Genomic DNA, 72,089 nt, shown 5'->3' with positions numbered 1-72,089 from the left:
TGAATTTAACTATATAAGATCTAGTTATATAACTATATAACTATACTAGTATATATGATAAATATATAGGTAAATACATATTTTTATAACAGTTCTGCTACAGGTACCCGTATTTCGGGTACCCGTAGCGGAATCACTGATGTGGCGTTAGCCACGTCAGTTTCAGTTTTCAATAATATGAAATGAAATATTAAAAAAAAAAAGAAGATGCAAATTGACGGAAAGGGGATTGAGCGCCAAAATTATTTCTGAAACCCTGAAACCAGAAAGCGCTTTGCGGTGAAACCATTCTGCGCGATTCTTCATCGTGGTCCGATTGAGCTGAAGACAAAAGCACCAGAAAGAAGTTTGCGCTGAAAAGAAAAGCCCCATAAACCATTTTGCGCTGAAGAAGAAAAACAACAGAAATCTTTTTGCAGAGAAACCATTTTTGCGGGTTCCGAGTTCTGAAACCATTTTGCTGCGAAAAGAAAAGCGGGTTCGTCATTTCAAGTGAGTGTCGTCGTACCCATTCCGTTTTTGTTTAATTTTTTTTTCTATTTTTCTTGATTTTTCTTCATCGTGTTCTCTTCTATGGCCAGATGAGCATTTATTTAATTTTTAGTTTTTATGTTTTATGCATCTAAGTTTTTGGTTGTGGGTATGAGCAGTCTTTGCTCTGTTTTAGTGATTTTTTGTCTATTTCTGTATATTTATCGCCACTGAGCATTTATCACATCCTAGAAAGGCTATTGCATTTCTTCTACTTGTATATTCATCAAGAAACGACACCCTCAACTTGTTATTGGACCTGTTGGTTGTACTCATAAACAGAACTGGTTTATCCTAGATTCAAAAAAGTCTAGCACTTTCTGTAGAATTGCACATGAGTTTTCATGTTCTATATAAACTCTAGCATGATTCACATGAACACAGAGAGTTGTCAGTTTGAGTTTTCATGTTCTATATAAACTCTAGCATGATTCACATGAACACAGAGAGTTGTCAGTTTGGGATCCACATTAACGCGTTTCCTTTATCTGATCATCATGCTTGCGTACGTTTTAAGAGTGAGAATCAATGAAAGCTAAGGACCATATAAAAAATCCCTTCCAAGCTGGACATATTATATGCACACACCACAGATCCAGCAGCAGCAAGCAGCCAAATATATCTTTTCTTTTTGAAAAGGGATCAGACAGTTGAGATCAGTACTCATTTCACTACATTCTAGTTAGTGGTCATTAGAATTCAGCTCTTCATCAATTTATTTTCTTTCTTTATTTTATTAATATTTCCAACCACAGCACTGCCTTCTGTGTAAATTATATATATATAAGCCGTTTGGATACATGCATGATAAGAAGCAAAATTGTGCAATGCTTTGTTGGGAGGTGCAGTAATTAGCTTGCCATGCCTTTGCTGGCCAAAGCTATGAGGATTTAATGCAGGAGGGACAGCATGGTCTGTGACATCATGTTGAAAGAGATCCATGAAATGATCAGACTGTGAATCAACTCTACAAATACTGAAACGTAGCTATCTAATTGACATCATGTTTATTTCATTCAAATCTAGAATTTTTTATTCCTTCTTTCTATGGCAAAGAACTAAGCAGGAAATTTCCAACATGGTGGTGATAGAGTTCAAACTCTAAAATCACATGTTCCGATAACACAACAAACTGGTACTGCATCATTAGAGCAAGTTCATTACTCATTACAAAAAAAAAATTTATAGCACCAATTCTTATAAGCAAATGCTTATAATGATAATATCACGGTAGATAGTGAGTGGTTTTTGAATTTTTTGTGGCAACTGTGTAGCCATGTTAGGACAGCAACTTCATAACAACAAACACCTTGAAATGTCGAATCCATACTGCTGTATCTAAATCATAATAGGCATTATAAAGACACTTCAATTATATATAGAAAATATTTTCTAACATATTTTCTATATATTTTTATATTGCTCGATATATAATAGAAAGACACCTCTAATCCAGAGTTTATGAAGGGAATTGACCCAAATATGGTATAAAATAAAAGCCTAAAATAAAAGCCTAAAATAAAAACCTGTTTACTTGGTGAGGAAGTGCAGTAGGTTCCCACAGTTGGGCTTGTGCTCTTGGTAAAGTTTTTGCAATGTTTGAGCCAATGATGTCGGGCTTCCTCCCATTGTTGGCTGATTCCATAGTGCTTTTCCCTCTCATATAAGTTCCAAAACCAACACCTTTTTTTCTTTATTGCTTTATTAATCTGTTTTTTTCTTTTTTACTTTTTTGAAGAAAAAATAATTTGTGGAATTATGCAGTTTATCTCCTCTCGGCATGGAAAAAGGGGAAGAACACTCATCTTTGCAAACACCATCTAGTTCAAATTCTCCAACCGCGGTATATTATATTTTTAAAAAATTTCCTTTATTTCTGAGTTAAGTTGATATTTATTTGCAAAATACATAAGTAACTTGTGTAATAACATGTTAGGATATACCATCAAGTAACCGGTACTTTGTAGATTACACCAATGCTGGTTACTACGGACCACTTCCTGGCTGGCCAATGCATTTTCCGCCATATCCAGATGACGGCCAATATCCAACAAACATTCAAGTGGTGATACAATTGTGTTCTTCTATTTTTGTTTGTAGAAGTTGGCATATTTTTTAGTTTAATTTCATTGATTTTTTTTTCTTTTTCTAGAATGCTGATTACCCGACTCCTCCTCTCATGACTATGAGTGGAGGAGTTGATATAGAGGAAGCACCTCTGTGTAGAGAGACTGATATTCCATGTACCTCTGGAATAGTTGAAGAAAGCAAAGAAGATAGTGGAAATTTACAAGAAACTGAGGAAGGAATTGTTGGGACACCGCAGTTAGAGGATGAAGTTGGTGGTGATATGATTGAAGAGCCGAAGTCGGGAATGGAGTTTAATCTTTTGAAGAATTAATGGATTATTATAAGCAATATGCTAAGAAATCAGGGTTTGGGGTAATGATAAGAAGGACTGATAAGGGGGATGATGAGACTGTCCGATATGTCACGCTTGGTTGTGCCCGTGGGGGGAAGGCTAGGAATAGGACGTTGAATGTCGCTAGACCACGTCCAACGGGAAAAACAGAATGTAAGGCAAAGATTAATGCCTTAAAAGTTGATGGAAAGTTCCGGATGACAACAGTTCATAATATTCATAACCATGGCCTTAGTCCAAATAAATCTCGCTTCTTTCGATGTAATAGAGAAGTGAGTGACTCTGTAAAAAGAGTCCTAGATATAAACGATATGGCTGGCATCCGAATGAATAAAAGTTTCGGATCTCTCGTCGTTGGCGCTGGTGGATTCGAGAACCTTCCATTTTTAGAGAAGGATTGTCGTAATTATATCGACAATGCAAGACATCTAAGGCTTGGGAAAGGTGGTGCTGAAGCGCTTCGAGAGTATTTTTGTAGGATGCAGTACAAAAATCCTGGTTTCTTTGCACTGATTGATTTGGATGATGACGGGAGGTTAAGGAATGTCTTTTGGGCAGACCCCCGTAGTAGGGCAGCCTACCAATATTTCGGGGATGTGGTGACATTCGACACTACATACCTGATAAATAGGTATGGGATGCCCTTTGCACCATTTGTTGGGGTAAACCACCATGGGCAGTCAATTCTGTTGGGAGCAGGATTGATTTCCAGTGAGGATACAGAGACATTTGTGTGGTTATTCCAGACGTGGTTGCAGTGTATGGATGGTATCGCTCCGAAAGCTATTATCACCGATCAGGACAGAGCGATGAAAAATGCAATTGCTATTGTCTTTCCTGAAAGCCGACATCGACTTTGTTTGTGGCATATTCTGAAAAAAGTTCCCGAGAAGCTGTCCTCTTATGCTTCCTACAAAAGTGTGATGAAGAATGCATTGATGAAATGTGTGTATGATACACAAACTGTTGATGAGTTTGAGAAATGTTGGGATCATTTTATCACCTCTTACAAGTTGCATGAGAACGCTTTCAAGTTTATACACTGAGCGTGAGTATTGGGTGCCAGCATTCTTGAAGGACTGTTTTTGGGCTGGGATGAGTACAACGCAACGCAGCGAGAGCATGAATGCTTTTTTCGATGGCTATGTTCATGCAAAAACAAACTTGAAAGAATTTGTCGATCAGTTTGATAGTGCGTTGAAAAAAAAAGTTGAGAGTGAAAATAACGCGGACTTCCATTCATTTAGCGTTACCATTCCTTGCATATCTAGATCTCCTATCGAGAAGAGATTTCAAGAAATGTACACAAATGCTAAATTTAGGGAAGTTCAGATGCAACTTACTGGCATTATCGATTTGGATCCAGAGTTACTTAAGAGGGATGGTGCAGTAAAGACCTATCTGGTAGAGGACGAAGTTCGGGTTGAAGAGTTCACTAAGTCTGTTACGTTTTCTGTGGACTTTAGTGAGGAAAATGCAGATGCTAAGTGTTCGTGTGGTTTATTCCAGATGAGGGGTATATTGTGCAGGCACATTCTCGCTGTATTTAAATGTAACGGGATAAAATCCCTGACAGAGAAGTACATTTTAGACCGATGGAGGAAGGATATCAAAAGGAGATACACGTTAATCGATACCAGCTATGACGCAGGGGATCAACGGCCAGATTCTTCCAGATATGCAAGTCTATTAAAAATCTGTTATCAAATGATTACTCATGCAGCGGGTTCAAAAAAACATATTGAGGATGCCACACATAAGTTACACGCAATGATTGAATTATATACTGAGAATCAAGAACCCCCATCGATTTCCCTCTCTGGTTCGAATGTTGGTTGTACTCAAAATGACACAGGCACAGTGGGTAGCTCAAAACAAGTACTCAGTCCATTAGTTGTCAGAGGGAAAGGCAGACCCCCATCCCTGAGGAGAGCATCCAGAATGGAAAAAGATATGCGGAGAGTTAAAGGAAAGACAAAGAAAGCAGAATTGAAACGGAAACAGGTACTCATTATTGAAGCTTTAAATATACATGTTTATATCAATAAATTTATTAATGCAAAAACTTACTTATTGCAAATGGTACTTGTTTATTAGAGAGAAGGCGGAGATATACCAGTGCAAGACACGTGCAGAAATTTATTTGGCCCATCAGAGGTAGATATTTCTAATGTTGGATACGTGCATACATATTGGGAATATATATTTGAATTGTTATATATATGTATTGATTTTTTATTTATTTATTGAAGCTTGTCCAAGAGAAATCCGTTAATGTGGTTGGTGGAACCCAGCTCGGAGAAAGGATGATTGGGAGTCAAGAAAGTGTAATATTTCTACACTTTTTAATTGTTAAGAGTAATATTGACAATGCAAAATTTTTGTACATGAGCAATGTCATAGTGTCGATGCATAAGTCTGTTATATACATATATATTATATATGATTTGCACCTCTTATGTTGGTTGTATACATCTGAGTTACAACTAGTGTCGATGCGTAAGTCTGAAAATTTTTGTACATGAGCAATGTCATAGTGTTTTTCGGGCTGGGAAGGGGTTGGGTGATCAGTTGGGTTATATGCATTCTGCAGCTGCCGAAAGTGGGTTATATCACCTCTTACTGTAATACTCAGCAGAGATATATGCATCATGTGGGAGTTTTAATCAGGCAAAGAACTAAGTTTTAATATTGACTCTCTCCTTGTTCTAACAAGTTTGATCTGCTTTGCCATGTAACAGGGGTTGCGCTGACCTCTTGGTTAGCTTGCATTCTGTAGCTGTCGAAAGTAAGCATGAGAACTGTGTATAGGAAGTTCTCATGTTCAGAAAGGGGTGCTGTTGCGAAAGACCTTTCAAGCAACTCGTGAAACTTGTAATGCATTTTTAGAACAATTGTGGTGGTTTTCCAATAGGGGAGAGCTGCAGCTGCTGTTATGATCTTTATTATATTTTTTTTTTCTTCTTCCTTTGGTAGTTGTAGAAACAACTTGTGTGAAGTTCAGGTCTTTTACAGTTATTACTCAAAATTGTGACTTTGTGATCCCAAACTATAATGTTAAAAGAAGATCAATGTTTGTTGTGTCTCATTTGTATTTTCATGAGAGTTGCTGCCCATTTACTAGGATTGAAGAAAAGCAACGGATATAGCTTGTCCTGTGTTTGGTTTTGTTCATCCTGATGAACAAAATTATATAGCTTCTTTTTTAATTATATAGCATGCAACGGAGGAATTTTGGCATGATTTATTAGAGGCATCAGAGCCCCAGTAGGGAGGATTGAACCCTCCAGTTTATAGTCCCATGGTCCAATAAATGCTTATCCATGTAAAATTCTATCTTCTGTCTCTTGCTGCTTCTGAGAAGGTATGAAACTTATTGGAACACAAAAAGTGTTGGTTTCTTCTTCTCCTTTTTAAAATAACAAACCAGTTTAAAACACTGTAGCTTTCGGTCGTTAAAACACTGCAGCTTTCGGTCTCCCTGTTGCATTTTCGGTTCTTGAAAGGACTGAGCCAAACAAATTATCACTGGATGGAACTTACAGTTATGCCTCTAGGTTCTCATTTATACTTTCTTTTCTGTTTTTTTTAGGTCTGAAATGATAATGTTCATAGGAGATCTAAGCATGCCAAATTTCAAATAAGAAACAATTTCTGGAAGCATCTAGTTACCTGTAACATTATTTAAAAGATAAGCCACAACATTGTCCCGACCATGTATAACTTAAGACTTAAAAAGTATTATAAAAATAGCGAAATTGTTTACAAAATGATTGTCAAGAAAAAAAAAAAAGGCCAACAACATGGTGCAATATTACGCAAACAGGGATCAGATTGTTAATTCAACTTGCTCCAATAATAATGACAAAAACTACACGAATTGCATAAGTCAAAATTAAATTCCCTTCCAAAATGCAAGTACTTCCTGAATGAAATTCCCTTACACAGATACAAGTAGCTACTTCCACAAGTCATTAACATAAAATAGAATTAGACTATTGCATCAGACTAAGTTCTAACATCACCAACCAACATATAAACAAAGGATATATACATAGCAACTAACTTCCATCACTAATCCTAAGTAACTTATTTGCAAGCCAAGTAACATGCTACAACAAATGCGGCAGCCCAATACACCCGAAGTAATTTGCATGAACGTCTTATTTTAGCTTCGCGAACAACAAGTGCCAACTCTTTGTTCACAACCTCATCATTTCTATTCGATAGCACCATCTCTCTCATCTCAATCTCATCCGCTCTCTTACGGAGGTCAAGCTTGCTCTTTTCGATCTCGTCGAGTATCTTCTCCAGCTCTTTCTTGGTTCTTAACAGTTGATGATGAGTTTCTCCAAGATCGTAGTTTCTTACTTCATCCGCCTCTACCCATTTGAAATACTTACAATATAGTAATCCCTAATCATTTTAAACATATTTTCAAAACTTCTTAGATGCACATAATATTAACAAATTTTATTGAACATGAATGTAGTTACCTTCGTGTTGTACTTAGGACACCCTAAGAAGGGTCGTCCTGGATTTTTTGCAGTAGATGAGTATCTCAATTGGACTTCAACTTCACAGAAGCATAATGGTCGACATAGAGTTTGTTCACCAAAATATGAAGAAGAGTCCGTGGTGAATGATGAGATATTCTTAAATTTAATCTAATAGAGACAAACATGATAGTTAAATTGAAATGGTGTAAAATATACGTATGTTTATACCTACTGCATTATAGTTAAATTCAAGGCCAAGCATTATTAATATGATAGTACTCAATTAGGTTAGTATTAATGTTATTAATCTACGTCTGTTTTACCTACTGCATTATAGTACTATATATATTATGAAAATGATGAAATTATCAACATGAAACAGAGCTATATTTGTACGTGCATATATGCAAATTTCTCTTTAAGACTATATTAATGCCGGAAATTGGAGCAATATTAATGCCTACAGATGGTGCAATATTAATGACTATATTAAAATAGAGAGAGATGTTATGGGCTAAAGAAACACTACCAAATCAAATAAACCGGGTGCAATTTCCTTATAAATGTATTTGATATTGTCTAAATCAAATAAATTAGTTGCAATTTTGAATCTAAAACAAATGTTATTTCGAATAAGTGAGAGTTTCCAAATATATCATTTACGGTTAGGGTTAGGGTTTCCAGATTCGAAAAATAGAAATAATCATGTGCACATTCAATATTTCTAAATCAAATGCTATTTCGAATAAATGAGACTAATCGAAATCTCCCAATTACGGTTAGGGTTTCCACAAATTCAAAACTAAACCCATACCGATTGGGTGATTTTGAGAACACCCATGAGATCGAGGATTCAAGAGAATGAGAACAACCATCTAGTTCAAGAGAAACCCGATACCTGTGACTCCCTTCGTGTTTCGTCTGGCAGCACATTGGTGGGCAAAATTGTTTGAGGAGAAGTTTGTGCCCACCCATCGTAACTTTGTGGGGAAATGGAGCACGCCGCAAGCTTGGAGCTGTTTATAGTGCGAGCTGAAGATTGGGGTTCTTCGTGCGATTTCATGGGTGTAGTGCGAGCTGAAGACCGTATTTCTTCGTGCGATTCCATGGGTGTTTTAGGGTTTGTCTTCAGACCTAAGGTGCTAGTTGCGGGTTCTTACTTGATTTAGAAAGCATTAAGCCTGAAACAGACATAAGGTGCAAACACACCGTTTGACTTAAGGTGCAAACGCACCGTTTCAATAATGCTGAGTTGGACCCGGGTACGCGGCGTGTCCCCCGTCCTGGGTGCAACTAGCATTTTTGTTTTTATAATATATGTACAATATTGGAATTAGATTTAGAGTCGAAGTCGGAGTCAGAGGGCAAAGTCGGAGTTGGAGTCGAAGGATAAAGTCGGAGTTGAAGCATAATAAATTGGAGTCGGATTGGATCGGAGTTGGAGTTGGTCCAAAGACACCTTTCGACTCTGACTTCAATTGAAAAGTTAAAAAGAAATCTGACTCTAACTCCATTTTGTCGGAGTCGAAGTGGAACCAGATTCAAAATCGAATTTTAGGATTTTTTCTCCGCCCTAGCTTCAACAGATGAATGAGGAATAATTTTGTGCTTTTGAGAATGAGTATATGAGGTCGAGACAACAAAAGTTAGAGTTTCTCTTAAAACGACAGTTTCATTTAGAGACGCGTTTGCAGGACCAACAGAGATACCAGGAGGAAAGAATACGCAGTGAAGTCCAAGAGCAAGTGCAACGGGAGAAGATGGTGCAAATGGAGCGTTTTATGTCGTTGCAACAAAATTGTTGTGGGCGAGAAAAAAAGAAGAAATAAATTTTATCAGTAGTAGTGACAAGTTTTCATGTCTAATTTTAAAATTTTATAAGATATTGTTATTTGTTAATTGATGTTATGTAATATGATACAATTTGTATGCTTTTAAATTTTATGAAATCAGTATTTCTGATCTGTACGTTCGAATGTAAAGTAAAAACGTTCGAACATTGGTTCCCATTAACCTGAATACATAAAATTGTATCGTAAGATTCGAACGTAGGCATATACGTTCGAACGTACTGTCCCGCAAACGAACAAAACTTTTGAATGATTAAACGATTAATGTTCGAACGTAAATATGATACGTTCGAACTATAATTAACGAACGTCAACTTCTCTCATTCGAATGCCAATCGGTCGGGTTGCTGTTCGAACGTTCAATTGAACGTTCAAATGTTACTTTCTATGGCGGTTCTCAATCGTCACAAAAAAAGTGAACGTTCGAACGTTCAACCAAACGGAACACCTCCAACCGTGACTAAAAATATTTTTAGTCACGGTTCAACATTAAGCTGTCACCAATTATTTTCTGTAATGGTCGTGGTAACGGTTTTAAACCGTCATCAAATATCTTTAGTGACGTTTTGGTAATTTTTGGTGATGGTTTTCTCTGTCGTAAAAGACAAATTGTGTTGTAGTGAAGAGACGATGGAGTTGCTAAGAGAAACACATAAACAAGTCATAGACTTCCTTGTATTGTCTAACCCAATCAAAGTAAAAGAAATAAATGAATAAAAGATGTTAAAGAAAAGAAAAAGACCTTGACTAGGATTAATTTGGTATTTTTTGTTTTTTTTGTGTTTCAGAAGCAACTCTCATCAAGAAAAAAAATGGCTACATGAACGGCAGTACCAACTATGAGAAATCCACTAAATAGTTTCAACATATCTGATCAGAACGCAAAGTGTTGTAGCCAAGTGGGTTGGTCAAGAAATTGGCACAGAACATTAATCATGGACTGAAAATATGATATATGGTTTGGTGAGAGTCTTCTATAACTGCTACTTATTTAGCTTTCACCCTTTCTAAGCTTAAGTCCTTAATCCATATCAAACTTATAGATTTGAAATTCCCTTTAAACTTGGAAGTAATTTCCAACCCAGAAAAGTAGAGGAGATCAGGTCCAACATCTTTAATTGAGCTTAAACTAGAACTTACTTGCTGGAGTGCAAGATTGAATAAGGAATTGAGAAGTTTCTTTCAATTTTCTGATGATAATGCATTCCTCAAATGACAACTGTTGCATGTTGATTGGCCGAAGTGGAAATTAGTATTGACTGGATGGAAACAAAACATGCGTGGGCACCAATTAATAAAGGTTGATCAAGTGCATGCATGTGGCACTCTCAATCAAGCTTTGAAATTAGACATCAAGTAGTCATATAATCGAGGCCCACAATCTTTATCCACTATGTAAAGTCTTTCCCTTGTGCTGGTGTTTTATGTCTTCCTTTCTGACCATATGAAACTTGATGGTGATGAATTTAAAGGGCAACTGGCCGCCCCCAAAAGAATTGTGGTTTCTTTTTTAAAAAGATTTATTTTTTCAATATTTTACTCATTTTTTTTAAATATTAAAAAAATAAGAAAGAAAAAGAGACAAAATACACTAACAAATATGATGCGCATAGCAAGGTCCATTATTCTAGAATCAAGAAATATTTAAATATAGAATAATGTAACATACAGTTATAAAATGTATAAATACCGTACAATCATTTTAAAAAAAATAAAAATTATTATTAAAAAATAATTTATTTCATACAAATTTCATATTTATTAATTTTTTTAAAAATAATTACGTAATATTTGTATATTCATAATTATAATTATTATTTTTCTTATAATGTGTAGATGATATACAATTTTTTATTTCATAATTTGGTGAAAGCTGAATCCACCAAAATTTTGGTGCTTTTTCTCGAGTGGCACGCGTGATTTGACCATTTGTATTAGTACTGTACGTTGAGGGTGATTTGGCCAAGGATTATTTCCATTCTTCGTGGAAATAGAACCAATGATTGTTGAGTAATTAAAATTTATAAAAATTCCTCAATTATTTTGATACGTGGTATTTATCATATTGGAACAATTTATTTCCTAGTTCTAGATTTACATCTAGATGTCTACAATTTAATTTGATTGTAGTTTTTAAGTAAAAAATCCACTCGAGTTCTTGTTTGAACTTGAGGGTCTCAAACGGGGAGAAAGGCACATAAGGTAGGTACTATAGTATTTATTTTTATTTATATAAATATTTTGGATAATATTAATTGATCAATAAATATTATAAGACTTACTATTTGTGTCTATCTCTTTTTCATTTGTGACCCTCAAATTTAAAAAAAAAAAAAAAACACAATAGGAGATATTTATCCATTTATGTAATATCAAGTATTTTAATTATATAAACTTTTTAAATGTAATATTGATAAAAAGAAAAAAAGCAATTTTGAATGTTACTATATGAAAATGATATATATATTGTTGAATGATATTTTTTCCTTTGAACGATTTTGTTACAACTTTTTACAACGATCCCTAATGGCCCTTGCTTTTTTTTTTTTTAAATATATATATATATATATATATATATATATATATATATATCTGCATACAAGTTATGAGTAGTTGAAATATTGCATTTTTCTTGGAGTGTATTAAGGTTTGGTTTGGATATAAAAGTCTTTAAGCTCATCTTATTTAATTATTATAATTTTTTCAAATTCTCACATAAAATATAATAAACAATTCAATTTTTTCAAATTTTAAAATAATAAATATATTAAAAAAATAATATTCTAACAATATTTTATTTAACTTTCAACTTTGATCTCAACTCATTTTATCTTAACTCACTATCCTAACCTCTTCGTATAAAGATATAAAGCTTTCATAGTAAATGGGGTCCATTAATTTCATGTGGTTGCAAAAATTATTAAATGTTGAAAAAAGAAATTAAGGAGATATCTATGTTTGTTGGATTTATTGTGTGGAGAAAATTAGTAGTAGCACGTCCATCTTCTTGGATGTCAAAGATGTAAAATTGGACCATCTGAGGTGCAAATTTAAAGGTTATATATGTAACTTAGACTTCTATTAAAAGTAAAATGTGATTGTTATGATTATAAAAGAGAATTACTAAATAACTTAGAACAATTATTATGATTCTAAAGGGTGGTCCAATATTGAATAGACTAAGATAATCTATTTAAAACCTTTATTTTTAACGCACCCAATACACCATTGATGTAGAACTTTTCCAAATCAACTATGCTAAGACACCGACTTCTATGTAACAAAACTCATAAACTAATAACTCCTCTAGATATATAGAAGAAGACTCTCTTTGAAAAGTAGTTTTGTTCCATCTGTTAGAGCTTAAAGAACTTTTAAAAAATAGGCGTATTTAGGTCTAATGCATTGTTTTAGCTTGCGAATATTTCTTTTTCTAACCATATAATTAATTATTAATATGTCTATTGTAATTCTTTGTGCTAAGAGTCAAAATAGGGACAAACACCCATATAATTCCAAGGACTCTTATTGTATTATATGGTCGCATTAATTATCATTTCAACTACTACCTAATATTGTAATAATATTAGGCAATTATTCTTTTCCTTGAATTTTATGACCACATTGCCACAAACCGCGTATGTATGTAGTCACGTAAATCCAAAATTATTTAATATGAACAAAAACTATATGTATATAGAGTTTTGCTATACAGCCTCTGCCACACTTTACACTCTACATTTTTAAAAAAATTTCATAATCTTTTTAAAATTTTTTTTGAGTTTATTTATTTTTTAAATTATTTCAAATTTTCTATTCATTATTTATATAATAAATATTTGATAAAAGAAAAAAATAATATAGAGTGTGGAGTGTTAGGAGATTGTGAAGGTTTATTCATATATATATATATATATATTTATATTTATATATATACACACACACATTCACACACGTGAATTAATGCATATTGTTCATGTCTCAATCATAGATGTTAACGTGCATTTTTATTCCTTCAATAATTTGGAGTGTATATATATTTATATATATATAAATATATTGAGAGAGAGGGAGAGATATGGCATGCAAGGGAGGGGAGGCTACTGCGTGATTCAACAAACATTCAATTTGGAGAGGTCTTTAGAAAGTTAGTTCGGAGGAGGAGAAGCTCCAAATTTATTAGTGATGGGTTGTAAAGAGACAATTCATTTATAGTTTCTGGCGACCATGGGGGGCGGCTAATGGCTATGAGTGTTCAAATTGTTTTTGTTAATATATTACTTTTTTCATTAAACAATTAATTCACTTTTTTATTAAATTTTTTTTATCGATATAATTATTAAAAATAAAGTTATTATTTTACAAACCTCCCATGGTTTAGATTATGCATGGATGCTGCTTATTATAAAATGATGCATAAACACACTCTTTAATAAGCCTATGCAAATAAAAGGAAATAGTATACTGGTAAAATTTTAAATATATTATTTTGATTTATAATGTCATATTTGATATGGAGAGATTTCAAAATATATCTGATCATGGATGTAAGTTTTTTTTATTAATGAATACTGTACTTTAAAAAAAAAAACATAAGCTTGTGCAAAAAGAATTCAATATGACTCGTCAAAAAGTTAATCATGTCTTGGCGTGGAAATTCTAAACAAAAATAAGTACAGTATTCATTAATCAGAAAAACTTACATCCATGATCAGATACATTCTGAAATCTCCCCATATCATACGTGACATTGTAAACCAAAATAATACATGACATTATCAATCATGTCTTAGCAATATGGTACATGTCTTTCTAAATATATATATATATGTACATAAATAAAATACTACATAATTTTGTTTTATTTTATTTTTTTAATTTTTTTGATTAACCGTGAATCGAGCGGCAGTATGCACGGATGGATGCATCCTTCTAGTTGGCATATATGGCAAAAATGTCTGATCCCAGAAAAAGACCAGCGCACAAGATTTGACTCTTGAGAGCTCATGCCAGTTGTAAATCGTGTATATCTCAAGCCACATTTCTTGACACATTTTTTTGTTTTTTTTCTCGACAAAATCTTCTAGAAAACTCTTGTTTAGAGTAATGATTACTTATAATCTATTTTCTCATCATCTCATTACGTGGGATTAGATGATTGAAGATTATTTATTATGTTTTATTTGTGAGCTTATCATTTAATGCTACATCATGAGATGATGAGAAGATGATAAAAAAATGACGATGAATAGATATTTTCACTGGACATTTCTTGTTCTTTCTGGTATTTTTTTTTTTTGTCTCACTACCCACACACACGTACATATTGGTTATAGCTAAAGTTGATGCCAGTGAGAAAGCTAGGACCACTCAGCAATAAGACATATGGGCCAATTAATGAAATTAATAAGAGCTTGGAAATTATTATTTTGGACAAAAATAAAGCTATAAGTATTGCTGTAAAGCAGAGGAAACATTCAATATTCAGGCATACGTGCATCTCTGCCCAGATGGGGAGAAGCCCTTGTTGTGCTAAAGAGGGCTTGAACAGAGGTGCTTGGACTGCTCAAGAAGACAGAATTCTGACTGAATACATCAAAGTACATGGAGAAGGAAAATGGAGAAACATGCCCAGAAGAGCAGGTAATTAGATAGATAGTAGAGTTAAGATCAAAAGATTTTCTTTTCTTTTCTTTTGATCTTTTCTTTCTGCTTCATTCAGTAAGAGCTAGGAACAACAATACACATGGCTTTTCAGATAACTGGTTCTTCTGCAGGTTTGAGAAGATGTGGTAAGAGCTGCAGGCTTCGCTGGTTGAATTACCTGAGACCAGACATCAAGAGAGGTAACATATCACCAGATGAAGAAGAACTCATCATTAGGCTTCACAAGCTCTTGGGGAACAGGTCTCTCTCTCTCTCTCTCTCTCTCTCTCTCTCTCTCCCTCTCTCTCTAAAGAGAAGAAAGCTTCTTGATAGCTCTCGTATGATGCAAGCGAAAGATAGTTTTGAGAGTCAGGCATAGATGCTGAGGCATCTGATAATCCAGTTTCGGTGTTTTTAGATGGTCTCTAATAGCTGGGAGGCTTCCAGGGCGAACAGACAATGAAATAAAGAACTACTGGAACACAAATCTAGGCAGGAAAGTTCAAGACCAGTACAAAAGCACTGATCCAACTCGAAAGATTTCAACAAAAAAGACTAATGAGAGCAATCACAAGCCCCCCAACATCAACCTGTGCCAGAAGAACGCATCAGCGCCATCGCCATCAAAGACGAATTCAAATGTGGTCTGGACCAAGGCATTCAAGTGCTCGAAGGTTTATATGTCCCCCCAGCCTGAGCCTGGCAAAGATGAACACTCTGACACCAAAGTTGCAGGGCCAGCCATCGACAGTGACCGTCCCTTTGACAAGCCTCATGTGGAGGTTGATAATTGCAAGGCATCTTCTGCATTTGGTTGCAGAGAAAATATTCAAACATCAGATTTTGTGAGGGATCCCAATTTGGGGGAGCTTTACTTCTCTGATCTTCTCAACTCTTACTTCCCAGATTCATGTGGCCTCGAGTATAGCAACGACAATAACCATGAATTACCGCAACATTTGGAACAGTCTTTGATGTTTTCCGATGAAATGCTGCCCCACGATTGGACCATCATGAGCAATTATGTTCAACCGAGCATGGCACCCGACTTCCATTGCTTGGCTTCAATCCTTGATGCCAAAGGGGAATGACAAGTTGAAGAATTCTGTAAAAAAAATAAAACCGTTCATATGTACAAAATGACAATGGACACTCGTGTTTTACTTCTCTTCACCTTGAAATATATATATATATATATATATATATATATCATTAATACTTTTAGATAGATATTGCAGAAAAAGTTTGCCCTAGTGTGTGGCTTGTGTGGATATAGAATCTTTGCAAGAAGAAAAGTGTAATGCCCTGGTCCCGCACCTGTCGGCAATTTTCCAATATTATATAGAAATTTCGATTCAATCTAATATTCTCAATATAACTAATTTTTCAAAATACCAAGTCATCATAACACAATAAAATTTCTTAATAAAAATCGACAATACTCATAAAAACTTTTTATACTTATTCCACTATACTTAAATCATCTCACACCCAATGCCTCATAATCTTAATCATCAGCTAAAACATCAAAATATCTAAAATATATTGTGGAGATAAGGGGTGAGTTATCAACAACTCAGTAAGCAGAGAACTTATACTAGCATATAAACATGTGCATTTATAAAGTTCAGTATGCAAAACAAAACATTTACTTTTAGAATGCAGAAACAACATATTTATTTTCAGAATGCATAAACAAAACTTGTTATAAAACATCAGAGCGAAACTTTCAAAAAACTTTCTTATTCAAAAATATTTCGACATATCATAACTGAGACATCATCTTCATATCATATCAGAGCATTACATCAGAACAGATACCATGTTCAACCCTTGTGGTAGGGTTATAAACCATCATTATACCCGTGGCTGGGCCGTATACCATGTTTTATCCCCGTGATAGGGTTATAAACCACAATTATACCCGTGACAGTGCCTTAACTGAAACAAAATAGAACAACATCGGAACCAGATCATATTCAAATACAGAATCAGAAATTCATGCCAAGATTTTCAGATGCCACATCATATCAAATCCGAAAACTGAACAGATATAGATCATTTCACTTGTTCGAAACAAACAGAATCAAAATATCTTCATTTATTCGCAGGAAAAACTTTTAGATTTTCATATTCACTCATTTTGCAAAGTTCAGAAACATAATGCATAAAATTAACTCATGTTTACACCAGTTATAACATAAAATATTTTCTCTTATATAAAATTTATGCAGATGTAGAACAGACATCTGAGGTCGTTTTTTAGATTTCTTTTCAAAAACAAACATGCATATTTTCAAAGTCAACCTCATTTCATTTTTTTTTATGCAAAACTAGTATATGAACCCCGATTACCTGAGCTTCTTAGTTTTTCCAAAACTTTTCACAACAGTACTGAACAATTGTCATTCGTCACATATAAAAATTCATGTGACTTAAATAAATCTCCAATGAACAGATAATCTCATATTACACCTGAAGTACCTATTTTAATTCCTCAAAAATCTAAAATTTCTCTTAATTCTAAAATATAATCACTTCCTAAATTCCTCAATATCCACATAACTATTAAACTCAGAATATTTCTAAATAATAAATACAATTATGCCACAAAATATATTTCTGGTTTAAAGACTAGTTAAAACAAAATCGATTAAAGTAAGAGAGCAAATATTTCATATAATAAAAAAAAGACTAATTAGTTTCTCTTTAAAGAGTTCAAAATAAAAGTATTGCACTACTATGTACTTCTAAAAAAATATATTAATACTAAAAATATATTTCAAATATTTATTTAATATGTATTTAAAACAAAACTCATACAAAGTGAGTTCAATATATAAAAACTAAAACATGATCAACTTATAATTACTCTGTTAAAAGCATCAGTATACTGACTTAGTACTATAAGTCCATACGTCTACTTCCAAATAAAAATATAACCTGCACGTAATATAAAACTCATGATTTCAAACCCAATATATATAATCAACTCTTTAAAATATAAATCCATTAACCTAAACATCCAAAATAATATATCTGGAAACATCATATTAAGAAGCAAAATGGTAATAGTACATCTCATCTATTAGGGTTAACCGAGACACAAAACTATTTCATTTTTAACTAAGCTACCATAAAAACAGAGGACCAAGATGTCAACGGTGGCAGCAGCACTTACCCAAGGAAAACAAGAGGTAGCGGCATCGTGGGGGAAGGAGGTCGCGGCGGAGTTGGGTTGCGGTGGACGGTGGCTGTCTCGATGGCGTCACATTGAGAGAAAGAGAGCGAAATGAGCGAGAGAGAGAGAGAGAGAGAGAGAGAGAGAGAGAGAGAGAGAGAGAGACCACGGAAGCAGACCTCGACAATGGGGGAATTCGGTGTGGGCTTAATTAGGGGTGGTCACGGTAGACCTGGGCGTGCGATCGGCGTCTTCTGGTTGTTCCCGCTTGAGGCTGAGCAACTAGGCGGCGGCGCTAGAGTTTACTATGTAGGAAGGCCGGTGCTCTGCGTTTCGGTCTTACAAAACAATGGAGGGTTTGCGGGGTGGCACGTGGAGGAGCTGGGGCTTCCTTGGTGGTCAGGTGAGGGGTGGTGGCGTCAGTTTTACGTGCAGATGGAGGCTGGGCAACTTTCACATGGTGGCTAACAGGGTGTTGCCATGCATGGGTGAGGCCGTGGGTTGAGGGGAGCCCGTGAGGGTGCAGTTTACGGTGGAGAGAGCCTATAGTGAATGGTGGTTGTGTTTCAATGGTTTGGTTTATGGTTCTTTCTGGACGGGAAGGGCTTCGTTACACGGTTTGCATGGGATGAAAAATACTTCTGTGTTTCAAGGTAGTGAAACCAACCGAGAAGGGCTTGAGCAGTGACTGGATCGTGGGGTGGTGAGAACATACTGAGAAAAAGAGGAGCGAGAGAGAAAGTTTGGAGGATGACTTGATCATCTGTAGTGAATCAAACGAGTGGCGCCGTGGGTGAGTGAGAGTTTGAGTATGTGATGGAAAAGAAAAGGAAAAGAAAAGCAAACCACAAAGACGTGGCGAGAAAATGGATTTGAGGTGGAGGGATTTTCGGAAGTGAGGAAACTGGAAGGAAAGCAAAGAAGAAAAAAAAAAAAGAAATGGTCTGGCAAGAAAACTACAGTCAGGGAAGTACCAAAACGATATCGTCATGGGCTCGGCCTCCCTTCTGGTTTGAGCTTAGGCTCTGGGTATTACAAAGTGCCTTTTACTTTTCTCCCTTTCTTAAATAGTGATGTGGACTTATGCTGATCAGCATTTCATTTCATTGTTCCTACGAATGATTATGATTTTTCCTTTTGCCTTCGTTACAAGGTGTATTTGGCAAAAACGACAAAGCCTCCTTTGGGACCATCATATCTCCGACTTAAATATTATTCAAACGTAAATATTTTTTAATTTTAAATTTTTCATCTAATTATTACAATTTTTTTACACTTAATTACAAAAAAAACATAAGAAATAATTCAATTTTCTTAAATTTTAAAACAAAAACTTTATTGGTCATACTCTAAACGAAAAACCTTATTCTCTCACTTTTCTCTCTATACAACCCCCCTAAAAAAACTCAGACTAGAGGATGGGGGTTGGAGATCTGTTGTTCTCCAAAACCAGGCGACCACCACGTGGCTCACCGCAAGATTTCCAAGGCGCCGATATTTCAGACGAACAAAGAATCTCGTCGAATAGAGCAGCGCGTGAGCCACACGCGTGACCCAATGTGCACGCGTGACATTCATGCACCATTGCAAGGGATGCTCTATCGTCGCCATGCGCAGATTTTCTGGAACCAAGGCCATCAGTTTCTTCAGATCTGACATTCTGCCGTACTTCTAGGGTGGCGTGTGTCCCTCACGTGACACCACAGTCTCGGTGTCTGATTTTCTTATTTCCTCTAAGGTTGAAAGTGCGGATTTACAGTTTTACAAGCTGTAATTCTCTATTTTTCGATGTATCTTTCACGTTTTCTGTTATTTTCTTTGTTTTAGATTAAAAAAAAAACACAGTCTCTTGGATTTTGTCCATAGAATGTGTCATCTACTCCGCCTTAGACAAAGTGTGGGGTTGTTTAATTTTGTCTTATGATAGAATGTAGGGTTTATTAAATATGTCTTAGGACAGAGTGTTGTCTCTCGGACGATTTGTCTGTAGAGAGTTATAGTAATGCACTAGATCATGTCAGTCACAAAGAAATTTGTGTATTGGGGAGCCTTAAAAGCAGTAGTTGGCTTGTATTCTGTTTGTGTCAGGTCAAAGTATTAATGTTCCGTTATGAATGAATGGAGTTTGTTCTATCTTCACAAAAAACAAAAACAAAAATTTTATATAAAAATTATTTTCTAATAATATTTTAAATTTATAATATTTTTATTCAATTGTTTTTATGTCATTTCTCAAAATCTAAAAAGTTATCTTAAGTCAAACCATTTCACTATTATTTATAGGTTTCTTATCGCATCTCATTCAGCGCATAAAAATATTAATTGAAACATACGCACACACAGTATTCTTGGTTTTTCTCAAAGACGAACAATTGTTACTACAAATCAAATATTGTGATGACCTGAGATGTTACTACTACAAATCAAATATAGCCAGCTGTATTATGAGGATAAAATGGAGATAGGGAAATTTTAGCTACCAAGTACCAAGTTATGTAGGGGAGGAATTTGAGATGAAGTTTTGGCTTGTCAAATATTTCAAAAGAGAGTTTGGAGGCCTACTGTTGTTTATGAAAAATTTTGACAGAGGTACTATTTCAAGAAATTTGCTTGAGAATAGTGTCATCATGGCCCAGGTTTTTTTTTTAAACCAGTACTACTTGAAATAATTAAAATTTTCTTATTTACTGCTCATAATATATTGTACCATATATAATAAAGGCATTTTAAAAATGATTTGAGAAAACAATATTCATATATTTATCGGGATAGGTGATAGTGATACCTGTATGGGGGTTTTTCCCCCTATTGGCCCATAATCAAGTCCATGAGAGGCCACGGGGAAGGGCCCAGCCATGCTCGGTCAAGCTCAACGACCCCCCCTAAGAAGAGTCAGTGGGCGTCTGTAAAGTACTCGGCCCGCGAGTAAAACCTACCCCCGAAGCAACCCATACATGGTGAAAGTAGAAAGCAGGGGGAGGTGGGACTTGTCATCATGACACCACTCCTTTGACACCCTGTCCTCGGGAGCCTGTGTAGGCAATTAGGTGGGACATACGGAGAACCCTTGATCTCCTGACAACAAGCATGGAGAGGCTTGACAGGGAACACCCGTTAGATAAAGTGAGTCAGGGAGCAATGATGCATTAATAGCGCCACTCCCCGAACTCTACACCGCATTTAATGATGCTGCCCCCGAAGCCACGCCGTATTAAAGGATTCTGACAAAGGAATAGTGGAGGGGACATAAGTTCTTCGGAGTCAAAGACGAGTGATCCCCCACAGAAACCTAGTATAAAAGCCGATCCCCAGGTACAAAGAACTCTCACCGACTCCCCGACCACCACCAAGGCCCCTTATTCTCCGTGTTTGCTCAAGTGTGCAGGTAAAAGCCCGAAGACCCGAGTTTTTGGAACCCGGTCCAAAGGCGCGAGAAACACAACGTTACATTAGCACCGTTTGTGGGATCTCTATAGTCTTCACGTGTCCTTTGCATGCCTATGGCAACTCGTTCTCAGACAACTCAGGGATAAAAAGCAAGAACGTCAACAAACACGGAGGTGAGCCTCGTCGCGATGGAACAACTGGTAGGAAGGCTAACTACCGAAGTGGAAACCCTCCAGAGAGAAAACGAGACACTCAAAGTGGTCACCAACAAGTTAGAAAATGAGGTGGAACCAAGCAACAGTGAGCACGTGCGATCTGGGAATGCAAGAGAATGAGGCGTTACGTGCAAGTCATGATATGAGAGTGTTACGTGCAAGAGTTGAAGCCCAAAGATGTCAAGGTAAGTATGGTTCAGTTCCTGACTGGTGACCACGACCTCCCACCCCAATCCGAGCAGACCCTGGCAGATGGGGATGTCCGAGACAAGCAAGGGCTCACAAAGGTGGAGATGAACCAACTATTGGAGTTGATCCCGTTGAGCCCGAGCCGACCAGAAGCTACCGTCAAGATTGGCAGTGGGATCACACCCGACATGAGAAGCGCCATACAACAGCTCCTCATGGAGCATCGGGATGTCTTTGCCTGAAGTCACGAAGACATGCCCAGGATCGACCAAGAGGTCGTACAGCACCACATGAATGTGGACCTAAAATCTAAGGGAGTAAGGCAAAAAGGTCGAAACTTCAGCATAGAAAAGAATGTCACCATCACGGCAAAAGACGATCGGCTACTTGTGACGGGCTTCTTACGGGAGGCCCATTACCCAGACTGGTTATCCTTTGTGTTATTGGTGAAAAACCAAAAAAGAAAATCGAGAATGTGCGTTGACTTCACCAACTTGAATAAGGCCTGCCCGAACGACAGCTTCCCGCTACCCTGGATCGACCTGATCATCGACTCTATGGCCAACCACTGCATACTCAGCTTCATGGACACCTACTCCGGGTACAATCAGATTCACATGAACCTGAGCAACAAGGAAAAAACCTCGTTCATCACTGATCAAGGATTACACTACTACTAAACCATGCCGTTTGGACTAAAAAACGTGGGTGCCACCTACCAGTGGTTGGTCAACCGTATGTTCAAAAATCAATTCTGGAGAAACATGAAGGTCTTCTACGTGGACGATTTGCTGGTCAAAAGCAGGACCCCCAAGCAACACCTTTACGAACTGGGCTGTGGAGTTGAGCGAGTTTGACATTGAATACTCAGCACGGGATGCTATTAAGGGACATTTGTTGGTAGATTTCGTAGAAAGTTTACTGGTTTCCCGGAAGGGGTTGAACATGCACCTTCTATGAATTCATTGATGGCTCATGCTGCCACGTCTGTGGGGAAGTGGGGGTCCATATAATTACAGAAGAAGGTGAAAAGAATAATTATGCTATCAAGCTGGCATTCAAAACTACTAAGAATGAGGCAGAGTATGAGGCATTGTTCTTGAGTCTGGCGGTCGCTAGATCTATAGGCGCCAATGAGGTAGAGGTGCGAGTTGACTCTCAAGTTGCGGTCAATCAAGTATGGGGGGAGTTCGCTGCGAAGAGCGAGAAATTAAAGAAATATCTTACGCTGAGTGCTCCAACTTCGAATACTTTCAAATCCAACAAGTGCCGAGGAATAAGAATGAAAAGGCGGATAAATTGGCATGGGCGGCATTTGGGCAAGAAAACTCTCCGCTGCCAGAAGGGACTGTGATCAGGACCATCGAAATACCAACTGTGGGGATTGAGGTCGTGGAAGTTAAGTCAGGAGCTCCAAAATGGGCATTGGATATTATTAGGTATATTGATACCAACAAGGTACCCGCTAATAGACACGAGGCTATAAAAATCAGGAACAGAGTGGCGCATTATACCTTAATCGAGGGAGTCCTATCCCGAAGAGGACATTCTACACCCCTCCTGAGGTGCATCTCATTTGAAGTAGCATAATATGTGCTGGCGGAAGTGCACGAGGGAATCTGTGGCGACCATTCTAGAGGAAAAGTGTTGGAGGGCAAAGTGATGAGGGAGAGGTACTAGTCTCGGGCCTTGCGGGACGCCGAGGAGTACATACGAAAGTGCAAGAAATGTCAAGAATACCCCAAAGTGCCCTATTGCCTGCCAGAAGAACTGACGTTGATCACCTCACCATGGTCCTTCGCCCAATGGGGGATCGACCTGGTAGGCCCCCTTCCCCCAGCCAAGGGAGGAGTGAAGTTTGTAGTAGTGGCAGTAGATTACTTCACCAAATGGGTAAAGGTTAAGGCGTTGGCGATGATCATGGCAAGTAGGATCACACGCTTTTTTGTGTAAAATAGTCATTTGCAGATTTGGCATCCCTTATACCATCATATCAGATAACGGTAGGTAGTTTTACTCTGACCACTATCGAGACTGGTGCTGAGACCTAGGAATCGAGTTCCGCTACTTGTATTTGGGACATCCTCAATCCAATGGGCAGGTGGAAGCAACGAACAAGATTTTGATGGGGTATTCAAAAAGAAGCTTAGCGACAAAAAAGGGCGTGTGGGTGGAGGAACTTCTCGAAGTCCTATAGGCATATCGTGTCACAATAAGGACCTCGATGGGAGAGACCCCCTTCACTCTTACCTACGGTCATGAGGTCATGCCATCAATTGAGATCAAGATCACAACCTACAGGGTACAACACTTCGAGCACAACTCCAAAGATGCACGACTAGAAAAATAGCTTGACTTGCTGGAGGAAGTCAAGCTTGAGGAAAAAGTAAGAACAATCGTCAACAAAAGAAGAGTGGAATGATGCTTCAACAAACGCGTGCAACCAAGGGCCTTAAGAATCGGGGACTTCGTGCTGAAGCAGATGGGAACAACTACTCGAGACGAAGGAAAGCTGGGCCCACATTGGGAAGGCCCCTACATGGTCACTACCAACAACCGCCCAGGCTCTTACTAGATCTAAGACTCCCAAGGGAACGAGTTACCACACCCCTGAAATGCCAAACACATGCGGAAGTTTTGTTGCTAAATTAAAAACCTAATGACCTGTAATTTACATTTATGCATTGATGTATAAATTCTATTAATGAGAATGTGGCTTTTCAGGAATACAGCGTAATCTCCACCAACATGATCTCCATTGACATAATATCCACCAACGTAACCTCCACTAACATAATCTCCATCGACTTAATCTCCACCAACGTGATTGCCACCAGTGAAATCTCCATCAACAACTACTTACTTCCCACGAGGCACGAAAGAGATGCGTCACGCTAAAGGCTACTCTATTCTTCTCATGGTGGAGAGTGGGTCTAGTCTCAAACTGCCTGACAAAATTACCTCCACCCGGGAGATAGAGGCCAATATGAGCCTTAAGGCCATCTCACCTCTCCCACAACGGAAAGTGGGTCGAGCCCCTTTGATGCCCGACAACTTACCCCAACCTCCGTCACGAAGGAGAATGGGATTAGAGCCAACCTGACCCAACACTTACCTTTCATGTGATGTCAACGGGCGGGAGTAGGTCTAATCCCAAACTGCCCGACTACTTACCTCCCCACGAGGGTTAAAAGGCAGACAGGTGACCCATCCCCCCTTGCTGGGAGAGTGGGTTCCGCTTCTCAGCTTCCAGAACAATTTACCTTGCCCTCATCATGACGAAGAGCGGATTGGCTGCCCAGCCGTCCGACACTTACCTCCCAGCGAGGCACCAAAGGGATGAGTCACTATAGAGGCTGCTTTATCCTTCTCGCGATGGAGAGCGGGCCAACCCTCGGCTGCCCAACACTTACCTTCCTTGTGGACGTCAACCGGTGGGAGCAAGTCCAGTCTCAAAGTGCCCGACAAGCTTACCTCCCCGTGGAACATATAGGGCAAGATGCACCTTATGGCCATCTCGCCTCTCCCGCGTCGGAGACCAATCCGAGCCCCTCAACTGCACGACAACTTACCCCAACCTCCACCACGACAAAGAGTGAGATTAATGCCAGCCTAACCCAACACTTAAATTTCCTGTGATTTCAATGGGTGGGAGCAGATCCAGTCTCCAAATACCCAATGACTTACCCCACCCCCATCACGGTGAAGAGCGGACCAGCTCATCAGTTGTCCGACAACTTACCTCCCCTCTAGTGGAGAGCGGGTTCAATTTTTCGATTGACCGACACACCACACTTCTCATCAGTGAAGTCAATGAGTGGGAGCAGGTCAAGTCTCAAATTGCCCAGTGACTTACCCCAGCCCCATCACGGTGAAGAGTGAAGGAGCTCATCGACTGTCCGAAAACTTACCCCCTCGGGTGGAACAAACAGGCTGGTTTCGCCTAAGGCATCCTGACCTCTCCTCTAGTGGAGAGCGGGTTTAGTCATTCGACTAACCGACACACCAAACGTCATCTCCAACAACAAAATGTCGTATGATCGACACCTTGGGCTCCTTACTTCGCTCCTCCTCTGCCAAACAAGAAGTCAAGCGACTAATACCTCACGTCTCCGACAAGACAACCCAAGTTTACAAATCTCACACTTGTAAATCAAGAATGAGTTATGCTAACTTATTTATTTTGTCCAGCGATACATTGGATAACTCCTACTCGCTTCCCGTCGAAGAGCAGACTGCTCCCAACTATCTAGTAAACTTCCTCCTCGGGGGGACCAAAAGGACGGGCCAGACCTAAGGGATCTCGACCCCTCCTTTGGTGGAGAACATATGTAGTCCTTCAACTGCCTGACATAACGCCACCTCCAACAACAGAATGACAGACAAGTGGCACCTTAGAACCCTCGCCGAACTACTCCTCCACCAAGCGAGGAGCAAGAGCGAGGTAACTCCCCAATTGCGTGGCAACTCACACCCCCTCCTCTAGGGTGTTCGAATAGGAGAGCTTGGCCTAAGGCATCCCGGCCTCTCTCCCTCCAGAATATGGGCCCGTTCTGTCCGCTATCCAAGAAATATGTTGGTATGAGAAATGATAGTGCCTAGCTGGCGGAATAAGCGCTGGCAAGGTAACTTGAGAGAATCCTTGGCATCAACTCCTTTTCTATCAAGGCCCCATGCCCCAGCGCCGTAGGTTCTGGAGAAAGGGCTTACACCCTACACCCTCAATACCCTCGAATCACTTTGAGGATTCGGGGGCATGTGACCACTCGCTCTCTCTAAACCCTCTAGATAGCAAGATCCCTGACGTCGACATATTTTTGCAGGCTTGTCAGTCTACGGGCTGACAAGAAGACCGAGGAGCCAAGTATCACATCCCCCTAGATTTAACTTATCCCTCACATCAGGCCCACCAAGCCAACAGAAGAGCAAATCGAAGGAAAAAGAACATTGGGGAAGGGACAGAGCAAATGGAAAAGGAAAAAAGGAAAATTTTATTAAGAAATTAAGCGTATACAAGGCACGAGAAAATGGCTGCAAGGACATCTAGAGATACTTGATCGTAATACCTTACAAATAATAATAATAATAATAATAATAATAATGTGCCTAACTTTTCAAACAGAAGAAAAACAGATACATCAACATAGAGAGGGAGTTGTTCAGCTAGCGGGGTTGTCACTGGTGGAGTTTGTCTGAGAGGGCGCTCGGGATGAGCTCTTTCCCTATTAAGGCTCCATGGTTTAGCTCCTCTTGGTCAAAGGGAGCTCCTGCATTTTCAGTGCCCTCAAGTTGCTTTGGGGATTCAAGAGCACATGATCTCTCATTCTCTCCAAACCTTCCAAGTAGCTGTAATTACAGGCATCGTCGTGCAATAGCTCCTCACGCAACCGAGGAAGGGTGGCTTCGTCACTGTCAAGGCAGGAGCGCAAGTCTGAGATGGTGGCCTCATGGATGACCATCGCCCGATCGGCCTCTGTCTTCTCAAACTCCAAGGCCTTCACTCTTTAGTCTTTAGCCTTGAGAGAGCCCCTCTTTTTCTACAAAGACTTGGAGGCCTCCACATACCTACCTTCCAACCACTTGTATGACCAAGAGTCGAAATCATGCTTTTTCTGCAACTTCACATTCTCAACTCACAGCTGCTCCAACTCCCTCTACTGGCAATCAAACGACTCACGGGACCTCGCCAAGGTGGATTTAAGTTGGGCCATGCATTGACGAAGCTTGAATATCCTCTTCTGCCTTCGCTACCGACTAAATTGCACCTTGACGAGAGTTTCCACCAACTCCTATTTTTTCTTCCTCTCCTCTTTGGCACAACGTAAGGCCAACTGAGCCGAAGATCAGAATGCTCGATTCTTGCCTTCTAATGCCTCCCGGTTGTCCACAATGAATGTTGCCAATTGCCCCACACCCTGCCACGAAAATTTCAAGTTAGCAACAAAGGAAACTGCACCAAGAAAGCTCAAAAGAAGGTATGACGAGTCGATAACTGATCTTGGAGAAGAACTCCCTGAGCCTCCCAGCCATGTCCTGGATACGAGCAAGATGGCCCCTGCTTACCGCCGAACTTGGGGCAGCATCCCCCCTCTCATCAAATGGGCTCTGAAGCACATTGCCATTGCCACCCGCTGGGCATGGGCTTGCCACGACACATTCAAGAATATCCCCAACCTTTGAGCCCACGAAAACTGCTGGAGCCTCACTAGCCTGCACCCTAGTATCAATCCCTAGGACAGCCCCATGGGTCTCTCCTTTCGTTATCACCACCACCACAGCACCAGCCCCCTTCGATGCCAAAGCCAGGATGGTGTCAGTTAACGCCAAAGGAGCGCTAGCGTCTGCCAATGTGGCCGAGACCTCCCCACCCTTGCCACTTCAGCCCTCACTCCAGCTTTCACCGAAGCCAAGTTCAGGGTGGTGTAAGTGAAGGACAGTGGAGCCTTGGTGTTGCCTGCAACAACCAAAGCTTCTCTGACCATCATTGACACTACCGCGACCTCAGCATCGAGTGCATTCGTCAAAACCCTATCAGCCCACGACATGACCCTCACTACCTCCTTCCTAGACTCCACATCGCCGCCCCTCTTGGCCTCCAGGCTAGGTGCGGGCGAGGAAACCTCGACTTTAGGGGAATAGGCAGTGGGAGAATCTAGGATTGAAACTCGGTCGAGGGGATCTTCACTCCCGACAGGGCAGCTTGAAGATAAGGGCGAGGGAATCCTCTCGAGATCGACGTCTGGAGACAAGGGAACTATCTGGGACACCCTAATAGGATGGTCCAAAAGAACCCCAAAAAATCGCCTAGAAAGCAACTCCTCTCCAAGAGCCTCCCACATTGCCCGATGTGGTCAGGGAAAAAGCCTTTAAGATGGTTGCAAGAGCCTCCCTATGATGCACAAGGGAGGCCATCAGTGTATCTGCCTGAACAGGCTGGGGAGGATTATAACCACCCGCCCCACAAGGGAGAGAAGTAGGAGGCGTGGTGCGAGAAGGCGATACAATCACTACCACCTTCTTCATTGACCTCGGCTTTTGTCCCTGAACAACCACCGTGATCGAAGATTGCCTCGGAGGGTGGATGGGGCCATTAGAGTCAGTTTTGGTGGGAGACTCCCTCCTGGGTTTCTTCCCCTTACCTGGGGCACGGGAAACTTGGAACACCTCCAAACCTGGTGCACGACCGCTTGTATGGGTATGGTTTTGTTGGCAAAACGTATGCAGGCCAAGGGAGGCAAGTATTGCCGAAGGCTGCCCTTATCCAACAGGGCATCGAAAAAAATGCCATTTGATGGGTTTTCACCCAAGCACGAACGACCTCAATCAGATTGACTTCATCAGGAGTCACCGAGGGTCGAGTGCTCTTGTCATTACCCATTACCGCCCAGATGGCGCAAACGGTGTAGTCACACCATTTGGACTGACCAATAGGAAACTCCCATCCCTTACTGAACAAGAAGAAAAAGCGTCGGCTCCACCCGTTCACCCAATTGTACTGTAACTCCAAACAACCCAATGCTTGGATAGACCTAAAGCTTTAAGTATTGCCACTCTGCTTTAGAATATTGTAGGTGAGGAGGAACTCACACACGGTGAGATCAGGATACTCGAAAACCAGCTCCTCCAGCACCCATTGCCAGATGATGCAGCACGATACCAAAATCCTCCATGTGTTTATATGAAGTTGGGTGGGTGCCAAGTGCAGATAGTCTAGCATATTACAAACTGGATGACAGAAAGGGAGCCTAAGGCCGTTGGAGAATATGCTAGGGTACACAGCCACCTTCGACGCGTTCCCTTCGGAGTCCACGAAGACTACGTTGGGAGATGGCACCTCAAACTCAATAATGTTAGGCACCTTGTAGGTTGATTTCAGCAACTTCAGCTCACCAGGAGTCACGACCGAATGCCACGAGAACCCCTCGAATCTCTGCGACTCGGTGTGAACCTCATGAGGGTCTAGGCCCCTAGGAACATGCGAATGTGTAAATGGAAGACTGGGAGAACAGGTTGCACACAACAGAAGGCTTGAAGAGAACAAAAAAAAAAAAAACGAAGAACTCTAAGAAAGGAAAATCAGGCAAAATGGGTTCCATGTCGAAAGAAGAGGATTTAAATAGTCCCCATCTATGGTTGGCGTCCCCGAGATCATAAGAATGCACGTGCCCCACGAAGCTGGTAGGATATGCACAAATTTCGCAGCATGCACTATCAGGTACGAAGTCCAACTGTCAGAAAACATGCCAATAAAATTGGAAGGGGAATTGTTGCCCTACAACGTAAAAACTACGGAAAAGCCATGCGGGCATAAAAGTAGACAAGCAGAAGAGCCGGAAGAATAACAACGGCTCCTTTCTAACGAAGAAGACAACAAGTGTAGCGACTACAGGAAAATGCAAACATAACGGCGAAAGCTTGAAGGAATTTCCATCGGACTAGTCCGATGAGAATTGTCGGGATAATTGTAAGAAGGTTTTTCAGCCTATTGGCCCATAAATCGAGTCCACGAGGGACCACAAGGGAAGAAAGTCAGAGAGCCCGGCCAAGCCCTATTACGCCCAACAAGCCCCCCCTCCAGTAAGAAGAATTAGTGGGCCTCCAAGAAGTACTCGGCTCACGAGTAAAACATAGCCCCAAAGCTACCCATACATGGGGAAAGCAGACAATAGGGGGAGATGGGACTCGCTTTCCTGACACCACCTCCAACACCCTGTCCTCAGGAACCTGCACAGGAGGCAGGTGGGACATACAGAGAACCCTTGATCTCCTGACAGCAAGCATGGAAGGGCTCGACAGGGAACACCAATTAGATAAAGTGAGCCAGGGAGCTGCGCGCATTAATGATGCCAACCCCCATGCTCTACACTGCATTTTATGACGGCGCCCCAGAAGCCATGCCGCATTAAAGAATTCTGATAGAGGAACAATGGAAAGGACATAAGTTTCTTGGAGTCAGGGACTTGTGATACCCACCATAAACCTAGTATAAAAGCCGATTCTCAGGTACGAAGAACTTTCTTCAATTCTTCTAAAGTTACGCACAAACTACTAAAGAGATATACTGAATTTAGCATCGGAGACTCCCCGGCCACCACCAAGGCCCCCTATTCTCCATGTTTGCTCAAGTGTGCAGGTGAAAGTCTGAAAACTCAAGTTTCTGAAATCCAAAACAAAGGGATGCGAAACACGAAGTTAACAATACCTTTATAATAACCAAAGTCGATAAATATGAGTTTTAATTTTTAAGAAATAACTACATGGTCCATGTTAATGAAATGTTCCGTACACCTAGGCCGACTTCTAGCAATCTGGACCTGGATCGTGCTACATGTAATCAAAGAGACAAAGGTGGGCTCAGTGGTGGTTCGGGGATGCTCTGACGCCAAAGTCAATCTTCATTTTTGGAGAATTACAATAGAATCCAAATGTTAAGGGGGTTATTCATACCTGGAGTCTGGCTTTTATAGAGGTATTGTGGGGACATTCTGTATTATGTATCAGGGGTCTGCATCATGCTCATAGTTACTAGGCCACGGTCTTTAATGTGATGTGGCTCCTATGGTGACCCATGGTCTGTACTAGAGTGATTCAGGTCAAGATAGGCTTCAGTGTCCTGCCAGGCCCAACCCTGAGTGGGGGGGGTTTATTCGCTTCGGTCAACATTAATTAAAAATATTTTTTAATTTGGATTTTAAGAAAAAATAAAGAAAAATCAAGCATAGAAAAGATAAAATATGACAACAAGAAAATCTTGAAGAGAACTAGAAAAGAATTATGAGAGACTACTTGCCATGAGTTTTTTAATATATAATTTTTACTTCTAGAAAACTTTTAGAGCCGAAATTTTAATAAAAATGGATGAATACCATTTTAGTCCCCATGCCTTGTGCTCTTTAGACATTAATCCTTAAACTTTAATTTTTAACTTTATAGTTCTCAAGTTTTAACTTTGGTCAAATCTATCTCTATGTTATGAAACCGTTACAAAATGCCATGTCATAATGGATTGTCATGTGTAATCTAGAAATTTGGAAAAATATTTTCATACTAAAATTAAGAAAGAAAAAATAAAAAACCTAAATCAGGTGAACATTGCCGGGGAGGACCTAGGCAACACAGCCTGGCCCAAGCGCGGTGGCTTGGATCGCGTGGCCCAGACAGCTTGTTCTTGTGATTGTTAGTTTGATCCTTTTAATAATATGGTATAGCTCATAGCATATGGCATGTAGATAGCATATATAATATGTTTTTATTTTTTATTTATTTATTTTTTATATAAGAGTTAGGGCCACCTGTTCATGAGCAACCCTTCCCCAAGTTTATTAAAATGCCCTCACTTATGGCGGAGGAATACCGTAGTGTTACAACCAGACATCTGGGAGTTTACAAAAAAAACCTCCCAAACACAAAACAAGCAACAACAACCACAAACCCAAAAGCAGCAAATACAAACCCAGACTAAAATGAGACCAAACTCTAAACATGCCTAAAGAATATCCATCTAAACAAGCCTAAAGACCACAAAATAAAAACAAAGTTAAAAACGTATAGAAGGTAACCTTGCCTTGTCAACCCGAATAACACCCTTTAACAACCTCAACAATTGCTGGATATCTTCATAAAAAACATTACTTCCTAACTCGCCTTGTTTAGCCAAAAAATCAGCTGCTTGATTCCCTTATCTAAATTGATGCAACACACGAATATCCATTCCTTTCATTTCAGAAATCAACTCATTCCAATAGTCTCATAGTACCATAGAGTGCAGTTAGTTGACCAAACCCAATCCACCACCAACTTGGAATCACTTTCCACAATTACATTTAAAAAATTTAGTCTTTTACAAAGTCGAATCCCACCCAACATAACTCTTAATTTAGCTTCATTATTAGTACCAACACCAAAATGAGCCAAGAATGCCGCTTTAAAATTTCCATCCATATCCCGCAAGATACCCCCACCTCCCGAAGACCCTGGGTTATTACGACTACTCCCATCGCAATTAAGCCTGATCCACCCGGACGACGGTTTTTACCATTTCACAAGTAGGCATTTATGGGCAACAACTCTCGGCATTACAAAATTTGGCTCATTTAGCACATAACAGTCCTGCTCATTAAGCCGCCTCTGCACTCTCAATTCACCCACTATCTTTTTTAGCCAGGATTTCACTTCAGTCGACACTTGCATCACACTAAATTTCATCCCCTCCGTACGTACTTTGCATCTCCTATTCCATAAACACCAAGTGATAATGCAAGGTATCATACCGATGAGGTTACCCACCAATGAAGACTTTTTTGCACAAGTCATCCAAGCCGATATTCTTGCTTTCCATGTATTAAACATCAAGCATGGCACGTTTAACATCCTACTTGCATATTCCCAAACCTAAGAAGCTACCTGACCGGTAGAAAAAACATGATCTATGCTCTCCCTAGCATGCGACATACAGCAATCACACACTGACGCAAGGGAGATTCCGTTATTTTGAACCCGGGTAGACTCTGGAACCAAGCTCTCCAATTGCACATGGAAACTTTTTTTGGCAAACCTTTGTTCCAGAACCAATCATGCCAAGACAATGGAACATTGTCATCCAAAGATGGCTTCCACACACAAATATCCAACTTATTCCGCCCACTAAGTTTAGTCTACACAATTTATTCTATAATCGCCTCTCCCACTAACTCCTTCAAAAGATCAACGTTCAATAACTACTTCATCCAACAATCATTGATACGAGTTCATTTATTTGAAATGTTCATACATCTGGCTGATAAAGGACCCGAAGCTAGCCATCTATCAAACTAGAAAAATGAATTTCCACTTCGCAACAGAGTCTGAACATTGTCCATTTCTTCCAAAACCCGCTTCATTATAGATCTCCACATTCTTGAATCCGTAGCCTTCAGAATGTAGGACAGAGGATGACCATCCCTTAAATATGTTGATTTAAAAAAAATCTGCCCACAAACCTTCATTAGTCATTAATCGGTAGGCAAACTTCATGTGTAAAGACTTCTGAACCTCATGTAAATCCCTCAACCCCAAACCCCCTTCATTAGTCGGTTTACAAATTTTAGACCATGATCGCTAGTGCAATTTCCTCCCTCCCTCCACTTTGCCTCAAAGAAAATTGGCTAATATAGAGTTTATACGATCAAGTGTCACATTCAGAACATTATTCACCGAAATGATATCTAAAGGTGCACTAGATAACACATGATGCAGCAAGATTAACCAACCACCTTGTGAAAGCAACTGGAATTTCCAGCCCGCCACTTTGTTTCTTATTTTCTTAATTAGTGGCTCAATGATGCGTGATGTCAGTCTACCTGTAACAAGCAGCGCCCCCAAATAAATCACAGGGAATTTTACTTCCTTACATCCTGTAATTCTCAGTAATTCATGCTTCCGACTTTGATTTATAAGCTTAGAGGGAAAGATCACTGATTTCTCACGATTAATCTTTTGGCCCGACCATCTTCCATAAGTGGTAAGAATTTCAACTAGTCTCTTAATAGCCTTTTTCTCCCCATTGGAAAAAATCAATAGATCATCAGCATACAACAAATGAGAAACTAAAGGTGCCCCCACTGGATGCGTAAATCTTCTAATCCGACTAGCCTCAAAATTTTTCCTAAGCAGCCTTGTTAACACTTCCTCCAAAATAATAAACATATAAGGAGATAAAGGATCCCTTTGTCGAAGCCCTCGAGTGGATTGAAAAAAATCTTTAAAAGTCTCATTCATCATCATAGAAAACCATGGAGACTTAATACAAACACCAATCAATTTAAAAAAATCTTGAGAGAATCCGAAAGACTTAAGCACCTCCAAAAGAAAACTCCAATCAACCCTGTCATAAGCTTTAGTCATATCGATTTTAAACATGACATTACCACCCAAACTTTTCTTGTGAAGAGAATGCACCGTCTCTTAGGCAAGTGTGATATTCTAAAAAATACTACAACCCAAAACAAAAGCCCTTGTTCATGGGAGACCAACTTATGGATAACACGAGTCAAACGAGCCACAATAATTTTTGAAAAAGTCTTATAGGCCACTGAACACAAACTAATAGGCCTAAATTTATCAAAACTGGCAGGATCAGGCACTTTCGGAATCAAAACAATAAAGGATGACATGAAGAACCTGGTTAAATGGTCACCCCTAAAAAATTCCCTGGCAGCTTCAATAACGTCATCTTTGATGATCTCCCAACACTTAATATAAAAACCAAACCCGAATCCATCAGGCCCTTGAATGCTTTGCTGAGGAATTGAGAAACATGCTTCTTTCTCTTCCATCTCAGTCGGCTCAGCACAAGCACATTATTTTCAGATTCTGAAATCATTGACTCAATCAAATTGGATAAATTAGAGTGCACCACTTCACACGATGTGGAAAGAAACATTCAGAAATATTGTGCAGCTCCCATATGTGTAGACTCTGCACCATCCAAAATTGTACCATCCGATAAAACCATCTGAGGGATAAGAGCCCTTTTATGCCTGCGATTAATCACAGAGTGAAAAAATTTAGTGTTTTGATCTCCTTCCATCAACCACTTCTTCTTAGCAATTTGTCCCAATTGGGCTGTTTCTCTCTTTTGCCAGGTATCGATCTCCAATTTAGTCACAAGATAATCCGTTTCCACATCTTCAGAATATCCCAATTGCAACTAGTTTTCTAAAATTTCCTGTCGCTCCTCAAGAGTTTTTAAATTCTCATCAACTCTACCAAATACACGCTTATTCCAAGCAAGTAAGGAAATTTTAGTTCCCTTGAGTCTTGCGGCCAGTTTATGCAGGACTGAACCAATTTCATGTCTATCCCAAGCTTCCTGCACACAATCTAAAAAATTCTATTGTAAACACCACATATTTTGAAAATGGAAAGGAATTGGACCATATAATGTAATTCCCCAATTCTTCCCATAACCATCTTCTTTCCGTATAAGAACATTTAGCATAGACAAAGGTTATGAACAATCTTTGATTCGCCGAAGATAGGCATCCTGAAATCATTTGTGAAGGACAAAACACCATCTGAAACTCATTCAACTCTTTCAAAAAAAATCCACAACTTACCACCCACTGTCTCATTGGAACAAAAATAATTGAGATTCAAAAAAGAATCTGTAGCAGCCATACGATTATTACCAACAAAAGGTTCCACAATCGCACAGATATTGATATCTTTTTTTATAATTAACGATTTTAATCTCCTCTTCGAGGTCCTCGACCCTCTAACATTTAAGTAAAAAATGTTTCCTATCATTAAATCAGCTTTTGCGATCGGGTGTGAACCCGTCGGGATTTCCTCACCACCTTGTCTAATGTAGTTTTTAATTTCTCTATATCCGATCGATCAGCTCCTTCAGAATCATAGACCTTCTCTTTACCCCTTAATCCTTCTATTTCTCTATCTTCCCACTCTGAAGAATATCCCATAGCTAATTCCCCTTGCACTCTTGTATCACAAATTACATTCACCATCTCAGCACCCATGGTCCGTGGCACGTCGGGAACATCCTTATCTTGCATCTGCGTGAGCGCCAGATCCTCTTCATTTTCTTTTTCACACCAAACTTCCTCACATTCTTCATCACTAGCCTCATTTTGATTTTCCGGTAGTTTTCCTAAATCTTGGAGAGGAATCTTTGGCATCTCTGCACTCATAATAATACTCGACACCTTCTCGAACTCATTAATTTTCACAGACTCGCCCTCAATCCCTGCAATTATAATTCTCACAGACCCACCCTCACTTTTTGCAAATGCACCATCTCTGTCCTCATTAGGCAGTTCACCAATATTCACAACCTGCACCACATTTGCATCCATCTCCTCTCGTGTGACTTACAATCTATCATCCGGTAATTCAACATTTGCTTCCAACTCCTTGTCATCTTTGGTTCCCGAAGTACTACCCCTAATTTTACTAGTGTTTTGCTACCGCACCCTTTTATCCTTCTGCTTCCCATCCTCCTTGCGCCTCTCCCCAGCCCTACAGACCAAAGTCGTATGTCTCTGTCAATGGAATTTCTTACAATAAAAACCCTATTTTTCGTATCTCGCCTCTTGCCAAATACACTTCGTAGGTGACACTACAATCGGAAATCTTTTCAACGGTTCCACCGTCAAATCTACCTCCACACAAATTCTTGCACCCGTGGCTCTCAATCGGTTAAACATCGCATTATCCGTCCTGAGATAATGACAAAACCGTGTTGCAAAGATTTGAAGACAATGACGATGATAAAGATGCATAGGCAATCTTGGCAAGAAAATCCACTGAGGGGCCAGTGAAGATTTTTTATGAAAATCAAAGTCTTTTGTCCATTTAAAAAAGCAAAAAGTGCTTCCATCCAAGACTCTTCCTTCACGAGCCAATCCATGCGCAAAATCACGTTCATTCTCCATCTGAATTAACATATGATAATCATCCATAAAGCTGATCGTCGGAATCTCTACCAAACCCCGCTTTTTCACCATGTTCAATCTGATCACATCAATAGAAGGCCGAACTCGCATAAATTTCATGACAATCGCAAACTTATATTCTTCTGCATCTTTCATCATCTCTGTTTCAGAAAAAATGAGTCTCAATTCTCCGTTTATGTCCACAGGAACCTGTAAAGGAATTTTGAAAGAAGAGTGCTCTGCCGGTTTTGAGACTGCTGAAGCATACAATGTCGCCATACCCATGCCAAAGACAGTTTTCCTCGCCGATGGCACGGACATCAAAGGGCCTAAGCTGCTGAGAAACGGCCAACCCAAGCCATTTGACTGCTAGAGAACACCCTAGAAAAGAGCCAGTCGCACCTTCCAAACCAGAAGGATCTGAAAGGAAAAATCACCTCAACCACTCTCTCCCAACATGTATTATATTTTGTCTTGGCTCATGTATGAAAGATCCCTATTGATCTATTCATGCATAATTCACTATTAATGAATTTAGGAGATGCTTAATGAATGAGTTGTGACATTGCGTGAATGCTATGCATATTGAATGTTGATAAGGGAATATAAAGTACTAAAGTGCACGGCTAAATCTTTTAAGGATCTATCTGAAAGGCGTCTTATTGTTGTACATGGGTTATAAGATGTTGAAAGAAAGTTTTGTAATGTTGATGGTCATTATTTATTGATAAGCTTTATATATAGAAGCTTTGAAAGCTATGCTTAGAGTTGTATTGAACCAAGCTCTCCATGTGTATACATGTATGTACATGTATGAATATATAATGTCTATAAGACGTTGGATGTGGTAGATTTGTTCTTAGGGCAAGCCCTTGTAAATTTGGTGATGTATGGAGTGTAGTTTAGCATAACTACGTATATATTGAGGGTAGTGATAGGGTTACTACCCATTTACTACTTATAGTGTTTTTATTTTTTTATCATTTTCTTTTAAGTATTTTTTTAACATCCTTAATCATTAAGAAAAAATTAAAAATATATATAATTTTACTAATAGTCACTTCCTTAACTATTAAGTAAACTAAAAAAAAAATTAAATACAAAAAGAGTAGTAAATGGATAGTAGGAGAGTAGTAACCCTATTATTTTCCATATATTACAAGGGAGGTTACACTAGAAAGCTCCAAGGCTTGAGGCTTTAAGGGATGCTTGAGAAATATGATGAGATGAGAAATCTGTAAATAGTAATGACATGGTTTGTGAATAGTAGTAAAATTGTTTAAATTATGATGTTTTATAAGACTTAAGAAAAGAAGAGAGAAAAAGTTGAATAAACATATTATAAAGTTAAAATATTATTATAATATAGTTTTTAATATTATTTTTATTTTGAAATTTTTAAAGTTGAATTATTTTTTGTGTTTTTTCTTCTTTTTTTTTTGTAAGTTTGGAAAAACTATTATATTAGGTAATTATTAGATGAAAAAATTAAAAATTTGAAATTAAAAAGTGTATGTTTGAGTGGTATATGTTGAGATGTGATGAGATTAGAGGTGTAACCGGTCGGTTCGGTGTGGTTTTGGAGAAATTTTGAAACCGAACTAGTATATACCGGTTTTGAAAATCTAAGAACCGATATGGACTGGTTCATCACCTAAACCAAAATTTTCAGTTTTTTCAATTTTCGGCTTGGTCCAGTCCGATTTTCCGATTTACCATTTACACGCGTAATACTATATATATTTAATATTATAATTTTTTAATACTAAAGTTAATTGTGAGAATTTAGTATTTATAATTAACAATTACTAATACATTAATATTCAATTATACTAATATAATATAAGTAGCGTTTAACTTATTAGTGTCTAATTATATACTAGTATAATTAGTGTCTAATTATACTAGTATATGAATTTTATGTTATAAAATTAATAGACTTGAATAATAAGATTAGAATTTCATGTTATATTAATTAGAAATGTAGCATATAATATATATAATAATAATATAAAAATATAAATAATATAAAAAATTGAAAATATATTACCGGTCCGGTTTGGTTTAAACCAGTTTTTAAAATATGAAAATCGGCACTGCACTGGTTTAGAATTGGCTTTCATTTTTAAGAACCGGTATCGCACCAAACTTGTTACAAACTGGACTGGTTTGGTCCGGTCGGTCCAGTTCAACTGATTTTTCGGTTTTTTCTTACGCCCCTAGATGAGATGAAACCATCTCCACGTCCAAACAGCCTCTAAATCTTTGGTAGAGGGTCTATCAAGTTTGAGTGAAGATTTGGTATTGGTTCAACAGTATGGAACTAATTTCAAATACTATAATTTGGTCTTGCTTTTGAATCTTAATACTGCGTGGTACTAATTCATGCATGTATAGGTGAAATATCTTCGATAATTATTAGGCTAATGTTAGATATAGCAGAGTGTGTAAGTTTCACACATTTTTTTATGTAAGAAAATAAAATTCACCATTAAAAAAATTAGGATTTTTTATGTAACTCTCAAGTTTGTCCATTTTTTTAAAATATAATACATGAAATTTGTATATCTTAAAACTATATAAATCATTTTCCTAAATATTATAGCCAGATGATGAGGTGCAGCAAATCAGCAATAGCCAAAATGACTGGTTTTAACCCTACTCAAGGGTAAATACTAAACATCAATGATGGTATCACTAGTTATGAAATGGAATTTTGTTGATGCTACTTGTCATTTAAAATATATAAAAAAAAAATGATGAAATGAAGAAAATTCCTGTAACCACAAAATGATATATAAAACTAATCTCACAAACTGACGTAGTTTGTTGTAGTTTGTCAGATTATAAATTTACTTTTATTATAAAATAGATCTGACGGATCACATGAAAATACGTTAGTTTGTAAGATTACTTTTATATAATCCTTTTGTACCTGTAGCACTACTCTAAATTAGATTACTCTAAAACTAATATTGTATTAAGCAGTGTCTTCAAGCAACGAGCATGCACCACATCTAATATATATTAATTTTAAGACTGCGTTTGGATATTGATCTAAGTTCAGTTAAGTTGAGATTATAAAATATTATTAGAATATTATTTATTTATATTATTATTATTTTAAAATTTAAAAAATTTGAATTATTTATTATATTTTATATTAAAATTTAAAAAAATTATAATAATAAATTGAGATAAATTAAATAACCAAACAAAGCCTAATCCTTTATGTGAAAACTCCAGAGCGTAGTGTTTCATAAAGTAGCTTTATGTTTTCTTTTTACTTTATACTTTGTGTAAATAATTATATTTTGTTATGTGATATTTTCTCTGTTTCTTTGTCCTGTGCTTGTGCTTGGCTAAGATGTAAGGATTAAGACTTCTCTAATCATTATCAGAAATAATCCTCAAACTTGTAATTAATTATAGCTTTCAAAGAAACCATATATTTATAAAAATAAAAATATATAAATTAACGTAACTTAATAATAATAATAAAATTTATAATCTAACGTATCAATTCATATTAATTTATAAATTTATTTATCATTAGTATTGAAGACTTTGAAAAGAAAAAACTATAAAAGAAAGTGACAAGTGGCAATAAGAAAAATAAAAAGAGCAACATGTTCATATGATGAAGACAATGCTGCAGCAATGATAAAAACAGTGACGCATGCATGGGATGGATGTATGGTCTAGGCGGGCGGGGGTGGACGCATTCTTCTGCAACAAACTTTCAATTGCTTGTGGGAGAAAGTTAGTTGGAGATAAGATATTAATGCAATAACTAATTAATGACGACGACGGGTGCATGGTGGCCATCCCATGCATTTGAACATCTTATATAATACTGAAATTCTTTTTTTTTTATTATTATTTTCAATCACTCCACACCACACCACAATACTAAGATGTTTCACATTTTGAGCAATATTACTTTAAATAATATTGTTTGCATGATTTTGTAGTATGGCAAGTTTTATCTTCTCAAGTAGACAATTGAAGAAAAATGACACCCACGATGAAACGAATCGATAAAAATAACCTTAGCTATATACAATTTTAGGATGTAAAGCGAGTATTTTTCACGTGGATCTCAAATTTTTTATATTTTTATTAAAGAAGTGAATTGGATATGTATATTTTAAGGCTGTATAAATCATTTTTTATTAATAATCCTATTGTTTAAGGTGTGAAATTATTAATGAATAGTTCCAAAGATCAATAAAACTTCACAATGTCCTTATATTCTATATTTTATATTTTTTTAAATTTTTATTATTATTTTTTTATCAAATATTTATTATATGAATAATGAATAAAAAATTTGAAATAATTTAAAAAGAATAAGTTAAAAAAAATATTTAAAAATTTAAAAATTTAAAAAAATATAGAACGTAGGAAAACTTTCCAAAGATATAGGCCGGTTGATTCATATATACAAGGTAGTAGCATCGACACCAATACGAACGAACATGTAGCAGAATGAAAATTGAAAAGTCAAAGTCTTTGGCACGTCGGTTTAAATGAGGTACAGAACACAAGGCTACGCGCCTACGAGACGCATGAACTACTGTAGTCCACTTATGAATAAGAAATTAAAAAAATATTGAAAACTTGTTATTTTATTAAAATTTTGTCTTCAATTTATTATTATAATTTTTTTAAATTTTTATATAAAATATAATAAATAATTTAATTTTTTTAAATTATAAAATAATATTTTAATTTATCTCTGAATCAAAAGGATCAATATTTATCAAAAAAACAAAATCAGCTATAAATACTGCCGTTCTATACATCACATGCCAGCATTGAAATCAACACAAACTACAGTCTTAAACAATCAAAAGCTCCACAGATCGATCTAGCAAGGATTGAGAGATCCAAGACTAGTGAAGAAAGCTTAGTGCCCAAAATGGGGAGAAGCCCTTGTTGTGCTAAGGAGGGCTTGAACAGAGGTGCTTGGACAGCTCAAGAAGACAACACTCTCAGAGAATACATCAGAATCCACGGTGAAGGCAAATGGAGAAACCTTCCCAAAAAAGCAGGTACCATTTCTATACATTTTTCTTTTGTCTTTTTCCTTTTTGGGTAGGAAATAAAAAGTTAAAAGGGTTTTCTGTTTCTGTTATGGGAAAATCATGACATAAATGGTTTGGGTTTTTGGAGATCAGGTCTGAAGAGATGTGGCAAGAGCTGCAGGCTTCGGTGGTTGAATTACCTGAGACCAGACATTAAGAGAGGTAACATATCACAGGACGAAGAAGAACTCATCATTAGGCTTCACAAGCTTTTAGGGAACAGGTTTTGCATCTTTTCCTTAAAAATGTTTTTCTTTTTCAGAAATTAAACAACTATAATGTAAAAGCTAAATGTATTTCTTTCTTTCCTTTTTAGATGGTCTCTGATCGCTGGAAGGCTTCCAGGGCGAACAGACAATGAAATAAAGAATTATTGGAACACAAATCTAGGAAAAAAACATCAAACCCAACAAACCAGAACTGATCCAGATCCTAATCTTTGTTCAACTTCAAAGCCAGTACCCAACAACATCAAGGTTTCCTCCAACACAGGAGCCTGCTCATCTCCATCGCCATTGAAGATCATGAACTCTCATGATCATGATGTGATCCGGACCAAGGCGTTTAGGTGCTCTAAAGTCCCTCTCACCCCAGTAGTACTGCAGGCACAGCCAAACAAGCACCAACATTCCATAAATAATAAGCCCGCCGAATCCGGTGCGTTAATGGATGAGTTTTTTCCATTTTCATGTCAAGAAGAAGATCATCAAGATCATAATCACTCGTCGATTTTCGGAGACATTTGCTTGTCGGATCTTCTCAACTGGGACTTCTCAGATGTCTCTGACTTCATTTTCAGTGACAACAACAGCAACGATTTGTCTCCTTCTTCAGACCAACAACCTCTTTGCGTTTCAGAGGAAATGCTGCAAGATTGGACAGCTAGTAATTGTGTTCAAACCAATGTAGTGGCTCCTAATATCCAGGGCGTCTCTTCACTTCTTAATTCAGGAGGGGAATTGCTTTAAGAATAATACAGGGTGTAGTCAAAGCTGGGTCAAAATATGTTGATTCAACGTCGTTTCCGGATTTCAGTACTGCTCATAATTTCAGTTCTGTAAGATGTTATTTATGACTCTTGTTTTTGGTGATCAGGATCTGTGTTAAGCAGCTTCCTAATTAATTAAATAAAATAAAGCAGAATTAATTATTGTCCCTGTTTTTTGGTGTGTGGGAATAATCTTTTGAAGAAGCTTATAATTAAAGAGGTAGCTAGATTGTGAATTTAGCTTATAATCTTGTGAATAATCTTGGGAATAATCTTGTGAAAATCAAATTATTTTGTGAATTTATTTTTATAAATTTTTTATTATTTCTCCATTGAAAAATAACCATTTCAGTCCTATGTGATAGGAACTAAGCACTTCATCCATCTAACGATTTTAGATCTTACTCAAGGGAATGCCAATAGAAATTCCGGACTTATTTGGAAAGTACGATAAATGAGAATTTTGTAAACAACAGTAAAATAGTTTGTGAATAATAATAAGATAGTTTGTGTTAAATATTTTTTAGATTTTGGTAAATGAGATAGAAAAAGTTAAATAAAAGATATTATAAAGTTAAAATATTATAATAATATATAATTAATTTTATAATATTATTTTTGTTTAAAAGTTTAAAAAAGTTGGAATTATTTTTTATTTAAAAATTTGAAAAAGTTGTAATAATTAGTTTAAAAATTTTGTATTTAAATTATATTTAGAAATGAGATAAAATGAGATCAGATAAAAATTTTGTATCTAATTTAAAACCTCAAACCTAACAATCTCATGATCATCATTATCCTTGACCTTTCGACATTCGACAAACTCCTATGATTTTCTTTTTTCTTTTTATTTTTTTTAATTTTGCAGGAATAGATTTTCATCGATCTAACCTTGATCAATACGTATATATTTTTATAATGAACAAAGATATTATATAGTCTTAGTGTAAAGACTTCTCCCATGTGCTTGATTATAAAAAAAGTAGCAGCTTGGGTTAGTTGCAAATGATTTCCATTATTTCTGTCACGAGAAACGCAAATGGCCAAAGTCTTGCTAGGAAGTGGGTATAAAGCATGATTTGATTTGATTTGATTTTTAATGATCACGTGCATGCATGTGTATATCTAGGGCATTGGCCTAGCTAGGCTTTAACATCTTTTTAGGGCTGAGCAAAAATCCGACAATCCAACTCCGAATCCGACTCCGTTCCGACTCTGCTCCGACTCCGACGGAGTCGGAGTCGGAGTTTTTTTCCTCTTAAAAGTCGGAGTCGGAGTCGGAGTTTTTTTCCTCTTGAAAGTCGGAGTCAGAGCCGGAGTCGGAGTCATTGATGAATCGACTCTGGCTCCGCTCCGATCCGACTCCGACCCTCCGCCTCCGCCTCCGACGTGACCCTCCGACGTGACCCTCCGACTCCGCCTCCGCCTCCGATTTTATACATATTTTATAAAAATATGTGTTTTTCTATATATTAATTATTTAAATTTTATACAACTATATCTTATATAATTAGTTAAACCCAATAATATACTAGTTAAATAATATATTTATACTATAATATATAGATTAAATTTACTAATAATAGTTTAGTATATGACTATGTAAATATCATACTATTAAAAATTTACAATATTACTACCATATTGTTCTAAATTACTAATGTATAAATATAATAGCATGTAATACTAATGTATATATAATATACTATAAACACTAAGATGCATAATAACATCAACATGTAATATTGTAATACATATACTAATGGATAAACACTAATCTATAAATTTATAATAACATATAATACTAATGTATAATAACTAAAGTATTATTTATATAAATTTTATATAACAATATCTTGTATTAATTATATTTTTTGACCTAATAAATTCTCAACATATTCATTTTGATAAATATATTAGTAATTCTAATATACATTAGTATAATAATTAGATTTATGGCCTAATACTAATACTATTAGTAAACCACTTTAAGCCTATATATAAATTACTATATAAAGCACTATAGTATTAATTACTAATACTATATTACTATGTGATACTATTAACTATAGTGATATATTAGTATTAGACATTAGTATACTAATACTATCAGTGATATAGTTAGTGTAATATAATAATATTTATACTAATACTATTATATAGTTATACTAAATTAAAATCACTATAGCAAATATTAATATATAGTTATGCTAATCACTATAACTAATACTAATACTAATATAGACTATAGTTATAACTTATAGTATTATAACTTATACTAATATATTATATAGTTATACTAAATCACTATAACTAATACTAATATAGTTATACTAATCACTATAATTATATATAGTATTAATATCACTATTAGTATAATACTATAATATATAGTATTAATAATAACTAATACTAATATAATTATTAGTATAACTAATATTTATATATATTAATATATATATCAAGTATAAGAGATTAGAGATTTAATATATATATATATCAAGTATATTAGTTTATTATTAATATTTCGGTGCTTTTTTTTAATATTCATATATAATAATATATATCATATATTCTTTTTTTATAAATTTTCATATATATATAATATATAAAATAGATTTATATTAGTTAGTATACTACTATACAATACGGCGTCGTTTCTATTGCAATAGGACTTTCTTTTTAATTTTTGAATGCATGTTAGTATGTTACTTGTTTTATTTAGTTGTATTTTTTGTTATAATCAAAAGTTTAATTAATTTAGATTGTAATGTTGAGAAAATTAAAATTTAAAAGCTCACAATTTTTTTTTTTAAAAAAAAAATGGGTCAAATATGAAGTTAAAAAAGATAAAAAAAATAATAAAAAAATCCGACTCCGCTCCGATAAGTCGGAGTCGGAGTCGGAGCGAATTTTATATGTTTCGGAGTCGGAGTCGGACAAAGTCGGAGTCGGAGGTTGGGCCCTCTGACTCCGAAAGTGTCGGTGCTCAGCCCTACATCTTTTCATGATGACGTTTCAATGATATAAAATCCTGATCAATTAATGTGATTGATAATCATAAACTTGTCCGCCTGTAACATATATTGTACAATAATTTCATTTTTTGTCATAAACAGATAACGTAAAGGAATTGAAAGGACACCATAATAAATCATAACTAGTACTACATGTTGTGTCGGTTGCCGACTAATAAGACACAAATAAATAAACAAAAACATTAAACATGATTAAATCGAAAATCTAGAGTACTCAATCAATTAGTGTTAGTTCCAACTTGAGAATCAAGAAATAACAATTAGATGGAAACATGCGTCACTAAACATCTAAACAATGAGGTAGATATTAATAGAAAAATTTAATTGTAAACGATTCTGTATATTAATACGCACATCTATTAAATATGATTAGTTAAAAAATAGATTTTATTAAAAATAATATTAATTTAAATTTAAAATAAAAAAAATAATATTAATATACACAGATTGATATACAAATTTGTTTATAAATAATAAAACTCGGTAAACGATATATCTCTTTGAAACGCGGCCTCGAGAGACACACAAACATATATATATATATATATATATATATATATACACGACTTTCTCAAATTCGATCTTAAGGAGTACTAATACGTACACGTCTTTATTTGGCTTGTCCACGGTGACATAATCCATTGATTTTTAGTCTAATTTATGTCTTCATAATCGTAAATAATTCCTCTCTTTGTAGAAAAAGAGAGAGATATCACTAATAATATAATCATTATTGCAGGTGACGTATACTACATTCCACAAAAATTACAATATCATGGAGATAATATAAAGAATGCACGTCTAATTACAATATTATTGAAGGCATTATTAAATAAATAAATTTTAGATATGAATATGAGATTTATTCAATTTTTTTTAAGAAAATATGAGAATACTACACATTCTAAGACTATATATATTATTTCTCTTGGTATTTATTCTACAGAAGAGTCAAGCTAAGGTTCCGTTTATATGTTAAATTGAATTTTTTATGAATAATAATGAGTTGTGATGACAGACTGAGTTCTGTGAGATTCACTTAAAATAAATTTAAATGTATTTAGATAATTAAAATGAGTTAAAATGTATTTATAAAAAGTTAAAAAAGTTATGAATCTCGTGTTTAAAAATGTGTTGAGTTGAAAAAAATTATAAATCACGTATAAAGAAATTTTGAGTTGAATAATATTTAATAATTTATGAATTACGTATTTAAATATTGAGCTAGATTTAAATTTAAAATTAACTCATATGAGTATTGAGTTGAGATGGGTCCATATTCCAGAAAAGGAGTGCATAATGCATTACTGTCTCAGTGTCTCATGTATCAGCATGTTATGATCTGATAATTCAGTACTGACATCATGATCTAGTGCCCATTACCTATAATTTCTATTGAAGAACATGTGAACATGGAGAAAAAAATTCTGTCTCAGTGTGTAGGTGAATAGTTAAATGAATGGACCAGTAAAAGAATCTAGAACTCCATAACTATTAAAAATTGGAAAATGTATTTAATATTTGCTAAAACTCAACAAATTATATATTGGTTTCTTTAAAGAGTTTGATCCTAAAAATTTTAAACGCCATAAATAATATTGGTTTCTAAAAATCATATATGTAAATATATATATATATATATATAGAATAATGTTATATACTACCCTATTATTCTATTTAGATCGTACGTAAATTAAAACAATTTTTCTTTATTTATAATAGTAAAAAATTAGTAATTCCTTTTGATATCCATAATATTCCAAACATGGGTGCGGCTACTCTGCCGCCCCATCTTGACCGCTGGGCGGTAAGTAGATTTTATTTTTTTATATATTTTTTTAATATATTTAAATACATTTAAAAAATAAAAAAAATATATCAATATATTTAAAATCACTTTCTTAATTATTAAGTAAAAAAATAATAATAAAAAAATAAAAAAAAACAAATGATCAAATAGAGGTATCAAATAAAATAGGCATAATAGTGTTTTCCTCCAAACATATATATTATATAGCATCGCGTGACTGTATTGATTATTCAAGAGACATTAATGCGTCAAACAAAAATAAAAGAAAGCTAACGTGTGTGACTCATCTTTGTCGAAAATCAAATCAAATCAAATCACATTAATTATATTTTAATTTAATTATCATTATTATTTTTTGTTTTCAAAGCTCCTAACTGTGTCTCATGGTCTTATTTTTGGTAAACACACGCAAACAGCACATCAAATTCTATTATTATTTATTTCCTTTTTTATTTTTATGAATCTTTGCTGAAAACTATGCCCACTATTTATAAGAATAATTATCATTATCTTCTGGTTTTTTCTATCTGTCACATTAAATTATTCAAGATATGGTCCATATCCGTGAGGTAACATAACATTAATCAAGATATATATATATATATATAATCAATGATGTAACGTTTGTGTTGGTGTCCCCAGACATACGTTTCACTGTTTACGACAACGTGGGTATCCAAATTGACGGTACTCCTTAAGCCGGGCCCCAGTGCACTTCCCCGTAAAAAGCACAACAAAATCCTGCTACGCTCCGCTCCACTTCCGCACCAAGTCATAAATTCACGTGAGATTACGTTTGTATAATTATGGAGTAATATTATATATAATGCATAATTATTACGTAATTATTTAAAAAAAAATAAAATTTATTATTAAAAAATTAATTTTTTATATAAAAATCATATTTATTTATTTTTTTAAAATAACTGCACAATATTAATACATTCACGACTACAAGTATAATTTCTTATAATTATTTTATAGTTAGAATATTTTTCTTTTAATGCTTTTCTTAATAATTAAAAAAGAAATTATTAATAAAATTGTATATTTTTATTCTTAATAATGACGAATGTTAAAAAATATTTAAATAAAAAAAAAATTCACATGAATGGAGCACGCCCAACTAGGGGTGTGCAAAATTTCGAAAATTCCGACTCCGTCCTACTTCCGCTCCGACTCCGACTCCGACTTCGTCGGAGTCATCGGAATTCGGAGTCGGAATTCGGAGTAGCTCCGAATATCTATTCGGAGTCGGAGTCGGAGCTCCAAGAAGCTCCGATTCCGACTCCGAAATTTTTTTTACTGTACACTTTCGCTCGAGCGAGGTGTCGAGCGCAAGTCGAGCACATGTTGTATTGAACATTGGCTTGAGCGACATGTCGAGCGGAAGTCGAGCGAACCTCTCTGGAAGAGTTCTGCTCGAGCGACAGGTCGAGCGGAAGTCGAGCGAACCTCGAGCGCACGTCGAGCTCCGATCTTATGTCGGAGCTCCTATAGGAGGTCGGAGCTCCGATAGGAGGTCGGAGCTCCGACCTCCGATCGGAGTCGGACACCGACTCCAGTTCGGAGTCGGAGTCGGAGCTCCAATTTGGCTCCAACTCTTGTCGGAGTCGGAGGTCGGAAACGAGCACTCCGACTCCGTCGGAGTCGGAGCCCAGCCCTACGCCCAACGGCACATACTGACTGCCCCTAGCATTGTCCTATATTATTATTAAAAAGGTTTGTCCCATTGTTGATCTCTCTCAACATGAATTATATAAATTGATTAAGAGCCCGTTTATTTTTAGAGATGAGATGAGATATATGTGAATAGTATTGAGATATATTGAGTATAAATGAGATAAGATGAGATGAGATAAAATTGTGTTTGTTTATAGAGATGAGATGAGATTAGTTTGACTTTTTTGTACTAAGAATTGATTGCCGTGGGACCCACAACTAATAATATTATTTTTAAACAAACGTCAGCCGCCGAAATGCTAGCAACCCGCGCATGAACAGTAAATCCGGAATGTGAGATTCTGCTAGCGTTGTCAAGTGACCAATTGCGACATTCATGTTCATTTTTATTTCCCACACACGCATGCATGCTTGCTTTATTAAACCCAGGTTGTAATAATTTATGACCCACCTTATCAAATATTGAATTTAGTTTGGTGGAATTTTTTGTAATGTAGGAAAAAAAAAACAGCAGTTTTTTATAAAATAATATGCAAAAATCTGGAACTATGCAGTACCTATTTTATCAAATATTTGTCTCACTCATTCCTAATATTTTAATATTATTTTTGTCATTCATTGTTACTACAGCAGACATTCGTTAAAAACAAAAAAAAAAAAATTAAAATAAATGTGATGCACTGCTAAGAAAGAATTTATTATTTTTAATATTTAAAGGTATTTCAGCAATTTTTGATATACATTAACACGTGTGTTAATAAAGGAAGCTTCGGCAAACCTATTTTAATTTGAACGAAGATTAAAAACACTAATCATTTGGAAGGGACCAAATAAATAAACAAAGAAATAACCAAATCCAATAACGTAATTCATCTATCATTTGCCATTAAATAAATAATATGTTCACCATGATCAAATGTTTAGCAATCCACATCGAGAATTATATCATGTTTAAATTCACATCTCCCATAAAATACATCATGTTCTCGAAGATAAGGATACGTGCAATCACAACAAAAAAATATCAGTATTAAATACACGCATAGATGCCTTAAATAACACCATCAATGGCCACCCCTTGCTTCCCACATAGCAATGGCAATATCATCTCTAATTGCACTCATATTGTTTTGGGCCTCAGTTGACAAGTCCATATGACTAGGTGAGGATCCCCCGTCACCAACCGCAGGCTCAATAACTGGTAGACGCATCGTACTCCACGTCTGAAATATCCAGTCATCGGGGGTGACCGTTCTAATATAGTTGTGCAGTGTACAGCACGCTGTAATAATAAGTCCTTGCCTCCCAACTGAATATGGAGGCATGTTGGAGAGAATGTGGAATCGTTCTTTTATAACACCAAATGTTCTTTCTACAATATTACGAACTGTTGAGTGATGATAATTAAAATAATCTTTATACCCATGAAAACCTCTGTCATTGTGACGATCACTCCGGTGATAACGTTCTCTTGGATAGGGGGGCAACAATCCCATAGTGCATGGATAAGCTGAATCCACAAGATAATACTGACCTGAGCGTCAATTTATTTTCAAAGCACAAATTTCAATTAATATAACGACAATCACAAAGAAAGTTCCAACTTCATAATATTTGACAAAGTTGTTTGGAAAAAAAATATTACCTTCTGGTGGCCATGGAAAACGGGCTTCTGGATCACTGGCAGCATGGTGGAACACACGTGCATCATGCGCGGATCCCTCCCATCCAGTGTAAACAAATATAAACTTCATATCGAAATCAACTATTGCTAACACATTTTGGGCAACTCTACCCAACCGATTTCGATATGCCTCGTGCAACTCAGCTGGGACGACAGCTGGTATCATCGTACCGTCCATCGCGCCAATGCAACCCTATAATATCAACAAATCAATCCCAACTGCCTAACACAACCAACTAATGCTAATAATACTATTGTTACATGTTTTGTTGTAAAACAAAGTTTGAATTTATAAAATTACTTGAAACCAAGGATAATTACGATTGTTGCTTGAAATATAAGGGTGCACGCTGTTCCTTGGAGTTGGCACAATCAAATGCCTCCCAACCTCACATAATGCATTAATGACTTTTCTAACGTTTTTATTGATTGTTTGCGTCGAATGTTGAAACCTGTCCCCAACAATTCGCTGGCCTTCCGCATGGCCCACAAGAAGACAAAACATACCCACAGCTTCCTCTACCGTCACTTCTCTTCTAGAATCACGTACCAAGCGATTGGTACGTAACAATCCGCATAAATAGCGGAATGTAGGTACCTCCATACGAAACATAATCTTGCAATTATCTGGATGGCCATTTAGAATTCCTAATATATATTGATGCCCTCGGAGGCCGATATTATGTTGTGGCCTTGGGGGATTCCTTCGCTGTCGGTGGGACAGTATCCTAATAATATTCATGATATCTATGGGCTCCATCGGATCATCACTATCACTCTCGTCGGTCCAAGAATTGTTATGCGCCATTCTCTACTATATGATGTCGAACTAGTCTAAAAACTCAAGACAAGTTCGGGAATAGACCAACAGGAGGGACATATAGCATTGTTAAGTATTTTTCATGAGTGTATGTTGCAATTATAGAGAAGAAACCAAGAAGCTTAATATATGCAAAGAACCATGCATAGTTAATGGATTCTTAACGATATCCCATATATGTAATTTTCATGTAAATTGAACTTACATTATTATTTCAGCAAAACATAGAAAATATATGCTTGAAAATATATTTATAAATTCTTATGAATATAGTATATATATATATTCTATATTAGTTCAGTAAAGACATGTTAGTCGATGTCTTTGTGTCTACTATTCATACTAACTTGAGAGTATATATATATTCTAAACTAGTTCAGCAAAGATATGTGTGCCCAGTGTGACTGTATTTTCACTTGAAAGGAGAAAGAGAGGCTATAATTAATGTTCCATTGCCCTGCTTCAGTTCTTCTACCTTTTTAACGTCTTTTCCAAACTCAAATGTGTATTATTTTGTGTGACATGGACCGACAGGTGAGTGTGATAGAAAAGAGAGGAGCCTTAGAAGACTCTGGGAATGATGCAAAGATTAAAACGCAAATGACATTTCACTATTGCTAACTTCCTGCATTTTATTAATTACTCGGAGAGGAAAGAATAATATATAAATAATTAAAAAAAAAGAATATATATATATATATATATAAGACATTTATTATTTCACTCTTTTAAATAATAAATGTCTACTCTATCGCCTAACATCAAAGAATGGTTTGTAATGAAAATTAAGAGACTCATATAGCTAGCATAGCCCTAGAAATTAGTAGCCCCGTAGAAGTAGTAGTGTAATTTAAGGACGCACTTTCATATGGCATCCTTGATCATTAAATAAATTTAATAATATTTGTTATTATTTGTTAATACATGATAATAGTAAAATACATTATCATGTATCATTACTCCCAAATTAGTTTGATATCTTATAAAACTGTGTTTAAAAAGAAAAACAAAAAGAAAAAAAAATGGAAAAAAAGTGCCTTGAGTTTCTCATGTCTGTAGATGTTATCCATGCCCATGAGAATTCTGGTATTAAAACAAGTGTCTTGAGTTCCTTCATTTGCAGGTAGAAGTGGTGGGTTGGCATATTCTAGAAGAAGGAAGTGGATTTAATGGTGACAAATTTCTCAAATTTCTAGAAGAAGGAAGTGGGTTGGCATACTCGCTGAGTGAATACCTACAGCTGCATATTCACACTGCAATTACAAACATATTTCCATAAGGTGTCTATTAATAGTTTAAGTGAAAACAGTCCACTTGCACTAGTTTTTCCAGAAACAAACTAATATATGCTATATATATATATATATATATATATATAGCATTGGTCCAGTCACCTAGTTAATATAATTAATATACATCTTATTCAAAGTAAGATGCAGTGTAAACAATATATTAAAGACATCGTATTCAGCAATATATATGGAATATATTTAATCACAATAACCAACACAAATATATCTATGCACAAGCTAAACATGTTCCTATGGACAAGTTGTTTGCAATAACATCACAATAACAAATCAGCAGCTCCAACAGCCAGTTTTAAAACACAGTAATCTGTAACCATGTCAATCTTTAATTAAAAACATGTAATAATGGTCCTACCACATAATGAACCAACCAAATATTTAACATCAAAATTTCTGGGCTTTTTCCTTCCATCCATTCCTTGACAAGTGGGGTATAAAGGGGATGATATCCCTCACAACAGAAATATTAAAGTTTGAGAGGAAGCATAACCTAGGGGGCAGCAACCAAGACCTTTGGGGCGTCGAGTAGATGCCTTTGTGAAAAGTTGATCACGTTCACAACAACCTACAGCTGGTCATTGGGAAGAGCACAAAATCAGACATAAATTCAAGAGGCAGGAAAAAAATGATATAAACAAACTCAATAACATTAGGAAAAAACCATCAACACAATTTTGTTGATCTACCCAACACATAAGACAATACTATTAATTAATGTTGGCATCATTCCGCAACATCACAACTAGATTTGAATTAAAAAAAGTGCATGGAACTGGTCCAAAGATATCCATCAAACGAACAAATGTTAACAAGTATTCAGCAAACTCAAATTACATAACGCCGATAATTAATTACAACGAAGCAAAGCTACTAATCAACCACTCAAGACATCCTACTCACTAATCGAACTATGCATAGTTCGATCACTCAACTATGCGATGCCCACGCGTGCCTATGCGCATCATCCAATACCAAGAATCCTCGTTGTGCCATGGGATTCATTAAGCGATCAAACGCACGAGAGAAAACATCGGGAGGCAGTGGGGGTTGAAGTGCTTGTAATATGGCCACACAGTGGGAAAAAGAATCGAAACCGTCATCACTTTCCATGCAATGTGCGGAGGTCCTACTCCGCTTTTCCCCTGACGCGGAGCCTCTGCCCTCGTAACACTTTCGGCGTGCCTCGTAGGAACTCGTGATCACTGCAACCATGTTCGATATCTCTTCGTCGTGCTGGTTGCGTTGCCCTCCCTTCTGACGTCGTCGGGACGAGTGAGTCGATGGTGTCTCCATGTCCATGGAAAACTGGGACGGGCCGTGCATGGAAAAATCAGAGTTCCCTTGGGTGCCAAGCGCTGGGCCCCGACGGCGCATCTCAGCATCAAGACGCTCCTCCTCGTCGGAAGAGGGTGGTGGTTGGGTGGACGCGTGGTGGAGCGTACCGGTGGCAACAGCAGCGCCAAAAATGGTACAGAGGTCTGCATATCGTGGGCAACCCGACGTACGAAACTTCTTTACTTGTGGCTTGGCCTGGATAAGGAATTTTAAATTCAACATATTAGGGAGGGATTACCGCGGGAAATAGTGACATAATAAAGGGATAATTTTCGTAATATGAAGATATGGCATGCTTAGAGAAGTATTACCCTAATGGCATTTGCCCAGTGTTCATCGCTCCCTATAACCGTTTTCGTATCGGGGTCTCATCCCATACCAGTTTGGTGCATGAGGTCCGTGAAAAGTCGTTGCATCATCTTAAGCCGATGTATTTTCCCCTTGATTTGGCTCGCTTCGTACGTCCTTACGCCCACTGCCGTAAGACGATTAGCATAGGAAGCATGGTCCCTAGAAGTGATCTTTCCAGCCCTCAATGCACCATTAAGGGCGTCCGCTAACATCATGTCAATGAAGACATCCTCCATTCCATCCGCCCAAATCATTGGATCAACGTGTGGAATGTCGGTATCGGGGTCCATTTGAAAATGCTAATAATATGATATTTTAATCCAAAAACATTTATATCATATGGCGAAATAAATGATAAAATGAAATCCAAATTGTTTAATTTAGAAGTGGGTCATACCTGCCGAGGGTGAGGTAATCGAGAGGAGCGTAGGTAGTAACGCTAACAAATTAAAAATGTTGTTAAAAACAGTTTGTTGCCAATATGGAATCCAAAATAAAGATGTGTGCGTCCAAAAAATTGTCACGTGATCATATACGAGCTTGACATATATTACCCACATAATCAACCCAAGATGTTCTATAATATTATTTTTATTATTACATACTGAAATGAGATGAGAATGTGACTAATATAGTACACACAAGTGATTTTTTTTTTTCTCCCAAATGGGTATGTAGAAAGACCGATTCCTTTCAACTAGTTGATAGACAATATGAATAATGGAAATTGGTTGATAGACAATATGATTTTGACTTATTAGCACAGGATAATGAGAGTAGATTATATAACTTTATATTTCACATATCGAAATAATTTCTAGTACTAGATCATTTTCTTGCTCAATAATTTATTATTATATTAAAAAACCAATGAGAGTGACAAAAGGATGAGACAAGTCTCGTCAAATTGCTTTTTAAGAATTGGTAGAAGCTCTTTCTGAAGAAGAGCTGAAACAATTCGGAGAAGTTATTTTAGTAGTTGTTAATTGCAAAAGAAAACGGGGGAGTGGTTATTTTAAAACCTTCATGGTAAAAGGGTCCATAGATTAATTTTTTGCTAGTAGAGGAGCATTATTCTTGTTGTTTCCTGATATCATCATTATCATCATAATATCTGCTAAGCAAGCATTAATTGCTTCAAAAGCTTATTCTATTGGACTGTTGCATGAAAAATAGTATGTAAGAACTCCCCCCCCCCCCTGCGGTTTGAATATTACAACCAAGTGCATACTAGTCAAATTTTTGGATACTGCTTTTTCTTGTAACCAAGTTTTTAATAATGGTAATTTGTATTAGAGCAGGTGCTTTTGTATTATAGTATTGGGGCCTGCCTAAAAAAGGTTTTGGGGTACGAAATCTTTTTGAATATATTTCCCCACTCTGGTGGGGTCCTCATGAAGTGTCATTCAGCAATTTTTTCCTGTCTTTGTTTCAAGCTATTTGGAAATACAACTGCATTCTTTTTCAAATATTACATCCTGCCTCATATACATTTTTTCTATTTCCAGTAAGTTATAATGGTGAAAACAACCATGTTTGATTTTGTTTCTCTCCCTTTTTTTTATTCTTTATGAAGAAAGAAATCATATTGATTTCGGAAGCAATATGTTTTTATAAGCCATTGCAACTTCACTTACAAAGTTTACATTTCCTTCTACAGTTTCATGTTCTACCATTTTAACTTCTAACACACAAGGAGTCTCAAACCCAAAACAGTCAACAACCACTAATCGATCCACAGCCACAAACAAATCAGTCCCAAAGCATCAATCACCAACAAAAATGCAGTTCATTTGCACAAATTATTGATATAAAAAAAATAAATCTTAGAGGGGACCAACCGCAAGCTCACCTGGTATGATCTCGTTCTCGGACCCGTCCTGCCCTTGGAGACGATGGTGAGGGAGCGTTTATGGCAGTGGTTTTTGAGAGCCAAACCCAGGTTGCAGCGTCGAACCGTGGTGGACGAGCGGGGGGTTTTGGCAGCTTTCGGCATTTTCGTATATGTAGGGCGATTGGAGCAATGAAGGGGAGAAGAGGATTTCACAGCAATCAGTTCAGTGATGGGTGGGGGAATAGGGGAGATTCGCACGACAAGAATAGATTGGACACAGAGTCTGATTTTTCTTGGAGATGTGCCTTCTCAGGATGTCGATTGGAAGGCAATCAGCTTGGCGAGGATGAGTGACTGCAGGCGAGGGATTTTCCGGAATCAGTTCTGAAGGAATATCAAAGGGAATCGAAATCTTGAGATGGGATGGCCGTTTTCAAAGATTCGCACGACTTGAATATGGAAATGGGCTACACGCATAGAGCAGAGAGAGCGTTCGAATCACGGGAGAGAGGAGACAGAGCATGTGAGATTCGCACGGATGTGAGATGGAAACCTGTCAACAGTGTTGAGATAGGAGAGAACGGCTGAGATGAAAACTTTGGGATAAAATTGTGTTTGTTTTCGGGAACCAATCTAATCGTACGAAAACTGGTTTTAGGTTTTCAAAGTTTTTGGATTATCTCCGAAAACAAACGGGCCCTAGTCAACCTATCAAAAAGACCAGGAGTGATTAGGTTAGATTTAAATAAAGACTATCTTATTACAATATAATACTAAAAATATCTTAAATTTCACAATTTTTAAGGCGAGTTATTCTACGGACAATCATGTTAGGGAGTCAGGATGCAGTCGTGTGTTGTCACGTCAGAATTTAAAAAAAAATAAAAGAAAAGAAACTAAACACGTACAGTTCATTAAAAAAGAACATTGACATCCTTCGTCCAAAGCCAGTCCAGAGCATTTTTCAAGATTTTCGTGATAGTTGAAGATCTGTGGTTTGAAGAAGAAACGTGTTTCTCATTTTAGATTTCAAATGGGTATGTCGAACTGACACTTGATATCTAATTGTATTTTATCTCGCTTCGTTGGTTTCACTGGCCTTCATGCTCTCAATTTTTTCCTTCAGATGAGATTTCTATGGTAATGGGTTTCTTTGGTTTGTGGAAAACTGTAAATGCAATGATCTTCAACCTTCGTTTTTTTTTTCTTCAAATGGGATTTCCTTGTTAGTGGGTTTTTTTTTTTTTTTTTGGAAATGAAAACTCTAAAATGAAAAAGAAATTGATTTCTACCTAAACAAAGTTTCGTTCTCGAAGTTGGCTACTCATTTTTAATTTATCAGTTATTTGAGGTCATATGCATAGGATAGCATTCTGGTATATTAATGAAGAAATTACCATTACCAAAGGAATGAATCTTATTTTTGTTTCATTGTTTCATTCTCCATCCTTTCATAGCCAGACCAAGATTTTGAGAAGATGAAAGTAAACGAAAAAGAAAAAGCACCGCTTGTTATTTTGAATAAAATGAATCGTTTTATTTATTCCATGTAGACAACGATTGCACCATGATTATCCAATCCGACTGTAAGAAGAGTTTACCTTTTAAGGCATGACCTAATAAAGTCTTGGTTTTGATAAGTAATTATTGTGCGTTTTGTTTTTATTACAGCAATTGGCCCAAATTCAAAAGGAAGAAAAAAGTTCTACCTATTGGCCCACAGCGTTATCGATTGTTTAAAATATATATAATCCCTTTGAGCTTGTTTTTTGAATAATTGAATATCCTACTTATTTAGACTAAAGCCATCTAACCTAATACTTTTTAAACATCTAGTAAACAGTCTTGAACGGATCAAGATACTTTAAACTCATTGAAGTTATTGTTCAAACTAAATGAGTGTAATATCTATAAGAGATTTTATAAAATCTAGATTATAAATTGATGTAACTCGATATCACATGTAAGATATATTTTATAATAAAAAGAGTTTTACAATTTAATATACTACATCAAGATATATCAGTTTAAAAGTTATTTTTATAGTATTTTTTTATAGGCTAAACATTTCTCTTAAAACTTTAAGATCCAAAATGTAAAAACAATGGACATATGAAGTGCATCATATAATATTTATTTAAATGTTATGCTAACTATATATATATATAAGTAATGGTAAATACATTTTTAGAGTGTGCAAGTCACACATACTTCTTTTGAAAAAAAAAAGTATGATCCATCATTAAAAAAATAGTTTTTTCATGTGAATCACAGATTTATTCACTTTTTTCAAAAGGAGTGCGCGGAGGTTGTAATCCTAGAACTACAAATATCATTTCACACACACAAATATATCCACCTCTATCTCATTTTATGCTCTAAGATTTAGGAAGGAATCTTACGTTACATGAACTAATCTTTTTTTTTTTTTGGCAATTATTGTTTATGATTACGATATCTTCATTTAAAAGAAGAAGATTGTAACATTTTCACTTACGATATATTCAACGGACGTTAGTTGAGGAACAACTATCTTTAACTTTGATCTAGTCTCCAAGATGTGTTGCTGTACAAAGTAGTCTTCTTTCGTCCACTCCCTTGTGAGTTGGTAGAGAAGAAGTTTTTCAGTTTGTACCTATTCATTGGAGTAAGGGAAAATAGTCATTGTTTCGCCTTGGTGGAGACAGCGGAGGAGGATGGAAGAATTTCTGGAAGAGATCTGTGAATGTCTTCATTTGAATGAAGAACACACCCATTGATCTCAACCTCAAAGACATGGAGGAGATGAGTAGAAGAGGGGATCGGAGTCTGGTAGGCAAGATTTGTTCAAAGCACACTATTGGGAAGGAAGTTGTTCGAACCACCATGGAAAAAACCTGGAAGGTTATCAAACCGATTACATTCCACGAAATTCGCCCAAATTGTATCATCATCACCTTTGCCACCCTAAGGGACAAACACCGCGTGCTAGCACCCTATTTATCTTGAAACCGTTCGATGAAATCACTTAACCAAACTTGTTAAGATTTTATCATGAATCCTTTTGGGTTCAATCGCACAATCTTCCTCGCTTGTATGAATTGCCAAATAGGTGAATTGGTTGGAGTCTCAATTGGCAACGTACAAGAGGCGGATGTTTAAGAAGGTGGTGTGGGCTGTGGAAGTTGTCTACGAGTGAAGATTGCATGTGATCTAAGAAAGGTTATCACTCGAGGCAGGACCGTGAACCTTCAAGGCTGAAGCATGTGGGTGACTGTTTCATAGAAGAAACTACCGAGAATGTGTTTCAAATGTGGACGAATTGTGCTTGACAATCAGGGATATACGAGCTCTATCTCTAGTAATGGTAAGAGTAGTGGGACGGGAAGCCAATTTGGCCCATGGATGAGGGTCGTGTTGAACATACATAAAACATCAGTGGCAGGCCTGCAAGGATTCTAGTAGTACAGATTATCCAGATCTATAGAAGGATCACCATGAAGATGATACTTCGACCAATTCGCAAACAGTGCTGGCAAGGATGGTGATGCCATGAGCAAGGAAGGATTATGGTTGAAGGTGAGAATCAAGGAGATCAAATTGGTGTTGAGGAGAACATGAAGGGGATGACGGCAATAGGGGAGTACATAGGTTTTCCAAATATTGTAGTTGCCTTAGAGGGAATCAAGGAGAACTTATCGGTTTCCCAATAAAGGAAGGAGCCTTTCGACTCAAATAGTAGTGTAAATCCTTGTGTGGCTGCAAGACCTGGATTGGGCCAAGACTTTAATAGCCCACATGACCTTATAGAGGCCTATGGGTTGGCCTATGGGCTGAAGGTTATGATATCTCCCAATCAACCCATCCCTACTAGTAGAGATACTGAAGAGAGAGTTAACGTACACGAAAAAATCATTAACAATACAAGGAATAAGCCCTTGACCAGGGGCAATTGGAAGACAAGAGCTCATGAAAGAAACATTCTGGGTGAGTTGATGTTCAGTTCTCATGTTCATAAACGTGATTTTGTAAGTGGGGAAGATGAAATTGCTTTGGTTAGAAGGACAAAAGAACCTAGAAATGGAAATGAGAAGGGAGCAGTGTTTAATGACTTAGTAGAGGCAGTGGCTGTTAGGTAGTTCCCCTCCCAATGATTCTAAAAAGCTGGAATTGCCAAGAACTTGGAAACTCTCGGACAGCTCAAGACATTTGCCTTGTGATAAGGAAAATGAAATCCAAAATTGTGCTCTTGATAGAAACTTTGCTTAATTCGGTGAAGTTCAAAAGCTTAAAACGGATATTAAGTCTTGATGGATGGTGTAGAACCTATGGGAAGAAGAGGAGGACTGGCTTTGTTGTGGATGTGTGAAGTTGAATTGGAAATACATAATTTTTCTTAGTCCCATATTTATGCATGGATCACAGAAAAAGATACTAAAGGTAAAATGGCTGCTTATTGACTTTTATGATCATCCTGAGGCTGGCAAAAGGAAAGAATTGGGACCTTATAGTTAGATTAAAATTGACGGATCAGTCTGCATGGTGTGTGATCACTGATTTTAATGAAATTACTTATCACTTTGAGAAACAAGAAGGCGAACAAAGGATGGAAAGTCAAACAGATCATTTGAGAGGTGCTCTGGAAGCCAATGCTTATATGATTTGGGTTATAGAGGGAACAAATTCACATGGAGCAATAAGCACACTGATGACACCTTTACCAAATAGAGGCTTGACAAGGCTGTGGCAAATATTCACTAGACCTCTCTATTTAATGAAGCCTGGGTGGATGGATTGACAACAAGAAGTTCAGACCACAAACCCATATTGTTATCCATTAATGTCACTCACCACGATTCAAAAAGAAGTAGAACTTATTAAATTTGAAGCCAGTTGGATACAAGATAAAGGTTGTGAGCAGGTTGCAGAGAAGGAGTGGTCAGCAAGGGTTCAAAGTTCTGAACCTATGGTGAGGGTCCATAATTCACTCAAATTGTGCCGTACTTATTGGGTGGAGCAGAAAGAAAATCATAGACAATGGAAAAGAAATTGGAAGTAAGACCTAAAGAATTAGAATGTTATAAGATGTAGAAGGTCCCCATAATACTTAAAAGATTAAACAACTTAGAGGGATGTGGGAGTGTTACTAGAACAAGATCTTAAGTGGAAGCAGAGCGGTAAGAGAAATTGGTATCAACAAGGGGACAAAAATACAAAATTTGTTCATGCTTGTGCTTCTCATAGAAGGAGAAAGAACCAAATTAATCATGCAACTGATTCTCATTCTAGATTAAGTATGGAGCAAGATGATATTGAAGATGCTTTGAAGGAGCATAATGAAGAAGTTTATAAATCTACTACACCCCTAAAGATATGATTGAAACCTATTTGCAATCCATGGAAGCTCAGGTGACAGAGGAGATGAATGAGAGCCTTCAAAGGGAGTTTACAAGAGAAGAATTTGGGAAGCCTCGCATCAAATAGGTCCCTTAAAATCACCAAGGCCTAGTGGTTTTGTGGCCTACTTTTTCTAGTTTTATTGGAGCATTGTGAAGAAGAAGTTTGCACTTCTACCCTATACTTTTTAAAAGGTGGAGGCATGGAAAAAGTTTTGAACTTTACTTCTATTGCTTGAATTCCTAAAATTAAGGATCCGAGGACAGTTAGTGAGTATAGACCTATTAGTCTGTATAATGTATTGTACAAGATCATTGCAAAAACTAGGGGTATAACCGGTTTTGAGATTTGAATAACAAATATTGTACCGGTTAAACTTCTAAATCAGTACTTTCGATTTTATCGATTTCGGTCCGGTTCGGTCCGATTTTTTCGATATTATATATATGGTATATATATATTATAGTATATAATATAATAGAGTGATAATATATTGTAGTACATTATAATTGTAAGACTATAATAATATGAGATAATTTAGGAGGATATAAGTCAAAGGGAGAAAAAAATGAGGCAGGCCACTCCTTGAGGGGCAGATTAGAGAATTTAGGAGGCTGTTACAGGACTACGAGTTGAGGGATTTAGGATTCAGGGGATCTATGTTTACATGGTGCAACTCACAGGATGGGAAGGGTAGAGTATATGAAAGACTAGACAGATTCTTAGCAAATGGACAATGGTGTGATCTGTTCCCCCAATCTGTTGTTACTCATGGATCAATATCCTACTCTGACCACATGCCTATATGGTTGGAGGTGGAGGGAGGTGGGGAAAGAGGAAGACAGAAGATGCTGTTTCGTTTTGAGGCAATGTGGGTGGGTGAAGAGGGCTGTCAATGCATCATCAATAGGGTGTGGGATAAAGAGGGGCAGAGAAATGATGTAGAAAAGGCCATGAAGATGATCTTAGACTGTGGTGAGGATTTACAGAGATGGAATGAGTCTCATTTTGGAAAAGTTCAGTCAGAGTTGAAAAAGGCCCAACAAGTTTTACAAAAGTTACAAGCGGAGGATACTGCAGGGAATAGTTAGAGGGAGGCAGCTAGAAAAAATGTCCAGTTGTGATTGGAGAGGGATGAACTAATGTGGAGACAAAGATCGAAGGCCCTTTGGCTCAAGAAAGGAGATCAAAACTCTTGATTTTTCCACACAAAAGCTACACACTGTAGGAGAATGAAATCTATTTGAAAGTTGAAAACTGAGAATGGGGAATAGGTGCATGGAGAGGGGAGGGATAAGCTGATTTTAGACCATTTTGAGGAAATGTTCTCTTCCTCATCTCATAGGGGTTAGATGGACTTTTTGAGAAGCCTTAATGGTAGAGTAACACCTACCATGAATGAGGCCTTAAAAGGAGTTTACACTACTATAGAGGTCGAGATGGCCCTGAAAAAGATGCATCCGTTAAAGGCAGCTGGGCCTGATGGGATGCCCCATGTATTTTTCCAGAAATACTGGCCAACTGTGGGAGGGAAGGTGACTAAGGCATTCCTGTCAGCTTTGAACACTGGTGAGTTCCCAGTAAGCCTAAATCATACTTTTATCACCTTGGTTCCTGAGAAGGCTGGGCCTATTAAAGTTATTGATTTTAGATCTGTGAGCCTATGTAATGTAATGTACAAGTTGATATTCAAGATAATTGCAAATAGGCTGAAATGGATGCTTAGTCATGTTATCTCCGGATTCCCAATCTGCATTTGTACCTGGCCGTTTGATTACGGATAATGTATTGATAGCCTATGAGCTCATTCATTTTCTAAAACATAGAAAAACTGGTAAGAAGGGTTATATGTCGATTAAGTTGGATATGAGTTAAACTTATGATAGGATTGAATGGGAGTTCTTAGAAATAGTAACGAGGTCTATGGGGTTTGATAATAAAGTTGTAAATATGATTATGTTTTGTGTGAGAACTGTGTCCTACTCAATGGAGTTCCTAAGGGCCCAATTGTTCCAAAGAGGGGTTTGAGGCAAGGGTATCCTCTATCTCCTTACCTATTTCTACTTTGCACAGAGGGTCTTATCTCATTACTGAAGAAGGCAGGGGAGGAGAAGAAACTTAGTGGGGTGAGAGTGTGTAGGGATGCCCCAGTGATTAATAACCTTTTATTTGCAGATGATAGTGTGGTATTCTGTCAAGCTTCTGTTCAAGAGAGTCAAAATGTACAATCCTTGTTGAAGGTGTACGAGCTGGCTTCAGGCCAAAAGATAAATATGGAGAAGACCTCCATGGTGTTTAGCCAAAAATGTAAGTGACCAAACCCGAAGACAGATATTGGACATGTCGCACATTGAAGATGAGAATAATTATGAAAGGTATTTAGGGTTGCCACCTATTGTTGGCAGATAAAAAACAAGGGCCTTCTCAGATATTAAACATCGTGTATGGAAGAAATTGCAAAGGTGGAAGGAAAAGTTACTCTCACAGGGAGGGAAGGAAGTTATGATTAAAGTAATGGCTATGGCAATACCAATGTATTCCATTAGTTGTTTTCTTTTACCTAAGGTGTTATGTTCTGATGGAAGCCATGATGGCTAGGTTCTGGTGGGGCTAGAAGTAGGGCTGTGTAGAAAAGCCGTCAACCCGCATCGTTCATACCAGCCAACCCGACCAGACAAATAAAAGCAGGTTAAACTAACTTGCGAGTCAAACCCGCTAACTGTCAGTTTCGATCTGACTAAAACTTCTCAAATCTCAAACCGTATGCCATCCCTCCCCAAATCTCAATCCCTAGTTGCCATCCCTCCCAATTTCTCTCTGTCATCACCGTCATCGCCGTCAACTTTGTTCGTCCTCATTGTCGACTCCATTTATCTTCCCCGTCGACTCCAACAAGCAACAAGCACAACCTCAAACAGAGAGAAAATAAGGAAAATAGATGAGTGCCTTGTCCACCAAGCAACCAGAAATTCATTACAAGCTAGCTGATTAATCGACAAAGCTCAACTTAAAACATTTTGGTAGCCCGAAGAAATACATCACGCCACCTAACTCATCCCCATCGAGGAGAATGTCGTCGATACGAAAATGGAAAGAGTGGAAGAATTGATCGGCAACAAGTTTGGATGGGGAGGAGGCAAAGTGATTCTGGAGAAGGGAGAGGAAGATGCGAGCATCAACACAGACTGCTGGCACTCATTCAAGAAGTCCTCCACAGTAAACCCCATAAATTCACTCAACCATTCAAAGTGCAGCAACAACAGCTAAAGGGAAATGAGATTGTTTTTGCAGTGTAGAAGAAATGGGGGATGAGATGGGAGGAAGGAATGTTTTGGGCTTGGAAAAGAAATGGGGAGATCGGTTTCCACTTTTAAGTTCTAAATTGGCAGACGGGTTGACTAGACTAAAGTCAGGTCAGTTCTTTTCTTGTTGGGCTAGCCATGGGTCAGGTCCAAAACCAATGCGGGTTGGACGGTGTGCAAGCCTAGTTAGAAGGAAAAAAAGATACACTGGGTGAGTTAGGCTAAAATGTGCAAGTCAAAGGCTTGTGGAGGAATGGGGTTTAAGGACTTGAGAGATTTTAATTTGGCTCTCTTGGCAAAACAAGGGTGGAGGATTTTGAATGGGGAAGGTACTTTGCCTCTGAAGATCCTTAAGGCTAGATATTTTTCGAAGTCCACCTTCTTTGAGTCAAAGCTGAGAAGTAACCCATGCTATACATGGAAGGGCATCTGGAAAGCAAAGTCAGTGCTAATGGAAGGGTGCAAGTGGATGATTGGGGATGGGAAAACAGTGAAAATATGGAAGGATTATTGGATACCAGGTGTTGAACCTGGGGTGCTTCAAAACACCCTTTCGGTGGTGCAAGATAGGGAGGAAAATGAGATAGTGGACCTGCTATTGGATAGGGTTACTAAATGGTGGAATGTAGAGAAGGTGAGAACTCCCTTCAATCCAAACATTGCTGATAAGATAATGAGGATGCTAGTTTGTCCAGGGGATCAACAAGATAAGTTAATATGGGGTGAGGATAGAAGTGGAGGGTCTAGTGTGAAATTTGCATATAGATGGTTGAGAGCAAAAAAGAGACAGGCTGGGGAGGAGTCATTAGATGCTCAGTTATAAGGAGATTTATGGAAGGCACTTTGGAGGATGAAGATCCAACATAGAGTTAGGATATTCTCTTGGTGAGCTTGCCTTGACCGTCTACCAACAGAGGTGAACCTGCAGAAAAAGAAAGTGGATGTTAGCGAGGGTTGCTGTTTTTGTGATGCCGATACAAAAAACTTGCCCCATGTACTGCTAACCTACCCAAGTGTCGCAGGCTTATGGACATGCTACCTTCCCAATATGGCTCAAGTAGATAGACATCAGAGTATTTTTAATGCTGCTATGCAGGTGAGGTCCTTAGGTGACTTGCAAGACTTAGCAACTTTCTTTACTATAGCCTCAAGTCTATGGTTTAGGAGGAACCGTAAATGCCGTGAGGATGAGCTGCTGGAGGCAAGGAGGGTCATTGAACAAGACTATACGGAGAGGTGAAGCTACTTCTAACTTCTTGATTGAAGAGCTTTTGTGGTTGGCAGCTACCACCCGTGGGTTTCATGAAGTTGAACATCGATTGAGCTATGTTCCATCATCTGCATAAAGCAAGGGTTGGAGCTATATTGAGGGGATGCACAAGGGAAGGTTATTATGGCAACTAGTAAAGGGGAATGGGAGGTGGAACAACCAGAGGTGATAAAGTTCATGGCTGCTCTACGTGGCTTGCAACTTATCTCACACATGGGGATCACACACCTGCTATTGGAATCAGATTGTTTGTTGGTGTTGAAGGAGTTGAAAGAAGGTTTTGCGGATCAATCACCATGGGGGGCTATCATTTATGAGATCAGGCTCCTACTTGCTAAATTTATTGATGTAAAAGTTTGTCATGTGAATAGACTAGGTAATGAGGCAGCTCATGGCATAGTTAGACACGCTTGGATTGTAGATTCCATTGCAATGTGGTGGAATGGGTTTCCAGACTTTTATCTCTCAAGCCATTTGGCTGGATAGTCGTCTGTATTCTCTTGCTTTTGGTTAAATGAAATTGTTGTTTTATCAAAGAAAAAAAGAAAAAGAAAAAGGAAGACTCCTACAATTACCTCACCACGTTCGATTGTTTGAAGGTGAATTAATTTGAGACTTGAGAGTATTGTTTGAAGGTGCATTGAGACTTGAGAGTATTGACTTGAGACTGTGTTTTCATTTATGTTCCGACTGAAACGATCGGAATTTTTTGTATTGGAATAGAAACCGGCATGTCTTAGGGGATGTTCCGTACCGGCAAAAATTTCAGTCATTCTATTCCTGTTTATTCCAGTCGGATTCGGAAACCTCAACCGAAATTAGTCTTCCGGTCCAAAACATTTACGTAAAGTCTACACGAGAGAGGAACTAGGAAGGGGAAGAAATAATCTGTAAACAAAACAGAAAGCATCAAAGCCCTCAAAAACAAAAAAGAAATCAAGAAGCCAGGTCTCTTGCTCGGCTTCGAAACATAGAAACTCATCCCGTGAAATCTCAACATTTTTGTTTTAAGGAAAGATTCAAATTAGAGAAAGAAGAGAAATGGGTAGGATTTTTTCAGAGTTGTGGCGTCGTTGACTTTTTACCAGTGAATTTAAGAGAAAGCTGAAGTGAATTTTCACAATTGGTGTGACTTTTTAGTATGGGTGGTGGAACTTGAGATCTTTGAAAAGAATTCTGACAGCAAGAAGTACATTACGAGACAAAAAAAAGTCATAGAAACACACGGCTCAAATCCTCGAGCCCATTCAAATATACAGTTTCAGAATTTAAGCCCCCTTAAAAAAAAAAAAAAAAAAAATTACAAACAAAAGCATAACATTAAAATTTCTCTAAAATTCGTTTGTTTTTACTTTATTTCTTAACTATTTCATCTTATCTTATTTAATTATTATAATTTTTTTAAATTTTTATATAAAATAAAATAAACTATTCAATTTTTTCAAATTTTAAGACAAAAATAATATTAAAAAAAATATATTTTAATGATATTTTATTCAATTTTCAATTTTAACTTCAACTCATCTAATCTCATCTTATTTATGAAAACAAATCATGCCTTATTCTCTCTTTATGGATCAAATTGAGTTCCTACAAAAGAAAATGAACCTCTTTACTTTATATTAGCTTAAATTTCATACCACTTTTAAGGATCCGTTTGAGAATATAACTATTTTCATACCACTTTTAAGGGTCCGTTTGACCTGAAGTTTAAAACTTTGCGCGCAATATCTGCCAGCCAATACAGAGTTTTCTTCTAACCCCGGCCATTTAAAATGTTTAATTTTATAAGTTAATTTTTTAAACAGGCATATATGTGTTTATCACATACTTAATGAACACTGTCATTATATATTGTTAATTTATATAAATAGGTGAAGAAATTTTCCTCTAACCCATGCAATTTGAAGGAAAGCTTAATAATTTGTCCTATTTACAATATTAAGACTTTTCTTAACATCTAGAGTACTGTTCTCTATTGTAATATATCATTGAGCCCTCCCTTTGAAAAAAATTATAAAGTATTTTGGTATATAGATTCGACTATATATTAATAGGCTTAAAAGGAAGGCATTATATATAGATTTCCTGTACCAATACATTTAATTTTGGTATCATGATTCGACTATATATAGAATTATAAATTAACCGTATACATATAATAAATAATTAAATGCTTGAGATTCATTGCCACATGCATTAGAAGAATTTATTTGCGAATTTTAAATAAATAATTTTATATGGCCAGATGATCTTTGAATATAAAATTAATTCCTGCAAATTAGTCAGCATTTTTCAAATTCAAAGCATCTTCACGTGCATGGACGTCGTCATATATCTTGCGTGCAATACTCGGTTCATTAGATTAGAGATCAAGATGAATGTGGCACTAATTATCACATCATTTGTGATACCTTATATGAGAAGGGTAGGTGGTGTATGAGATCCTACATTACTAGTTGGGAATGAGAAATTCTTACTCTTTATAAGGTACCGGTTCCAATAGGGCTCTAATTGTATCGTTGATTAGTTATTTTGAAGTATAGGCTATGTGGTTTGGACCTTCCATTTAAACTTTACATCATGATTATCTGACAACTCATGAGTTTAATTTTGTAATAATAAAACTTTAATTTGTTAGTGTATTTAGTATTTTTGTGAAAAGGAAAATATTCTAAAATAGTCTTATATAACGTACGTACGTATCTTATAACTACCATATACATGCCTTAAAACGTTGTATATATTGAGTATTAATCCTAATTCATCGATGCCATGCCAACATGGAAACGAAAAGCAGTACTTAATTTGTCAGATACGATCGATCTCAGGCGTTTTTTAAATTCATTTCACCAAACCTTACTTTTATTCTAAATTGGATTAAGCTATGCTGATCTGTAATTTTTATTTTTTATTTTTGAAATCTCTTTATGATTTTACTGTAATACTACTTAATTCACAAATCAATTATAATATAACTTTTCATCAGAAACTGAATTTACTTCACAAGACCAGACTCTTCTGAAATGATGATCATGACAGGGATAATTCGAAATTAAACTTCTTCAATATATTAAATGTAAAAGCCAGGAAATATAGCAATACGTTGGTGAGAGTACGTACTCTTTTGAACTCTTGTCGCGAACTTCTTTTTCTTAAATTCCTTCTTTGTGCGATTTTCTTCCATTTTCAACTTTTCTAATTAATTACTACGTACCCTCAAGCGCCTGATCCATGTACTTAAACATGCATGACTTGTAAAAATATATATATTGACGTACGTGGTCATTGTTAGTACTTTTTTTCTTTTTTTTGGGTCTTTTACCTACTAAAATAAGCTAGTTAAATATTACAAGAAATTTTTCCTATAATGACATGCTTTCCAATCCTGAATGCATGCAATCCTTACTATGTCTTTGGCCTTTTTCCGGGAAAATTGAGTGTATATATAAGGTATAGAGGGCACACAATCTGAAACAATTTGTCAGAAGATTCCGAAGATCGGAAGGTCCCTGCAGTACGTTCGGATCCTTCAAGTTTAAAACAGAAGAGTACTGAGCTCAAATTTGTTTTGCCAAGCTAATCTGTTGAATATATATAGTTTAGATCTGTAAATTTTCCTTCGCAAGGTAATGAGCATGCATGATGATCATCTGCATTAATATTCAAGTTCATCGAACACGCATCCTCGAACTTTCAGATTTTATATCTCTCGATCCCCGGCCCCCAAAATGAAGTTTTAGATTCAGATTCAACTATTTATATCTAATCTGTCCAAGCTAGCTAGCACATTGTACAAGCTTATAAGCCTTAGTAGTACTACTGTGCAACATGTAATCTTAGGCACTACATATTGTAGATCCTGATCAAGAGATGCATACAAAATTAATTACGATGTTTTTTTTTTTTTTACTAAATGTTTTTGTTTGGATAAACATGTTTTTAGGGACAGAAGTGATGGCGCTAGCGCTACTGATCTATCGGTTTGCACTCATTCTGGCTGGCATCGCTACCATTCACGACCAGCTCGGATTGGCAGAAGCAGCATTTTATAATTTAGGTGTCATCTACGGACTGTCAGGAACAAACATACCGGACCCATATTCAACAGTCGACCTTTGTGAAAACATTGGTATTAGGAAAATAAGACTTTTGGAGCACAATGATCATGTGATGCTAGCTCTAAACAAGGCCATTTTGAAGTTAGCATCGGCGTTAGAAATGACGAATTACCTGAGATTGCATCAAGTGTCCAAGCTGCAGAATCATGGTACGAACTCAGAGTGAAACCCTACCATCATGGAGTGATATTCGACTATATTGTTGTCGGCAACGACGCCATTCCGGGTCCCTACAGCGCGTACCTGGCGCTAGCATTAGAAAACATGATGGAAGCGATCAGCGTGTGGGAAGCAGGTACTTCTACAAAGGTGACCACTGTGGTGTCCGATTCTGTTCTAAACCCTAGATTTCCACCTTCGGTTGCTGCATTTAAGCCTGAGATTAAACTATACATGGAAAAGGTCCTTAAAGTGATAAGAAAAAGTAGGGTCCAACCACGACTTAGGGCTGCAACCCGACCAACCCGATCCATGTTTGGGTCCGATCCGCATCAAGGACAAGCCAACCCGATATGGGCCGACCCGACCCGACCCGACCCGAGATTGGAAGCAGCCAAACGAATCAACTCCAGATCAATGCAAAACCCAAATCTCTCTCGTTCTCGCATTCCATTTGCCTTTGGTTTCACTTCAAAAATTCGATTCAAAAGCTCGATAACAATGCACATGCAGCTAAAGATGTAAAGATAACAAAGGAAAGAAATAAAGAAAGGAAAATAGTACTAA

At 37.0% G+C, this 72,089-nt stretch overlaps 6 protein-coding genes, 1 long non-coding RNA gene and 1 pseudogene across 8 annotated transcripts; 7 read left to right on the top strand and 1 right to left on the bottom strand.

The window, feature by feature from the left end:
• Nucleotides 1–2,931: 2,931 nt before the first annotated feature.
• On the top strand, nucleotides 2,932–3,999 carry LOC109000412 (protein FAR1-RELATED SEQUENCE 5-like). Its single transcript, XM_018977280.2, has one exon. It carries the CDS (start codon nucleotides 2,932–2,934, stop codon nucleotides 3,997–3,999), a length of 1,068 nt encoding a protein of 355 aa, XP_018832825.2.
• A 76-nt stretch (nucleotides 4,000–4,075) lies between these two features.
• LOC118349679 (protein FAR1-RELATED SEQUENCE 9-like) lies at nucleotides 4,076–5,050 on the top strand. The gene has a single exon (XM_035695202.1). The coding sequence runs from the start codon at nucleotides 4,076–4,078 to the stop codon at nucleotides 5,048–5,050; it is 975 nt and encodes a 324-aa protein (XP_035551095.1).
• Nucleotides 5,051–5,058: 8 nt separating this feature from the next.
• On the top strand, nucleotides 5,059–5,834 carry LOC109000422. Its single transcript, XR_001997713.1, has 3 exons — nucleotides 5,059–5,110; nucleotides 5,206–5,280; nucleotides 5,695–5,834. It is a non-coding gene; the product is annotated as an uncharacterized LOC109000422 (long non-coding RNA).
• Nucleotides 5,835–14,769: 8,935 nt separating this feature from the next.
• LOC109015732 (transcription factor MYB1-like) lies at nucleotides 14,770–16,172 on the top strand. Of its 2 annotated transcripts, none has more exons than XM_035695102.1 (3): nucleotides 14,770–14,945; nucleotides 15,080–15,209; nucleotides 15,352–16,172. In XM_035695102.1, the coding sequence occupies exons 1-3, from the start codon at nucleotides 14,813–14,815 to the stop codon at nucleotides 16,037–16,039; spliced, it is 951 nt and encodes a 316-aa protein (XP_035550995.1). In that variant the 5' UTR covers nucleotides 14,770–14,812; the 3' UTR covers nucleotides 16,040–16,172. The 2 variants fall into 2 exon arrangements, with proteins under 2 accessions (XP_035550995.1, XP_035550996.1); XM_035695103.1 differs by having other exon boundaries at nucleotides 14,771–14,945; nucleotides 15,367–16,172.
• A 26,001-nt stretch (nucleotides 16,173–42,173) lies between these two features.
• Nucleotides 42,174–43,598, top strand: LOC118349554 (transcription factor MYB1-like). Its single transcript, XM_035694480.1, has 3 exons — nucleotides 42,174–42,408; nucleotides 42,535–42,664; nucleotides 42,758–43,598. Exons 1-3 carry the CDS (start codon nucleotides 42,276–42,278, stop codon nucleotides 43,407–43,409), a joined length of 915 nt encoding a protein of 304 aa, XP_035550373.1. The 5' UTR covers nucleotides 42,174–42,275; the 3' UTR covers nucleotides 43,410–43,598.
• Nucleotides 43,599–51,024: 7,426 nt separating this feature from the next.
• On the bottom strand, nucleotides 51,025–51,822 carry LOC118349678 (putative nuclease HARBI1). Its single transcript, XM_035695201.1, has 2 exons — nucleotides 51,606–51,822; nucleotides 51,025–51,494 (listed from the first exon to the last, which is right to left on the bottom strand). The coding sequence occupies exons 1-2, from the start codon at nucleotides 51,820–51,822 to the stop codon at nucleotides 51,025–51,027; spliced, it is 687 nt and encodes a 228-aa protein (XP_035551094.1).
• Nucleotides 51,823–62,113: 10,291 nt separating this feature from the next.
• On the top strand, nucleotides 62,114–63,761 carry LOC109000415. The gene is made up of 2 exons (XM_018977282.1): nucleotides 62,114–62,242; nucleotides 63,354–63,761. Exons 1-2 carry the CDS (start codon nucleotides 62,114–62,116, stop codon nucleotides 63,759–63,761), a joined length of 537 nt encoding a protein of 178 aa, XP_018832827.1.
• Nucleotides 63,762–71,199: 7,438 nt separating this feature from the next.
• The window catches only part of LOC109014943, a 1,907-nt pseudogene continuing 1,017 nt past the window's right edge, over nucleotides 71,200–72,089 (top strand).

Source organism: Juglans regia, chromosome 10 (genome assembly GCF_001411555.2).
Source record: "Juglans regia cultivar Chandler chromosome 10, Walnut 2.0, whole genome shotgun sequence".
NCBI classification, from domain to species: Eukaryota; Viridiplantae; Streptophyta; class Magnoliopsida; order Fagales; family Juglandaceae; genus Juglans; species Juglans regia.
Note: the sequence above shows the minus strand (reverse complement) of the source record. Positions and strands in the feature narration are given on the sequence as shown.

Bases quoted from the DNA above. Each gene is read 5' to 3' on its own strand.
- LOC109000412 (XM_018977280.2), top strand. From the start codon at position 2,932: ATGGATTATTATAAGCAATATGCTAAGAAATCAGGGTTTGGGGTAATG.
- LOC118349678 (XM_035695201.1), bottom strand. From the start codon at position 51,822: ATGGACGGTACGATGATACCAGCTGTCGTCCCAGCTGAGTTGCACGAG. The intron at 51,495-51,605 runs GTAATATTTTTT...ATTGACGCTCAG, and splicing joins TTTTCCATGGCCACCAGAAG to GTCAGTATTATCTTGTGGAT.
- LOC118349679 (XM_035695202.1), top strand. From the start codon at position 4,076: ATGAATGCTTTTTTCGATGGCTATGTTCATGCAAAAACAAACTTGAAA.
- LOC118349554 (XM_035694480.1), top strand. From the start codon at position 42,276: ATGGGGAGAAGCCCTTGTTGTGCTAAGGAGGGCTTGAACAGAGGTGCT. The intron at 42,409-42,534 runs GTACCATTTCTA...TTTGGAGATCAG, and splicing joins AAACCTTCCCAAAAAAGCAG to GTCTGAAGAGATGTGGCAAG. The intron at 42,665-42,757 runs GTTTTGCATCTT...TTTCCTTTTTAG, and splicing joins CACAAGCTTTTAGGGAACAG to ATGGTCTCTGATCGCTGGAA.
- LOC109000415 (XM_018977282.1), top strand. From the start codon at position 62,114: ATGTCACTCACCACGATTCAAAAAGAAGTAGAACTTATTAAATTTGAA. The intron at 62,243-63,353 runs GTGAGGGTCCAT...TGCAACTCACAG, and splicing joins TTCAAAGTTCTGAACCTATG to GATGGGAAGGGTAGAGTATA.
- LOC109015732 (XM_035695102.1), top strand. From the start codon at position 14,813: ATGGGGAGAAGCCCTTGTTGTGCTAAAGAGGGCTTGAACAGAGGTGCT. The intron at 14,946-15,079 runs GTAATTAGATAG...GTTCTTCTGCAG, and splicing joins AAACATGCCCAGAAGAGCAG to GTTTGAGAAGATGTGGTAAG. The intron at 15,210-15,351 runs GTCTCTCTCTCT...CTGATAATCCAG, and splicing joins CACAAGCTCTTGGGGAACAG to TTTCGGTGTTTTTAGATGGT.